Raw genomic sequence first — 72089 nt, forward strand, 5'->3', positions numbered from 1 at the left:
TATCAACAAAGCCCTTGTCCAATTGCATCCAACCGGGACATAATAAAGTATTGGGAAACCTCCCTTTAAAAAGTTCAAAGGGAGATCTCCCAGTGGTTGAATGGGGAGACACCCGGTAAGCCAAGATTCTGTCTTGAAGTGATTCCTTCCAATTCAAACCACTAGCTCTCGCTAGCTGAATACTTTCCTTAAGAATCTTGTTGACCCTTTCAATTGCCCCATTTGTTTCAGGATGGTAAATTGCACACTTTTTCTGATGTATACCACATTTGTCAAGAAAATTCTTAAACTCATTCGAGGTGTACTGTGGTCCATTGTCTGAAAGAATACTGTTAGGAAAACTCTCTCTCTTGAAGATGTCTTGTAAGAATCTAATAACACATACAGTGGACACATCTCTAATAGCACCTACTTCTATCCACCTGGAGTACAGATCCAAAACCACTATCAAATATGGAGTATCACATACACAATGTAACGGACCAACAATATCAATTGAAACCTCGTCCCAAGGACGATTAGGTAACTTCCTGCACACCATTGGGGTTTGTTTAGTCTTCAAAATCTTGTCACTAGCACAGCATTCAGGACACTCTCGAACTAACCTCTCTATCTCCATATCCATGCCAGGCCACCAAAACTGCAACCTCAACAGTTCCTTGGTCCTGACAATTCCAAGGTGACCAACATGGGCAAAATTGAGCAACCTCTTTCTTATACCCAACGGCGGAACCAACTTTGTGCCCCTAGTAAGCATGCCATCAACCACAGAAAGTTCATCAGAAACCAAGCTCCATGGTTTCTCCAAACGTTTACATTCTCCCAACATCTCAATTACTCTTGTAATTTCTTCATCCTTATTGATCTCCATATTCCAATCATCCAATCATCCTGAGTGACGGTACCATCCGTGATCTCACATACATTAACAACCTCACTATCAGACGCAACTTCATCCTCATTGCTCCCACTGAGATCAACCAACCTAGAAAGACAGTCTGCCGATCTATTGGCAACCCCTGGAATGTAATCAACTTCAAAATTAAATATCCTAGGTGAAATGGAGTCAAGACCTTTCTTAGAAAACACCTCCTTTAACGGCTTATGATCCGACAAAACATTGACCTTCATTCCCCACACCAAGTTCTTAAACTTCCTTAAAGCCCAAAATATGGCTAGAGACTCCTTCTCTATAACCGAGTAATTCCTTTCAGACCCTCTAAGGCACCTTGAGGCACAGGCAATCAAACAATCCACACCATTTTTCTTCTGAAGCAGCACAGCACCCAACCCTTTTTCACTAGCATCCGTCATGATAACAGTAGGATCACCAGGCACAAAAGCATGAAGAGCCGGCGCTTTACTTAGCTCCTCCATGATTGAGATGAACTCCTTCTCACACTCACCTGACCACAGAAACACCGCATTTTTTACAGTAAGCTTTCTCAAACTGTGAGTTTTACTAGCATAGTCTGGAATGAACTTACTGTAAAACTCTACCATGCCAAGAAAAGATAGACGTTCTTCTTTGTTAACCGGTACAGAAATGTTCATGATGGAATCCACCAATTCCTTCTTAGGGAAAACTCCATGCCCAGTTATGCAATGTCCTAGATAATCTACTTCTTGCAACCCAAATTTACATTTGTCTTTCCTAAGAGTAAGCCCCACCTCTCTTAGGCGTTGTAGTACAGCTAGAACACAAACATTATGCTCCTGAAAGGTGTTCCCAAAAATCAAAAGATCATCCTGATAACACTTTACCCCAATGAGACCTTTGAGAATATGCGACATTATGCGCTGAAACACCGAAGCCGCTGAAACAAGACCAAATGGCATTCTACAAAATTTAAAAGTACCCATGGGGGTTACAAAGGCAGTTAGGTCTTGAGAGGAGTCATCTAATACAACTTGGTGATAAGCTGAAGCCAAGTCAAGAGTAGAAAAGTACTTCGCACCACCCAATGTACTATCTCATCTATGTTTGGTAACGGAAACCTATCCACAATGACCTCTTTATTCAATGCCCGCAAGTCAATGCAAAGGCGAATTTCACCACTGGCCTTCTTAGCCACGACTATCGGAGCCAACCATTCCGTGGCTTCAACTGGTACAATTATACCTGCCTTTACCAATTTATCTATCTCTTTCTGTACCCCGGCCTGTTCATTCAACGGGATCCTTCTTACTTTAGCCACAACAGGTACCGCCCCTTCTCTTGTCTTGATGTGATGTTTATATCCCTTAAGACAACCCAAAGTGTCTTTAAATATGTCAGAAAACTGTTCTAAAAAAATGAGAGACGAGTCTTCAACCGTTTGTACCTGAACCTGTGGAGAGGCATTGGGGTTTAGACGCACCCCAAGTAAGCGTTGGTGAGGACAGCCCATAAGAGAATCACCCTGCTTAGCAACATAAACTTTCCCAGCAATCATTCTCCCACAGAGTTCAATGGTAGCCACAAAGTAACCAGACATTTTTATAGGCAACCCACCATAGCCCATGGGAGAGCGATCATTCTTAAAAAAATTAACTTTGTTGGCAAAGTGTTGCATGAAGACATCTTCCCCAATTATTGTCAAATGTGAACAGGAGTCAAACTTAAAATCCAGAGAAACCCCATCTATATCCACCATATGAGATGGATGATCACCCTTAATTGCATCAACCTGAAAAGTGACCACTTTTACCTCAGCCTGAAGTTTAGCGGACAGACTGTTATCCTTATTACCCTTACTTTTACAACATTTTGCAAAATGTCCTTTCCGACCACACATGTTGCAAGTGGCCCGCAGACCAGGACAATAAGGTGAATTTGCAAAATGCCCAAAACGACCACATCTAAAACAAACAGGTTTTCCCCCAGCAGGGGAGTTAGTTACATTGCTAGTCATAGGGATACATATATCTTTTCCCTTCACCTCTTTCTTTTGAACCTGGCACACCACCTCTTCTACCTTAGCTTCAGTCAAAGTACTTTTACTCTTTTTCCCATTCAATTCATCGACGCACTTCCTCATATGCTCAACTTGTTTAGCAATAGTTATAACTTCCTCTAACGGCGGTTCATCCTTCAACCAGAGTTCCTTCTTGATATCATCATGCGCACATTTCAAAACGAACTGATCTCTGATCCTCTCCTCCACAGCAGGACCAAATTTGCATGAAGATGCAAGTTTCCTCAGAGCTGAAACATATTCTTCTACAGACTCATCCTTTTTCTGTCCCCTCAAACCAAAATGATACCTTTCCATTATCGTGCTTAACCTCGGTAAATAATGTCGGTCTAATTGTTCGATACATATTTCATATTCATTCAGGTTCCTTTGTTCAGAAGCACTTAAATCAGGTAAATGTTCTAACACTTCTTGACCCTCACCCCCAAGGCAATGCAGCAATAATGAATGTTTGCGTTCAGCGCTCAGGTTTGTGCCACAAACCCTCGCATAATTCGTAAAAATCTTCTTCCATTTTTGCCACTTAACACTTGGTTCACCTGGACTTGTTAAAAAGAACGGAGGCTGCGTTACATTCTGCATATCGGAATAACCTGTTGAATAAAGAACTGTAAATACAAACTACCACCTATTCCAAACATAAAGGTAACCGACCTATTGAAGAAATAAAAATCACAAATTAGTTGTTGAATAGATTGAATGTAAACAGCTCTTTCAATTTCCACCCTTCACTCTAAAAAAATAAATAAAAACCAACAAAAAAAAAAATCAGTCTGTTATTCCGCCGGAATAGCAAAATAGCACTTTCACATCCCAATGGAATGAAGTCATATTGTACTTGTCACTTGCTGGTTCATAAACCCATGTACCTCGCAACTTCCTTTTTTTTTTTTATTGTATCTTCTCTATGAAGAATGGCACCTGTACACGTTCCACCAGACACCTCTCCAGAGATGCCAAAGAAAACTGCCTGAAATGCACACGTTAGTTTTTTCCCTTAGTTCTGCCCACCGTCATTTACAAACCACCGATGCTCAGACACGAACCGTTCCGTTCTCCACAACGCATTTTACCATTGTTGAGTGTGTATCTTCCCAACCACTCAAAATGGCCTCCAGTAATGACGTTACCGCTCCTCATTGGCTATATCCAAGCCTCGCTTTGAAATCTTCTTGCGCACGCTCAGAAGCCTCGCACTCTCCGTCTCGCGCAAGCAAGTCAGTTCTCGGAATCCTAGCGCGCACCAGATGTCTCGCGCTCACAATATTTCACCTTGATTATCCGAAAATCGCCAAACACCATCGAAATGTGCACAGCTTCACCCAGAGCGATTCGAGCCACGATGACGCCCAAAGCTGCCTCCGGCACTCCACACTGGATGAATCAACCGCTCCAGGACTGCCACAGAATTCCTCTGCAGGTCAGATCTCGATCGGTGTTGAGGTGCTCTTTCTCCCGATCGTCGCCAAATAAATGTAGTGTCCTTCAGTACTTGAACAAACAGGAACCAGACCGCATGTAGAAGCAAGTAGGTTTATTCGCACCTCATCCACCAACAGCTATATCCCAACTCCTTCTTTCAGAATCCCCACGTCAGCGCCCTTCTAATTCTTAGTTAGAACGAGCACATCATTCCGACCTCCTAGCATTGCAGGCCAGAATGATATACTGTATATTACCACACAATAATCGCTAATTACTCAGCTGCAGAGATACATGATCAGGCATACAGTATTGCAGGCATGAACTGGATTACCTCGTTCTTGAGAGTAGGGGATGACTAGTTGTAATGGACTCAAAGTCCACGCAGTTGTATTCCAGAGGGTATTAAACTCCTTTACAAATGTTTCATCAAAAAGAACTAAGGATAGTTTATCCTTGTGTCCCCTTCTAAAATACCTTCAATATAAAAGTACCGCAAGGGAAAAAGTCTGACACAGACAAAAAAACCATAAAAAACAAGATAACAAGAAAAAGGGAAAAGAGTCCGCATTCACAGTTAAAATCCACTTGTGAATGCACCCAAATGTCCCATAATAACCTCAATAGGCTACTAAACGACAGGAAGTGAAGGGATAGGAAATACGGGAAAGCAGCCGCGTAATCTCCCGCAATCCTTTTTTCGAGGCCAATAAGCATCTAAGATGTCTACCTGATAACAAATAGGGACAACGGGATACTTTCAACAAGAGTTCCGGTGCAGTAGAAATCCAGGGTCCAGAAGCGTGAATCCCACGAAGACGGACGAAGAACAGGACGACTCCACGAAGCTGGAAACCGCCAGACGAAGTCCTTCCCGATACCAGAACTGGAAGCGAAACCAAGCAAAGAGTTCATGCAGGCGGCGACTTAAATACTGCCTGCCTGCACACCAAATAACCCCCGCAAATATGCCCGAACATGAACGCAGCTTCGAAACAGGTAGGAAAAGAGAGAGAAAGGACTCATTGGATGCTAACATGGTGTAAATTTACTCATTTTTTGCTATTCACATACTACGAATGTAGTTTTCCGTTTAGTATTTTTAAGACAGCAGAAATCGTCCTATCCTTTAATGTGTAATCATGATTTTAAACAAAAAACACTTCTTTCAGAAGCATTACTTTATTAAAGTTCTGTGGACTTATGCAAGCACATACAGTTAACTGAAAAAAATGACTTAGTGGATGCAACAGATTGTCACTTGCAATACAAAATAAGCAATGCACTGTTAAAGTTCATATATACATTTAATAAATATAATCCAGACTGAGTACAACATTTGCCCTTCTGGAGAAAACAGCAAATAAAGAAAACACACTAAAAGCAAGGGCTACCCGCCTAATAAGATAATTTAGAGTGTTTAGGTAAAAGTAGCTGAGGCTGACAGTACTTTGTTCCTTACACGTCCCTGTATAAAGGTTATGACCACTTCTAATTTGAGGCAACATTTAAAAGAAAATTATACACAGGCTAACATTTTTTATTTGCTTTCATGTAACCTATTGCAATCCCAAGTCACAATTATTGCCTTCTTTGTAATGTTTTCAGACAGAAAAATTCTATACCATGTGTTAGACCTGTCAGCCCTTTGGGTGGTCCCTCCTCATCATTATTTATTTTGTCCCACTTTTGCCTCAAACCCTGTTAGTATTTTTTCCTTTTTGGGAACCACCAGACTTTTTAGTATTGATGCAGATTCAGGGAGCCATTTTATCTACCCCTGGAACTTCTGTCTGAGGGCCTGGAGCACAAAATGGTGGCCACCCATTGTCACCTGTGACATCACTGGAACCTACTAGAACCTTCTGCAACATTCTGGAACCCTGTGACAGTTGGAGGCGGTTTAGAATGTTGGGAAGCTAAGTCAGAGTTGACAGTTGGGGTTGGCAGTTGGCACCTGACTGGTGAAGAGAGAGGAGCAGAAACCTGAAGGAGGAAGCAGGGGTGGAAACTTGTGCCTGGAGTGGGGTCCATAAACCCACCCTTGATACTAGTCCCTACTGACTGAGCCCAGCCTGGAGCCCTGTGTGGGAGAAAGCAAGAGAAACCATCTAAGGACCTGGACAGCAGGAACAGGCCTTAAAAGTAAAGAACAGCAAGTTCCTGACCTGGTTACTGGTAACTTCTTGAAGTCCGACGTCGAGAAGCCTGGAGACCTGGAGCCCGAGGTGGAGAAGCGGCGCTGACTGGAAAGCAGACGTCGTACCCGGAGCCGCCAGAGGTCGAGAGAGGGCGCCGACGGAGGTCGTGGGGACACCAGAGGTCGAGGAGGAAGTCACCCGAGGTCGAGTGTGCGGCGTCGACGGGGGAGTGAAGTCCGCCCTCCGGAGTCGCCGGAGACCGAGGTGAAGCGTGCCGGAGGTCGGGAGTGGAGATTGCACTCCGGAGTCGCCGGAACCTGAAGAGAATCGTGCCGGAGGTCGGGCGGGAATGGAGGTCGCACTCCGGAGTCGCCGGAACCCGAGGAAAGGAGCACCGGAGGTCGGGAGTGGAGATCGCACTCCGGAGCCGTCGGAAGTCGACATTGAGCCAAGACTGCCCGACGTCATCGAACCGGAGGTCGACATCGAGCCGAGGCCGCCGACATCGAACCGGAGCCGCCCAAAGTTGACATCGAGCCAAGACTGCCCGACGTCATCGAACCGGAGCCGCCCGAAGTCGACATCGAGCCAAGACTGCCCGACGTCATCGAACCGAGGCCGCCGACATCGAACCGGAACCGCCTCCCGGCGTCGACAAGAACTGTCATTGAGCCGAGGCCGCCGACATCGAACCGGAACCGCCTCACGGCGTCGACACGACTCCAGCGGCGTCGGAACTTCATAAAAAGGGCAGTAAGTGGAATAGAGGGCGCCTAAGGCCCTGTGAAGCCCTAAGAGACCATCCTAGAGGCTAGAGAGGTGCTGGAACCAGCTTGATTGTGCCAGGGGTGAGCTGAGACTAATACAGAGGGGTTGTGTAGTGTGGGAGAGCCAGATCTCTAGATTCCCCCTTGATCTACCTCAGTTTAGGCCTCAGCCTTGTCCAAGCCAGGGAGTATACCCCTCAGGCCATCCAAATCTCTACAAGCTGGGATTGGGTCAAATCATCCCATAGTACCTCAGGAATGTGAACTGATTTTCAAGTGTCACTGTTGGCTTTTATTATTTATTGAGAGCACTGTATTTATTGTATTCATCCTATTTATTGCCTCACAGTATTTATTGCCTCACAGTATTTATTGTTTCACAGTATTTATTGTTGCACAGTATTTATTGCCTCGCAGTATTTATTGCCTCATAATATTTAATTGCCTGTTATGTAATGCACTTATATTTATGCCTTGATTATTTATGATCTGCCTTATTTATTGAATCGTTAAGATAGTATTTATTTGACGTACCCTTCAACAGGAAAAGCCTTGTGTACTGTGAGTGTATTATTATTTATTTAATCAGCAACTAAGAGAAAAGAAGATAAAGAGATATATTTTCAGTATAATTTTTAAGGTGTAGTGTCGTTTTTGGAACGGATGCACGCATGGTTATTGTGTGGGTATGACGTATGCTTAGCACGGTGCCTGATCCCTGACCACTCGAGCCAAGCTACCACAGTGTATGTCTGGGAGAGCACCACCACCCTTCCGGTGTGGGAGTGGTTTTCTAACATAATTGGTGTTCAGTGGTGGGATAGAGCTGTGCCTACGTATACTCGACAATAACTGTGGGTAGTCCATAGGCCTACACCGGGAGTTTTCTCCAAGCGGCCTTCCTAATTGTGAGTTTTTGTTTTTTCCAAATTTACTCTGGTGGTGGGAGGAGGTATTATAAAAGGTACCCCCCCTGCATAGCTTCTGCAAATAACTGTCCTCTGACCTGAGTGGGCAAGATGGAGTTTGTACTGGAGAATTTAGAAACGTACACTGTGGCCCAACTCAGGGAGTTTTGTCAGCGGGAGGGGGTGTATTGTCCCCCAGGAGCAAAGAAGGGTGCACTCCAAACCAGCTTAAGGGCTTGGGGGGAGGCACGACGAGAAAGCAAGGCTGAGGAGGAGGACAGGGATAGAGAGCCCGACAGTGAGGGAGCTGGTTTGTACCAACCTGAGGTGGGGAACCTGTTAGCGGGGCCCAGGACACTTTCTAGGAAGGGCAGCAGTGCCTCTAGCGGTGGCTTGTCTGAAGTGGAGTTAACAGACCGGAGGGAGAAAAGACAGCTCACATGGGACTTAGCAAGGCTGGAGAAAGAGAAGGAGGAACAGAGGATGGCTCATGAGCTGAGGTTAAGGGAGATAGATCTCCAGATCCCACGAGCCGGGGCACACCCTATTCCTAATGGTGGCAGCGAAGAAAGAGAGTTCACCAGGGAACCCAAACCCTATTTGCCGAAAGACATAGTGGCTAGCTATGGTGTGGGCGACGATATTGCCAAGTGGCTAGCGGCCTATGAGGTCTCATTAAGGGCCCATGGGGTTCCAGAGAAGTACTGGGGAGGGGGATTGTACAGGTACATGCCTCCAGCTGGTAGGGATGCATTATTGACCCTAGAGCAGGATGAGCAGACCCACTACCCCACCATGAAAGTGGGGCTCATACGAAAGTTTGGACTAACACCCGAGAAATACAGACAGAAGTTCCAGGGTAGCCACAAACTGGGCACACAGAATTGGGTGGACTTCCTGGATTATGCAAAGAAGGCATTAGAGGGTTGGATTCAGGGCAGTGAAGTAAGGAACTACGAGGGGTTGTTTGATTTAGTATTGAAGGAACACCTGCTCGAAAAATGTTTCCCTGAACTGCGTCAACACCTGGTGGATAGCAAGCTGACCAATCCCCGGAAGCTTGCTGAGGAGGCGGACATTTGGGCTAGTACCCGGGTGTCCACAAGGGGGACTGGAGGGGATACTCAAAAGGCCGGACAGGGCGCCCCCCAGAAGAAAGAGGGAGGGGAAAAGAAAAAGGAGTTCTCCAAAGGCCCCCAAAATAATTTCCAAGGTAAGGGAACAGGATTCACCCCTAGGGCTAACCCACCCAGAAACCCTAATCCTGGCCAGAGTCAGCAGCCAAGGGTTGTCCATTGCTTCGAGTGCGGTGGCGTTGGACACTATAAGGGAGATGCGAAGTGCCCAAAACGACCACCCCCTCCCATTGGAGGAAAGACCCCCGGAGTAGCTAGTGTAGTGCTCGGGGAGGAGATGCCTTTAATTAAGGGAAGGGAGTGGGGGGGTGTCACTTTAGTGTCCCTGGGAGAACGGGAGATGGTTCCTAAGATCCAGGTGCCCGCAAATACCGTAAAGTATGGGCAGTGGGTCACCATCAACGGCCAAAGGGGGGAGGCTCTGAGAGACACAGGAGCCAGTATGACTATGGTGCGTAGCCAACTGGTGTCTCCAGAGCAGGTAATTCCCGATGTACTCCACCCTGCCGCGATGGCTGACGGCAGAATGGGCCACTATCCGGTGGCCGAGGTTCCCTTTGAATGGGAAGGGGTTGCAGGTTCACTTCGAGTTGCCGTAAGCCCTGCCGTGCCAGTCGATTGTCTATTGGGGAATGACATGGAGCACAATGCTTGGAAAGAGGTGGAATACCGGACTCACACTGAGATGCTGGGTACACCTGACTGGGCCTGTGTGAGCACAAGGTCCGCGACTACCCGGAGAGGGAGTTCGTTTCGGCTGGAGCCTGGAACAAAGGCCCAGCCAGCTGCCAGTCAAGGGAAGAACCGAGGACAGGAGGAGCCTGCCTCGGCGTCCGCACCCCGTAGGACGGATAGGCCACCGGAGGTGGTGGACCAGGAGTCTGCGGTGGGGGATGTCACCGAACTGGAGGACCTACCCATCCCGGCCGAGTGGCACGTGGAGGGAGGCCCGTCCACGGAGGAATTCTGCCAGGGCCAGAAGGAGTGCCCTACCCTTGAGGGACTGAGGCGACAGGCTGAAGCCCAGGCAGCAGGGAACGTTGAAGGGAACTACAGTGTTTACTGGGAGGATGGCCTCCTCTACAGTGAACCCAAGGCACCCCTACATGGATCGTCACGAGCCTTGGTAGTCCCTCAACGTTATCGAGCCTTCCTTCTGGAGTTGGCTCACGAGATCCCATTGGCAGGACACCTGGGGCAAGACAAGACCTTCGCCCGTCTGGTCCCACACTTTTATTGGCCTCAAATGAAAGTGTCGTCCGATACCTACTGCCGGACATGTGTGTCTTGCCAAGCCAGTGGGAAAACAGGGGTGAAGCTGAAAGCTCCCCTGGAACCACTTCCTGTCGTTAGCACCCCCTTTGAAAGGGTGGACATCGACATTGTGGGTCCGTTAGATCCACCTACTACAGCTGGTCACAGGTTTATCCTGGTTCTGGTGGATCATGCCACACGGTACCCAGAGGCAATACCTCTGAGGACCATAACAGCACCTGTTGTGGCTAGGGCCCTGATGGGAATCTTTACCCGAGTGGGTTTTCCCAAGGAAGTTGTGTCCGACAGGGGGACCAACTTCATGTCAGCGTACATGCGGGCCATGTGGAAGGAGTGTGGAGTGACCTACCGGTTCACAACTCCTTACCACCCCCAGACCAATGGTCTGGTGGAGAGGTTTAACAAAACCTTGAAAGGCATGATCAGAAGTCTGCCTGAAAGCCTGCGGAGGAAATGGGACGTCCTCCTACCCTGTCTACTCTTTTCTTACAGGGAAGTGCCACAGAAGGGAGTGGGCTTCAGCCCCTTCAAGCTTTTGTATGGGCACCCTGTACGTGGACCTCTCAACCTGGTGAGGGACGGATGGGAAAGAACTCCCAGGAAGCTTCCCCAGGACGTGGTGAGCTACATGCTGGCCTTCCGGAGCCAAATGGCTAAGTTGTGGAAGCAAGCTTCTGACAACTTGGAAGCCAGCCAAGCAGTAATGAAGGCGTGGTATGACCACAACGCTCACCTGGTGGAGTTGGAGCCTGGCCAGAAGGTGTGGGTGATCGAACAGGGAGAGCTTAGCGCCCTCCAGGATCGTTGGTCAGGACCCTTTGAGGTGTTGGAGAAGAAGGGTAAGGCTACCTACTTGGTGGATCTTAAAACCCCTCGTCAGCCCCTACGGGTGCTGCACGCCAACCGCCTCAAACCCCACCACGAGAGGCCCGAAGTCATCTTGATGATGGTGACTGACGGAGGAGAGGACGTGGAAAGCGAGCCTCTCCCCGATTTATTTGCGTCTCAAGAGAAGCATGGGTCGGTGGAGGGAGTGATTCTCTCCCCCTCCCTAACTCCTGAACAGCAAGAGGACTGCCGCCAGGTCCTGGGACAGTACTCTTCGTTGTTCTCCCTTGTTCCGGGTAGGACTCACCTGTGCGTCCATGATGTGGACACAGGAGACAGCCCACCTGTGAAGTCCAAGATCTACCGGATGTCAGACAAGGTGAAGGCCAGCATTAACAGTGAAGTCACTAAGATGCTGGAGCTAGGAGTGATCGAACCTTCCAGCAGCCCCTGGTCCAGTCCGGTGGTGTTGGTACCAAAAGCCGCACCACCGGGTGCCCAACCGGAACTGAGGTTCTGTGTGGACTACCGGGGACTGAATTCAGTAACCAAAACTGATGCTCATCCGATCCCTAGGGCGGATGAATTGATTGACCGGCTGGGAGCTGCCCAATATCTAAGAACCTTTGACCTTACTTCTGGGTACTGGCAGATCTCTTTGACTGATGGAGCAAGGGAAAGGTCAGCCTTCTCCACGCCCAATGGCCCCTACCAGTTCTGTGTGATGCCCTTTGGGCTCAAGAACGCACCTGCCACGTTTCAGCGCCTGGTAAACCAGATCCTCACCGGAATGGAGAGTTTCTCTGCTGCTTATCTGGATGACATAGCCGTCTTCAGTAACAGCTGGGAGGATCACTTGCGTCACCTGCAAGCTGTTCTCCAGGCCCTGAGACAAGCAGGATTGACGATCAAGGCCAGCAAGTGCCAGATCGGGCAGGGGTCGGTAGTGTACCTTGGACACTTGGTGGGTAGGGGAGCGGTGCAACCCCTCCAGGCGAAGATCGAGGCCATCATGGCCTGGGAACCCCCCAAGACACAGACTGAGGTCCGAGCATTTTTGGGCCTCACCGGATACTACCGCCGCTTCGTGAAGGGGTACGGTACCATTGTGGCCCCCCTCACGGAGCTCACGTCCAAGAAACAACCTCGACGGGTAGTCTGGACGGAGGCTTGTCAGCAGGCCTTCGTCAAGCTGAAGAAAGCCATGTGCGAGGCCCCGGTCTTAAGGGCCCCCGACTTTTCCAAGAAGTTCATTGTCCAGACAGATGCATCAGAACATGGCATTGGGGCAGTGTTAGCGCAACTCAATGAAGAGGGTCTGGATCAACCCGTGGTCTTCCTATCCCGGAGACTACTTCCCAGGGAACAGAAGTGGAGTGCAATAGAGCGTGAAGCCTTTGCAGTGGTATGGGCTCTGAAGAAGCTGCGGCCATACCTGTTTGGCACGCACTTCCTAGTTCAGACCGACCACAGACCCCTTCGTTGGCTGATGCAGATGAAGGGGGAGAATCCCAAGTTGTTGAGGTGGTCTATCTCCCTACAGGGAATGGACTTTCAGGTGGAACATCGGCCTGGAGTGGACCACGCCAATGCAGACGGTCTCTCAAGGTATTTCCGCCTTAGTGATGAGAACTCCCAAGGGGTTGGGTAGCTCTCCCCACTTTCAGCTGGGGGGGACGCGTGTTAGACCTGTCAGCCCTTTGGGTGGTCCCTCCTCATCATTATTTATTTTGTCCCACTTTTGCCTCAAACCCTGTTAGTATTTTTTCCTTTTTGGGAACCACCAGACTTTTTAGTATTGATGCAGATTCAGGGAGCCATTTTATCTACCCCTGGAACTTCTGTCTGAGGGCCTGGAGCACAAAATGGTGGCCACCCATTGTCACCTGTGACATCACTGGAACCTACTAGAACCTTCTGCAACATTCTGGAACCCTGTGACAGTTGGAGGCGGTTTAGAATGTTGGGAAGCTAAGTCAGAGTTGACAGTTGGGGTTGGCAGTTGGCACCTGACTGGTGAAGAGAGAGGAGCAGAAACCTGAAGGAGGAAGGAGTGAGGCAGCAGGGGTGGAAACTTGTGCCTGGAGTGGGGTCCATAAACCCACCCTTGATACTAGTCCCTACTGACTGAGCCCAGCCTGGAGCCCTGTGTGGGAGAAAGCAAGAGAAACCATCTAAGGACCTGGACAGCAGGAACAGGCCTTAAAAGTAAAGAACAGCAAGTTCCTGACCTGGTTACTGGTAACTTCTTGAAGTCCGACGTCGAGAAGCCTGGAGACCTGGAGCCCGAGGTGGAGAAGCGGCGCTGACTGGAAAGCAGACGTCGTACCCGGAGCCGCCAGAGGTCGAGAGAGGGCGCCGACGGAGGTCGTGGGGACACCAGAGGTCGAGGAGGAAGTCACCCGAGGTCGAGTGTGCGGCGTCGACGGGGGAGTGAAGTCCGCCCTCCGGAGTCGCCGGAGACCGAGGTGAAGCGTGCCAGAGGTCGGGAGTGGAAATCGCACTCCGGAGTCGCCGGAACCTGAAGAGAATCGTGCCGGAGGTCGGGATTGGAGGTCGCACTCCGGAGTCGCCGGAACTCGAGGAAAGGAGCACCGGAGGTCGGGAGTGGAGATCTCACTCCGGAGCCGTCGGAAGTCGACATTGAGCCAAGACTGCCTGACGTCATCGAACCGGAGGTCGACATCGAGCCGAGGCCGCCGACATCGAACCGGAGCCGCCCGAAGTCGACATCGAGCCAAGACTGCCCGACGTCATCGAACCGGAGCCGCCCGAAGTCGACATCGAGCCAAGACTGCCCGACGTCATCGAACCGAGGCCGCCGACATCGAACCGGAACCACCTCCCGGCGTCGACAAGAACTGTCATTGAGCCGAGGCCGCCGACATCGAACCGGAACCGCCTCACGGCGTCGACACGACTCCAGCGGCGTCGGAACTTCATAAAAAGGGCAGTAAGTGGAATAGAGGGCGCCTAAGGCCCTGTGAAGCCCTAAGAGACCATCCTAGAGGCTAGAGAGGTGCTGGAACCAGCTTGCTTGTGCCAGGGGTGAGCTGAGACTAATACAGAGGGGTTGTGTAGTGTGGGAGAGCCAGATCTCTAGATTCCCCCTTGATCTACCTCAGTTTAGGCCTCAGCCTTGTCCAAGCCAGGGAGTATACCCCTCAGGCCATCCAAATCTCTACAAGCTGGGATTGGGTCAAATCATCCCATAGTACCTCAGGAATGTGAACTGATTTTCAAGTGTCACTGTTGGCTTTTATTATTTATTGAGAGCACTGTATTTATTGTATTCATCCTATTTATTGCCTCACAGTATTTATTGCCTCACAGTATTTATTGTTTCACAGTATTTATTGTTGCACAGTATTTATTGTCTCGCAGTATTTATTGCCTCATAATATTTAATTGCCTGTTATGTAATGCACTTATATTTATGCCTTGATTATTTATGATCTGCCTTATTTATTGAATCGTTAAGATAGTATTTATTTGACGTACCCTTCAACAGGAAAAGCCTTGTGTACTGTGATTGTATTATTATTTATTTAATCAGCAACTAAGAGAAAAGAAGATAAAGAGATATATTTTCAGTATAATTTTTAAGGTGTAGTGTCGTTTTTGGAACGGATGCACGCATGGTTATTGTGTGGGTATGACGTATGCTTAGCACGGTGCCTGATCCCTGACCACTCGAGCCAAGCTACCACAGTGTATGTCTGGGAGAGCACCACCACCCTTCCGGTGTGGGAGTGGTTTTCTAACACCATGCTACACCTTGATGCCTGTTCATTTGAATCATTAGTATAGAAGACAGACATGGTTCTGTAAAGTGATAAACTGGGGCTGAATTTGCATTAATTCTTTGTTATTCTTAAGAACACCCTTTCTTCAGTAACATTTCTGTGGGGCAGCATAAAGAGATGTTTGGCTACTTTTGAAAGAAGGAAGAACTTTCTCCTCTGAGTGCCAACAACAGTGAAGTCTGCCTCTAGGGAATGCCAAATTACATCCATCCTGTAAGACACATCCTTACCAGTATCACAGTTTATTTTGAAAGCAGGAGGTCCTTTTGTGTTTCTGGATATATCCTCGAAATCTGTGACTTGATATCGTGCAAATTCTTGTTACAAGCAAACTGGTTCATTGTCCATAAACTTGAGGTAGGTCGCAAACCATTCCACTAAGAACAGCACACTACCGAAAACATGTTTTTGCTTCTCAAAAGAGTTGAAGACTATCATATGCTTAATCACTTTGTCATGACCTGGAAAGAGTTTCAAAGCATGTTTTACTCCATTCTTGTGAAAGCTGCTCACTGCTTCGTAGAAAGCTTTCTGACTTCCTAGATCAATATCTTCCTTTACAAGCATGTTTCTCAACTTTCCACACACAATGATGCAAACATACACATATGAATCTGGGATCTGGCATTCTTCTGATGTAAGAGCAGGTAAAGTGGCATCTGGATTCCTCTTGAATGACTGTATGACATCGACGTGAAACACTCTACTGAAAAAGCACAAGAATAAGTTTAATCATGGCACCAAAGAGGAGGTGAATGACTGGGTCTTCCCTTTGCATCAAAGGCTAAAATTAACAAAAGCATGTAACACCACGTGAAAAAATAGACAGGATATCTCAGTCATAGGGTTCTCAAGGCCCTGAACTAGTCTCCTTAGTCTGGCCTTGCTACTTCTGTCATTTTCAGGTGTTGACAGGAAGTAGGCACGCTGAGCGTCAAACTCAAGAATCAGTCTATCCAAACATGTGGACATTCTTAGCCACCTCACAGAAATGAACTTCAGCATCCGGTGGTAATCAGAATCGACAAACTGACAGAAATTAGCATGCATGCTGTTACGTTTTAAAGAAAAGTCAAGCCAGAAGTAGACATCTAAAAGCAATGCTCTAATATCAAATTCTCTACAACTGGAGAGGAATGCAGAAGCAGCATAGGATGCTGCAATGTGTGCCATGTGGCACGGACAAGCCATGTAATAGACATTATGATTCACAGACAGTACTATTGTTTTGATGGAATTTTGCCTTCTAACATTCACTGAAGAACTATCTACATCAAAGCCAACACAATCTTCTCATGGATTGAAATGGAATGCTTTTCCATAACATTGGATACGGCAGTGAATATATCTTCAGTTGTACTTTCCTTGCTTAAACAAATGTCAAGAAATTTGCAGCATACCAAACCCTGCTTCAAATCAAAAATACATGCAGTTATGGGATGTATTTTTTCAGTGCCTTGATCATTGCTTCTATCAACACACAGACTAAAGGTTGAGACCGTCATATCAGTCACTAAGTCAGTCAACAACTCTGGTGCAACTGCTTCATTTCATGCACAGGTTGCTTTTGTTCTGGCACGATCATAATCCTGTGCAATTTTAGAGTCTGGGAAATGTCTGTATAAGGCTGCCCAAACGATTTGCAGCAGTAAAGGGCACATTGTGCTCAACTAAAAATCCTGTGAATTTTATTTTTGCATTTCTGACAAGAGACTCTTCACTGGAATATTTCTCTGTCGGTAGTCTGAGATGGACTTCATTTTAATCCACGTGCCCTGAAAAGCTGTAAGAACTTTACCAGTAATATGGCGTTTCTGATCGCAATCTCCTCGGTGTCCACAACTGACATTCTTCTCACAAATCAAGCAGCGGAAGGCATGTGGATCGGTCTTAGCATGAACAATGATCCCTAGAGTTAAAAAGAATTTCCCAAATAATGACTGTACTCTATGGATTTTAGGAAGATTGGTCATTCAAACACTAGTGCATACAGTATCTGCTGGCAAGAACCTGCTGAGCGCTCCTAATGGAGGCTGATTTAAACCAATGCATTTATTCTATGCTATGACATCTGTTGAGAACTGGACTAGACACTGCATTTATTAACAGACAGCATTGAATTGAGTATACTGGGGCCTGCATCCAACAGACTTAAAATAGATTCCAGTTTATTAAAGTATTTGGAAGCAGCACTCCCACATTTGGCTTAAAAGTAACCAAGAGCGGGTAACTCTGTTCCGCCAGCGGAGTTTACACAGTTTTACCTACTCCACGCTCCGTTGCGAATACGGAGCTTAGGCAAAACTCTGACTCCGTGGTGGAGCGGAGATAGCCGGCCCCTCCAACCTCCAAAATTAATTATTATTTTTTTAAAAAGGCACTTACGTGCTGTGGCTGCGCACACACAAGACGTACAACATAAGGGTTTCCAATAGACAAGGACGGCGAGGACGAGGAAGGAGAGCGGCCATGGCGAGGAGGGGGCAGCAAAGCAAGTAAGTGCCTGTTTTAAAAATTAGTAAGTGCCTTTTTTAAAACATTATCATTAAGTAGAGAGGGGGGAGGGAGCAGAGTTTCACTGAGTTTTTTTCCAACTCCGTGGAACTCCGCGTAGAGGCACTACGCCATTTCCGCCCGGGCTTAATTAAAAGTGAACTGCAAACAGGGAGAATCCAAAATGCCCACAAACACACAATATGGTCAGGGTTTGGGGTCCTTATTGAAATGATTGTCTCCTGAATCCCCAAAGTACATAGCAAAAACTATGCCACATCTCTGCTTATAAAGTGTGGGAAACAAACATCTATAAAAACTGTTTGCATTCTGAAATCATTTCTAAAACATAGCACTCAATTCAAAACTGATGGCATAAAATCTAGGTTATAAGTTTATACTATTGTCAACACACTTTAAAGCACATAACCTGATTGAACTACCTTTATATAGCTCTGCCTGAATCCACGACAGGCCGAATTTATTCAATAGTACTGAGCCCCCGGATTTCTTCTTGCTTGGGTTCCTTTGGCTAGGACCAGCCTTTCTCTTTTTGGAAATCATAGCTGAAGTACAGGGCTCAATGTCATTAGTATCAGACAATATTCTGCCAAAACAGGGAAGGTAAATAAACTAAAATATGCCAAATATTCTGCATGCATTTACAAAAGGGATAAAGCATGCTGAAGTCAATATACAATTCACCAGGTACTGCCTCATAACTGTTAGGGCCTAGTACTTATTCTTGTCAGTCTGTCTTAAGTGTGCCTAATGTCCCTATAATTTTTTTTTATTCAGAAAACAGTTTTTATTGCTTATTAAAAATAATCCTAATTTCTTTAAAGTCAGACTTATTTGCATTTTACACTACTGAACGGTTTTACCCTATCACAAATATAATTGTGCCCAGTTGCCAATATCAATCAATCTGTATCCGTGGTACACCACCATACCCCAAAATTAAAACGTTTAGGACTCACAGCGCATCTGGGAACTTGGTGAGTCTGCTCCGCTATGCAGTTTGCAATGACTGGCCCTGTTCCGTGTAGTCTTGAAATGCTTGAGTGGTCTACCTGCACTGCAAGGCGGAGGCTGATGATCCAAAAGAAACAAGAATTTGTAAAGCAATCGGTCTCGCCTGTGGGACCTTATATGTATTTAGCTATGCAGCACATTAGCCTGGGTGCTGTAACATCTACTGTTCTTTAACATGGAGGGAAATTAAGCACCAAACTGCGTGACACGCCAGGTATGGGAACACATGGAGAGAAATATTGCCTTTCAGCAGGGAAATGGTATAGTCCAAAGCTCTGTTTTTAACATAAAATCAGGGCCTTTGGTGGTCGTATCACTGAAAATAAAAGATTTGAAAAAAGTATTATTGTCTACGGGTGCTCGTGTAAGAGAATTTCTATGGACTGGACTCTAGAGAATGCTAAAGTGATTCTGCTATTTTACTGACCTCTGCTGGTAGTTTTCTATCAAGAAAGTTAAATAGAGGCAGTTGCCAGAAAAAAAAAAGAAATTCTCTCAGCAGAAAGCAATTCTGGTATTTTACTGACCTCTGCTGGTCATTTTCTATCAAAACAGTTAAATAGAGGCAGTTGAACAGAAAAAAAGTCCCTAAGCGGAAGCAGACAAGTCCTAGGGCTGATCTCCAGAGCCCACAAAGTACATACACATATAAGTATATAATGAGTATATACTAAAGTATATACAAGAGGTCTCGAATGTTCGACCTAACAAGCATTTACAATGCAATGGTCTCGGCATTGTTAAAGTTAGAGCTATTGGCATTGCTCATGACATTATTTTTGTTTATGTCTTTGTTTTTAAAAAAATTAAAGAAACGGCATTGTTATTTACAATGTCAATAGCTTAATCACTCTCAAATGCGAGACCTATTGCGTTTGCACCCACACACAGAGCCACACACACAAAGCCACCCACACACACAGAGTCACTCACACAGAGCCACTCACATAGAGCAACCCACACACAAATAGAGCCACCCACAGGGCCACCTACACACACACACACGCAGTAGCCCCACTGACCTATTTACATTATGTACACTTAATACAATACAATTAGTAGTTGATGTTAGGGCCGTTCCGGTGCGCAGTCACGGAGGTGAGAGAGAGGGAGTACAGCCACCGCTCTGTACCTTTGCAGACTCCTGTCTGCCGAGGATAAAAAAGTCTACTTATTCCCGGGGCCTCCTGAGCAAGTCACACCTGCCTGCAAGTGCCTACGGTCTTGGGAGGAATCTTACCCTGAATGCAAATATGTTATAATGCACACTTCGCCGAGGTATTTCACTGCGGGTGTTAAACAGAAGGGTAAACAAAACTCTCATGCGGGAGCGCAGAACGTCTTCACACAACTGCTGTGTCCTTCACATGTTACAGAACGGGCATGCGCTAAATGATTTAGAGCCCCTAAGCAAGTCAGCGTGATTGGTGCATTCTAGACTAATAACACCACTCGAAAACACGCCTAGAAGATAAGCTTCACGGCGCGATGTTAGTAAGTAGCTCCAGACACTGCACAATGGGAATCGTGGAAGTGCCCATCGGCGGTGAGTGCTCTGCAGTTCTCCAGCGGCGCTTTAAAACTTTGCTCACTCCACGCCTGTGTGACACAGTCATAACAGCGCGACCACCCTCTTACCTCCCACAACATTGGCATCTCACGCTTACCTCTTTACACGTGTCCGGACGGCGTCCACTTCCATTCCTTTAAACCCATACACATACGTCTGGAAATTGAAGTAAAATAAAAGCAGCGCGTGCCCCGTGCACTTCCGGCACTTCGTGCCCCCTCGGACTGGTTCAGCAGACCCCTAGGTGCAGCCGCGGCCTCCCTGCTCGGCCCTCCCCCTGCTGACACCAGCTGACATCACGGGCTGCACCCCTGCCCCTCCCCGCCCTCTTCAGGAGATAAGGCTCCTGGCACAGCAGGGCTCTTGCTCGGGATGTGTCACGAATTAAAGGGTGAGCTCGCGTGTGCTCCGAGCTCGCCTGAAGTGAAGCCACTTTCACGTCACTGAAGTGAGCTCTCGGCTGCTGGCAGCTCAGTCTCTGCTCCACCCTGCTAAGACATCTCAACAAATGAGGAGAAACCGGTTACACGGGAAGTGTAACCGTACACCGTTCGTGCCTCACCTTCAGCACACTGCACTGCGAGGGCGAGCAAGGCCTCTGTGCAGCGCCAATCCATAATTTACAAGTCACAGAGGAGTTAGCCTACAATGTTGGCATTGACACGTGCGCTGACAGGCAGTCTGTCACTTGACACGGTCACTTCAGAGATCCCCGTACTGGGGCAGGCAACGCCGGCAGTCAAGCGCGCCCACTAATAGGAGCTAGCATGGGGACACGTAAGGACGAAAATGCGTGCCGGGGTGCCGCGACACCTCAACAAGGGAAGCCCCACTTTACAGCCATAACAATTAGTATTTGACTTTGCACTGGTACATACATTACATATTTCAAGTCACTCAAAACGACTAGATACTACTCCGTTTACCAATATGGATAAACTACCCACTTTTGGATTCACAGACGAAGATTTTGCATCCCTAGTGGGGCAATCTACGTCTAATATGACCACTGCCACTACTTCATCTTGGCAAAGCAATACAGACACCCAAAAACTTTTAGCACTTATGAAAAAGACCAAAAGAATAGAACTCCATGGACGATTCATGTTGGAGTATTTGAAATCAGGGGTTATACCTCAAGGCCTTAGAGTGCGTAACATTCCAGGCCTGTTTGTACAGATACGCAAATTTCTTGAACGATGGTCTCTTATTTCTAACAGATGCTCACGCGACTATATGATCTTAATCATTGAAACAGCTAAGGAATTAGTTCAAACACTCCTTACAGAAATTGCTGAACTGGAATCTAAACTTAAAGATAGTTACGCAGTAGAAGAAGCTAAGATCAAACTAACTGAAGTGGAAAAGGAAATGAATTCATATAATGATTATTTGCTCAAAAGAAAGACAGATAAACTCAATAGAGATATCAAATTCTTTAGTCAAGAAAAAGTATACCCCTATTTAGCGGAGCATTATTATCAACCAGAACCAAGTGGGGAAGCCTTTGATTCACATACCACCAATTGGTCCCACAAGAAAGTTGTTACTTTCTCGGACACCACTGATTCAGATAATGAGGCACCCAATCAACATCAATCAACGGGCCCCAATAGAGCTCAAAACATCAGAGAAACATACACCCCGCCTTTTTTATCCAGGCGCAGGAATTCTCAACCACGTTGGAGAACGTGATACCAACCCAGGTACAGGGGGAATTTTCAACAACCACAGAACCAACAATATCCCCCGCCACCGAACCAACAATACCCCCCGCCCCAGAATTACCAACAAGCTCCCACTACTTATACCAACCAGAACCAATATTTGGTGACCAGAAATGCACAGTATTGGCGCGACTAAAAGAAATCCCTATTTTCAATCTAAGCAGTCATCCCTTAGATCATACAACGGAAACACTTCTTTCTAAAGGTCTTTCTTTTGTTCCACATCATAACATCAATCAATTCGAGCTATTCAAAGACATGATGGTCTTCTTTCGTAAAATAAGACTTCAGAATTTCTTTGAAAATAATCAAGAAGACCCTTCAGTAGTAAACAAATCAGGCTTCTTCCTTTCTCCCATCTCTAGAACAGGTGGCACCTGAAATTTCAGTATTTGAACATGTAGTGTTTAACAAACTTTCTGCGGTTACCAAATACATTCTACCTCCACAATATAACATCACTTATGAAGAACATCTAGCGTTGGAATCATTAAAACTCAATAAACACCTCATCATTAAGAGTTGTGATAAAGGCGGAGGGATAGTCATTCTAGATAAATCCCAATACATCCAGAAAATGGATGAAATGCTGAATGACCAACGTCATTATTCTACGATTACCAAAGACCCCACTAAAAGGGTACAAAACACCATACTCCAACTTACCACACAAGCTCTTGAACTAGAACAGATTTGTCAAAAAGAATGGGAATTTCTTAACATCATAGAACCCAAAATGGCGGCCATTTATGGCATCCCTAAAATACATAAGGATAGCACGAATCCACCGTACAGACCAATAGTAACCACCATAGGATCTGTTACAGAACCACTATCCAAATATGTAGATACTATTCTAAGACCATTTGTATCACAGATTCCATCCTATATACGGGATACCAGTGATATTATTACTAAAATTGAAAATCTACCATTCAATGAAAATACCCAACTCATGGTCACCATGGATATTACAGCTCTATACTCCAATATCCCACAATCTGGAGCTTTAGAAGCAGTAGCCTGGTTCATGGAGACGTTCAACATCGATTGCCCAAGACCATTCATCTTGGATTGCCTAAAGTTGATACTCACTGAGAATACCTTTGAATTCAATGGCTCCCTATATAAACAAACAAAGGGAGTCAGTATGGGAGCATCATGTGCTCCCACAGTGGCTAATATTTATATGGCCTTATATGAATCACGATTCATATATAATGAAATTGCTCCCTTCAGTGAATCAATAACATCCTGGTCCAGGTATATAGACGATGTCTTTTTCATCTGGACAGCAGACCCTGAGGACCTATCACAATTTGTTTCCTGGCTGAATTTGTGTGATGACAACATCTTCTTTACAGCTAATTTCAACAATGTCAAAGTGGAATTTCTAGACATACAAATCCAAAACAATAGAGACCATCTTGAGGTAGATCTATACGTGAAACCTACAGCACGTGACACACTTCTTCACTTTGACAGTTTCCACCCCCTCACACAAAAAACGAGCATACCTTTCAGTCAGTTCCTGCGCCTCCGCCGAAACTGTACGAATTTGCGAGATTTTGATTTGAGATTCGAGGTAATGAAGCAGAAATTTCTAACTAGAGGCTACCCCAAACGCCTCATACGAGATTCGTACAAGAGAGCAAGATTTTTTGACAGGCAACATCTGTTAACACCTCGTCAAAAAACCTCTAATTCTAGATTGGTCTTCATATCAAGACATTCGACTATGAATGCGAAAGTGCGCCATGTTATCAATTTAAATTGGCATATTCTTAATGCCACTAAACCCAAAAATCAAGCCTTACCAAAACCCCTATATGCATATAGGAAAAATAAAAATCTTAAAGATCTGGTAGTAAGATCGAGCTTACCAAATAAATCTGCAGCCATCCAAACCCAGTTATGTAGTACTGGGCTCACTAAATTGACAGGCAATTTTAAATGCATGTCTTGCACAGCATGTGACTTTGCGATAGAAACGAAACAATTCACCTTTAACAACAGAAACATACCACTCACGAGTTTCACTAATTGTAAGACCACCAACGTTGTGTACTTACTACTATGTCCTTGTAATCAAGGCTATGTTGGAGAGACAGCTCGTATGCTGTCTACCAGACTGACAGAACATAGGTCAGCAATACGCACTCAGAAGACTCAAGCCCCTTTAGTTCGCCACTACATGGAAGCGAACCATACGCCAGACCAAATACGTTGGCTCATTTTAGAGAAACTCAGAAACAATTCCACCACCATGGGCACCAGTATACGTAAAAAAAGAGAAGTATTTTGGATTTTCCATCTCAATACATACCTGAAAGGTATGAACAGTGAAATACCTTGGGAACAAGTGATTAAACATAATAGTAATTAAGCTGTAGATCATAATTTGTTTTTTTGTAACTTCAGTATACGCATTTCTTTTTACTCCAATTGCGTAACTTTTCCCCTAACCATGTAGGCTGTCTTTAATGCACAGTACTTTGCATTGTTATATATCACAATAAATATTAGTTTCATTTCCAAATTTCATTCATACATACTTCTTGGCAATATCTAATATGCCTCTTGTTATCGTTTATTCTTCCCTTCTAAGATGGCCACTACATTTACCATTACGTAATACCCGTGTGAGCGGTTGTCCTTTTTCCATTTCTGTAGCATAGCACAATTACCCAATCACAGGACACAAGTATTAAATACGGGTCCTTAGGCCTACTATCTCTACTTTTCCGACCGTACTATACATATCTTTCTTTTTTCCAGACATAATATAGTCATATACATCTAAGGGAACCTAGAATCGCTGTGAAGCACGTTTAAGGCACGCAAGCCCGCTTCCCTTACTTCACATATCATTTGTGAGTCTTCATTGCTTTCTTGCAAATTGACCCCGTTTTAGTCTATTGTCATATCTTTCATTTTCTCTTTCTTTTGACTGCTCCTTAGTCTTATCTTTATACATTATAATTAATTGGGGATTCGACCAATAGTCACATTTGGTGATGGTTTTATATAAGGTGTAAAGCATTTTTTAGCTCACATTAAAGAGATGTCCAATAATGTATAGTTGACTAGTGATTTTAAATGTTAATTCTTAGAAAATGCTACAAAAAGATGTGAACCGTTGACATTTGATAGCAATTTTTCGTCTGTTTGTTTTTAACTTTATTATTCAGCACACTCTTGACAGTTGTTTATATTTCACCTAGGCACTGGTGAACATATTGTATGGCCCCCTGATGAAGGCACATGCCGAAACGCGCATAGGATTGTGGATACATCCTAAGGCCATAGTAACACTGAATCTCTTGCTCAGCAGTCCACAAATATTGCTATGTTGAATGTGTAATTTGTATACTGATGTTTACATTGTGGAGACTTCCCATGTTATTTGTGTCTTATAATTTACACATATATAATCAATTAAACAATTGCGATCAATCCTTATATGGATAGTAAATCTAAATATGAATTCTATATATATATATTTTGTTATAAAATCATAAAAAAAAGTGTTTAATAAAAAGAATTCAGGTTCTAAATAATTCTGGGTTCAAGAGTCCTGCTGATTATGTCTTTGAATCTGTTTCCTAAATCTATGTTTTTTCGCATTCTGTTCTTCTTTACCCTGATTTAGGAAAAATAATTAGGGGTATCCCTCTGTTCTTTACATACAAGCCCCACTTTACAGCCATAACAATTAGTATTTGATGTTAGGGCCCTTCCAGTGCGCAGTCACGGAGGTGAGAGTGAGAGAGAGAGAGGTGAGAGAGAGGGAGTACAGCCACCGCTCTGTACCTTTGCAGACTCCTGTCTGCCGAGGATAAAAAAAAAGCTCCGTTCCCAGTCCCGCCGCGCATGAAATGGCCGAACCTTCTGATGTAAAAAAATAAAAAACAAACACGCCCACCACGTGTGAAAGGGGCAGGGAGTACAAAAAAAAGAAATAATTGAAAAAACACGCCCCCGAATCCAAAAAGGACGGGGCTTGTTTGGAGAGACAAACCTCTTCCCCAATGGCTGACCAGTATTTCAGAGGCCAGCCAATGGAGAAGAGGAGAGAAGAGAGGCGCGTTCTAGCCCCTCTTCTCCAAGTCATTAAATCTCGCGAGCGAGACTGCGCAAGCGCAGCCTTCGCTAGCCGAGACCTAAAAAGCACACATATGCACATTTGGGTTTACTTATACTGAAAGGATTACGGTTTTAAACCTAATTGTAGCATGTATGACTATGCTCAACTCAGCATAAGTAAGAATGCACTCCATCAATGCAAATTAACATTTTAATGTGATGTCAGCAATGGAATTCAAGCAGGAGATTATAGGAGACATGCAAGACATAAAAAAAGCACTGGGAATAGAAAAGATGAAATACTGAGTTATATTGATAATCCTGTGCATGGTCCTCAACCACGGTTTCTACACTTCTCAGCTCCCATTGTGCCATGGCTGGGCAGTATTACTCAAAGGCAAATAGAGAAAGAGATTAGTTCGTTTGCTACACTGAGGGAAAGAAATCAACGATATAGGAATTTAGCAAGCCAGTCTGCTCTTGACTTTTGCAGACAATATGCTTAAAAAGTCCCTGCAGGATTTTGTGTGTTATTAAATTACTGAGCATTGCAAAGGCAGGTTCATCATCATGTGTGATGCCTTCGTTTAGTACAGCTTCTGTTTAGCCAACAGTACATTGCATTCTGGGACTTGTAGTTTTCTATAACTTCTTCACCGCGGCGCAAATTACGCCACGGGAGTTCTGAAGTGTGGGCGGGGCTGCGTCAGCCAACGGACGTGCGCAGCACTACCGAGGTAGTGCTCACAATGGCCGGTGGCTGACGCGCGCAGCGAAGGGGTTAACATATACAAACAAGTAATATTAAACATTAAGGAAACGCAACTGAGGTCTGGGGTGGCCGGCAGTACTCAAGCTTTGGAAACACCTCTATTACCACACAGAGCATCATTGTTACTGATGCAGACACTATTGACTCACAAGTTAACATTTTTAGAAACATTCTAATGTAATTTTATCCATCAAACACATGCCTAAAATATTTATTGTTTTAGCTCAAAAACAGAGCCTGGAGATCCTTAACAAGGAGGATTTGTAGGTTGCAGTTCATCAGTAGCTTGCAATAGTAACCATAGCTTTAGGACACAGTCACTGGGCAACAATGGCGATTTAGTTTGACTTGCTTGCAAGTCAAATAACCTGTAGATAGAGACTGTACCAATGACAAATGTTGTAGATGACACCTCGTTGTGTCACTTGCTGTAGTACGTTAAACACAGCCTAGGCTAGAGTAGCAACAACATATGCACAGTGCTCATAATGTCACCTGATAAGACTGCAGCTCGTTACCACAAGTTGACCACAATATTGTCAACTGTGCACTGGCGTAACTTGAAGTTCATGTTATCAGATCAGCTGCCTGGAATAGGGAGCTAATACCATGGCTGGGTTGTGGAACACACCAAGGGGTTGGCTAATAGGATGTTCAAGAAGGTAGTAAAAATAATAAGAACGCCTGTAAAACTCACAATATCCCCTTTTAAATTTAAAACATAAACACAAGAAGTCACTTCAAAAGTAGTTTAGAGAACTCCAAACTATAAATAATTATTTTAAAAAAAGAATTATTCATATTTATTTAACATTTCACTCAAGGAAAAGCTCCTGCCCGTCTAGAATCTCAAAATATTAGCAAATGGCCAGCAGTGTGCTTGCTTGACAAATGTGCCATCCTAAATGTCGAAACTGTCTTTGATGGGGCCACTAGAACCTTCTTGGTTATGACACATATTTATTCCTTTTGGGTGCGTCACCAGCCGAGTTCTGGTGTGCCTCCTGTTAATGGACACATTAAAAAGGTTTGCAATAGTTACAGTCTGATTGTGTATTGCTACAAATATACATTTTGAAAGCACTTGTTTTAAAATAAACACAGTCTCTGATCATACTTTGCGTAATACATTTTTAAAATGATGAATTACATATTCACAGTGCCTTGCTTGCTGCTACCCTGTACCACTATGAATTAAAATACTTACGTCACTTTTCCCCTTGAGCTAACCAGCGTTCAGTTCTTTTTCAGTTCTTTTCAGAGTTCAGTTCTTCTTCTCTCTATTTACACACACACAGACATCTGCCGTGATTGGATTAAATAGTAAGATTGAAAGTAGTGCAGTGAGGAATCAATCCACTATCTTCTTCAGGAATTAGTAGGTGCTGACATCATCACAAGTCCTATTTTCTCTTTTTAAATAGTGTAGGACATTGGTTAAGGGGGGTGTAACCCTACTCAAGCAAAAACCACAATTCCTGTCAGTGGGAAGTCACAAGCAAACAAAAATTCACCTGTGCTTAACTCTCCTGTAGCTTGGCACAACACAGCCATCCTTAGCTTAGAGGCAAAGTGTCAAGTATATGTACAACACTTAAAACAGTAATAAAGTAAAAACACAACACAAGAAAAGTCCCACACCAATTTCTAAACAGAGAGCAAAATGTAGTAAATCATTTGTGACCAAAATGACAATAATCCAATCAGGAGAACCGAAGATATGGAATCTTACAGATTTAAGTAAAATAGTGCCTAAAAGCACAAAGCACCAACTGTGTTTATCAGGTTGAGCCAGATACAGACAAAGTCACATGTTTAGGCCGACCGTGATGGAGCATGGGCTGTATGCAGGGACCACATCATGCCCGCTGAACAAAGTGCCTTAAATCTGGGTTGTGGAGCATTGTGAGATCCCATGTAGAGGCTGCGTTGTGCAGCGTTGGTTCTGAGGAGATGTGGGGCTGTGATAGAGGGCCGGGAATTGGAATGCTGGGCACACAGCAGAAGTTCAGTGGAGCTGCGGGGCTGCGATGTGAGGTCTGGCGTTGGTGTGCGTCATGCAGCGGAAATTCCTGTGGGCTGCAATGTGACGTCCTGCATTGAGGTGCACTAAGATGTATTGCGCAGAGGCGGTTCTGATGGGCTGTGAGGCCATGCGTTGTATCGCGTTGGGTCTGCTAGTAGCACAGCTGGGCTGGCAACGCACTTTCAGGGCAACTTCCAAGGGTCCAGGACATGGGTGGCACCAATTGGGGGGCAAGACTCACAGCAGGCTGAGCCCAGGTGCTGGGTGCAAGTTGGTTGTACAAGGTAGACGAGCAATCGAGTAAGGCAGTTTTTAACTGTTTTTAAACCTTCCTCTCTGTTAATATAGCTGAACTGCGAACTTTGGTTCTCTGAACTAGTTTTAAATACTGCTCTTGCACTTGCACTTTGTTTTCCCTACCTGGCACTCCTCTCAACCGGCAGCAACATACCCCTCTGCTCCCTGGTCCACCACAGGTTGTCCTGATTGCATTGAGGGAGTAGGCGGCATCGAAACACCTCACTTCCAGGCAGGAGGCGGGGAGGGTCATACGGTCAATAGTCTAGGTGCTGGACCTATTTAAACATATGCCGTCCATGATGCGCAGCGGACGCGCCACTGGCGCGCCAAAGGCACACCAAAGACAAGAACATCTGAGGCCGTCCACGCCCGGCCGGGGCCATAACCCCTGTCCGGTCCCCATCAACTGTAAGCTTCGACTCCCCGAACTCCTCCATTGCCTAAGGGGAGTGGTAAATGGTAATTGTCTACACTCTATGCCTCCATCTAAGGACAATATCAGCTGCTTCCACTGTTATTTCAAATTCTGTCCATCTCTCAACGCCTAGACACCCGCTAAGAACCAAGCTCCTTTAAGGATGCTGCTTTTTAAATTGTAGATCTTTTCCCAAACATGCCACTGAAATCTCTATTTTATTATCGGAGGAATGCCCCGATGCTCTGTTTCTGACGAAAACCTGGCTCAACAAGGAGTCCGATCACAGCTGACCCTCTACCGGACTGCGAGAATCCTTCCTTTTCTATATACTTCTCGCCTACCCTCACGATCTAAGGCCTAATAATATATCGTCCACCCGGAGCCTATGGACAATTTCTCAAAGTTCTTCCCGAAACCATTGCTAACCTAGCAGGTTCCCCTTCCAACTTTACTATATTAGGTGATCTTAACCTACATTTAGACGAACCCATGGACTCTATTGCTTCTGAGTTAGTTAGGAATCTCTCAGTACTCCAGTTCAAACAAAGAGTCTCTGGAGCCACCCACGTCAAGGGCATCTACTGGATCCCATTCTCATGACTAGTAAGGAACTTTCAGTGGGGGTCCCCACCCATCGGCCATGGTCAGACCACTTTCTGATCCCTCTGTCATGGGACATCACAGGTCCATTCTCCTCATTTAGTTTAGTTGGCAGTCAGGAACGAGCCTGGTCTAAGCTTCCCCAAGAACAATGGGTCTCAGTTCTTGAAGCCACTAGGCCCCTTGGTGATCTGAACCTCATCTCGGCCAATGATAAATTTAACAATTGGATCGAGTCCTCTCTAGACTATGTTCTTCCCAAAAAATCTACATATAAAAAAGTCAGGCCCAAGATCTCTCCATGGTACTCCCCTAAGCTCAGTGAACTTAAACAAATCTGCAAAAGATTAGAGAGAAAATGGAGAAGGGACTATGTGGAATTTTAAAGGACGAGGCCCTCTAATGCCCCGCGGGTACTTATGGCCACCTGCTATGCCTTCCAAAATGAAGAGTCGATCAGACAGTAGAGAATGAAAACTCACGTTATTTATTATATGTTCTCTGCAGAGGAGCCCTGTCAGACCTTCCCCCTGAGATGGATGCTGAGGGACTGGCTCCCCAACATCCGCTTATAGATGATAAACCCTTCAGGAGACTTTGGCCACACCTTTAATGGAAAAGTACCGGCCTGAGCCGGACACGAACAAAGGAGGCACACAGGGATGGGATAACATCTGCCAGATGGGCACACTATCATCAGCCCAAAGCCACTGTGCAGAGTCTCATCGTCTCTTAACGTGGGAGCAGAGTTACATGTATACAATGGAATGCAGAGCAGAATAATTATACTGTTAGCAAGTCGAGTTGCAGCCTTGAACATGATCAGAAAATATAACGAAATGCAATGTTCTGCTGAGGCAAACGATTCTGAACTCTAAGGCCTAACATAAGCACAACACAGGCATTCTTATAAGAATGACAAAATACAAAATGGAGTCACACTGACTAATGAGGCCTGCATACTACAAGGGATACCTGACGGGCTACTGGATGCAAGCATCAATACACGTAATTTAGCCATACCCTGCTAATCTAAAACAGCACGGCAAAGGCATCATAGGAAAGGGAATTTTAAATCTAACAGACCCTCCTTTTAGCAGTGTTGGCTAAAACCTTTATTGCTAGCCGGCAGGGTCTTTACAATTCTAAGGGGAGGAGATGGGACATAATAAATGCATTTGAACATGGTAAAATAAAGCAAAAGTGAGCAGCTATCATAATGTCATTCAAAATCGAAGAGAGCATCATCAATAAGCATAATTGACTGAATTTCTTGCATCATCATTTTGGAGACTCATTTATCATGTCCTGGAAAACTTGGGGTAGGCCTAGACACACAATAAGAACATCATACTGGGAGACAATGGATGCAGAGGCAACAAGTAAAAATGATACCTGTAATACCCATCAGGACCAGGAGAATCTTCCAACCCCATGACGTTAGTAGACCCCAGAGCCACCCTGTGAGGGACCGAGAACCATTATCTACAAGAGATCTCTGAAGCGAGCTTTTGTAATTTCTGAATTGCTAAATTGACAGTCGGGGCAGTGTCTGGTATGTAAACGCAGCAGCTGCTCCCGATGACACGACATGCTCCACCCCTATCAGCTAAGATAACATCTAGAACCATCCTATTTTGAAGCGAGACAAGTCTCTTAGCCCGAAGCGCAACTGTGATATTCGTGAGTATATCTGCTGTGGTGTTAATGACCCCCCTCTACTACTCTTGCCAAATACCTAATATTACAGCTATTGAATATTGGACTATAGAACGGTGTCAGACCCTTCATTATATCAATGAACTGCTGCAGAGAGGTGTCTGTCTGATCGATATCATCTGGATCGACAACTCTCTTGACTCGGGAAATTGTGGCATGCCTGCGTTGTAGTCGGTGTGTCTTGTGATAATCGGAAGGGGCCATATATACTAGGGGAAGGAGGTAAGAGAGGTAGCATCACCCTGACCACCCCTCAGGCAACCACACATAACCACGGTCCCCACAAATGAAATAAATATTAGGGGGGTGGGATCAATGGCGGGCTCTTAGGCATCATCAGTATAGAGATCGTGTTGCAGGTACTGTTCCCTACTTCTACAGTCCCTATTCCTTGGATGCAGAAGGAAGACAGTACATTTACAACCGCCAAGGGCATGAGCTTATCATTAGAGACATTATGTGTTTGAAAAGATTGATAATATTCGGTCACATTGCACTGCGAGAATCTGTCCCCATCCTCTTCCGTTTTATTTATTTTTCTTCCCCTATTAACTGCTCTAAGGCAAGAAGTCAGGAATATCTGATAAAAACGCCCATCTCCAGAGGAAGTACCATATGGTAATCTATGTTGAGGGTACACTTTCATTGTCATTGATGAACGGGGTCTAGTGCCCTTGTGTTCCAAGGAGTCTGGTTGAGAGAACGGGCGGACCAAACTAAGTAGTGTAAACCAACCCTGTTGCTAGGTAGGTTGCCCCCCTAACCATCGCTCGGTCCTCCCCGTGATTGCTGCTGTACTGTGCTGATTTGCTGTTGGGCTCCGTGCTTCGCCCACCCAGCCCGTCCCTCATCCCCTTCTTGCCTTCTGTGCCCAGCGCTCGGCTCTCCCAGTCCGCATTTTGGCTGAACCTGTTACTGTATCTTGTATTTTTGTCACTGCATTCTTTGTACTTGTGCCTCTTCCTTCCGTGTATAATTCCTCCCTTGTATCTGCATTTTCTGCTTATTCTGTGCCTTCCGTAGTTATTTTCCCGCGCCCCCCTTTTGCCTTCTGTGCCCTCCCGCCTCGCCCTCCGCTTCCCGCCGCTGCTCCCTGCGGCCCCGCCCCCCCGCCACTCCCATTCGCCACCCCGCTCCCGCCTCCCAGCTGCCCCTCCCTCCCTCAGCCCCTCATAATGTAGGCCGCGCAGCGGCCGTGCGCAGCGGGCGCGCCGCTGGCGCGCCGAAGGCACGCCTAAGGCAAGTTCATCTGCGCCCGTCCGCACATGGACCGCGCCCAGCGCAAGGACCCCTGGCCCCCGACGATGCCAGCCCATACGACGGACATACGATGCCGCCACCCTCCACGCACTCAAACCTGGCCGGAACCCCGCCCGCTACCAAGCCACCCCGAAACGCACCCACGGACCCTTCACCTGCCAAGCCTGCAAGTTCACCTGCCTCCGGACCTGCGCCACACCTGAAAGGCCAGGCACCAGCAACAACCACCTCAAGTGCATCCTACTCAACACCCGCTCCGTCCACAGACACGCCGTCGAACTCTGGAACCTGCTCGACACAACATCTCCAGACGTCGCCTTCCTCACGGAAACCTGGAGGAACGCCTCCTCAGCCCCCGACATCGCCATAGCCATCTCGGACGGATACAAGATCACCCGGAGGGATCGCTTCAACCAGACTGGAGGAGGTATCGCCATCATCCACAGGAACACCATCCGCATCACGACCAACTCCGACGACACCCTCACCGCCGCCGAGCACCTTCACTTCCAGATACACACCGACCACCCTCAAAGGCACTCTCATCTACAGACCCCCGGGTCCATGCACACAATTCAGTGAAGCCATCGCAGACTTCATCAGCCCGCACGCCCTCACCTCCTCTGAATACATCCTCCTAGGGGACCTCAACTTCCACTTGGAGAACAACAATGACAGCAACACCGCCACCCTGCTGGACAATCTCGCCAACCTCGGACTCAAGCAACTGGTAAACACCCCCACCCACTACGCCGGCCACACGCTTGACCCCGTCTTCTCCTCCAGCAAGCACATCTCCTTCAGCCACTCCACCGGACTTCATTGGACTGATCACAGCTGCCTCCACTTCAACTTCAGGAGAACCACGACCCACCACCACCCGAAACAGGCTCCCCGCAGGAACTGGAACAAGATCACCGCCGACCAGCTCACCACCTCCCTCAGCCAGAACCCTCCCGCCAACGCAACGGACCCCAATGAAGCAGCCAGCAACTTCACACAGTGGCTCACCAACTGTGCCGACGACCTCGCACCTCTAAAGAACCCACCCAGCAGACCCGGCAGCAAGAAAGCCTCGTGGTTCACCAACGAACTCAAAACATCCAAGAAAAACTGCCGCACCCTCGAAAAAGCCTGGCGCCACGACCAGACCACAGAAAACATGACAGCCCTCAAGAATGCCACCCGCATACACCACCAGCTGATCCGCACCACCAAAAGAACAACATTCAAAGAACGACTGGACAACAACACCCACAACAGCAAGGAACTCTTCAGCATCATCAAAGAGCTCTCCAACCCAAGCGCCGGAAACAATGACATCACACCCTCGCATGACCTCTGCGACTCACTCGCCTCATTCTTCCACCGAAAGGTCGCTGTCATACACAGACCACGCACCCAACCACCGAACCAACGCCCCCCACCACCACCCTCTGCAATTAGACCCCGGTCAGCACCGAAGACACCACTCGCACGATGAACACCATCCACTCCGGATCCCCTACCGACCCCTGCCCCCACCACGTCTTCAACAAGGCCGACTCCATCATCGCACCCCAACTCCGGGACATCATCAACATCTCCTACACCACTGCCACCTTCCCGGAGAGCTGGAAGCATGCCGAGCTCAGCGCCCTCCTGAAGAAACCGACAGCGGACCCCACCGACCTCAAGAACTTTCACCCCATCTCGCTCCTCCCTTTTCCTGCCAAAGTCATCGAGAAGACCGTCAACAAACAGCTCGCCGCCTTCCTCGAGACGAACGAATCCCTTGACCCCTCACAGTCCAGTTTCCGAGCCAACCACAGCACCGAGACCACCCTCATCGTAGTCACCGACGACATCAGATCCCTGTTCGACAACGGGGAAACAGCTGCCCTCATCCTCCTGGACCTCTCTGCAGCATTCGACACAGTTTGCCACCGCACACACTAATACAGCGCCTCAGCAACACCGGAATCCAAGAGAAGGCACTGGAGTGGATCATCTCGCTCCTCGCGGAAGAACACAGAGAGTCCGCCTCCCCCCGTTCCGATCCGCAGCCACCGAAGTCATCTGCGGCATACTTCAAGGATCCGCGCTCAGCCCCACCCTCTTCAACATCTACATGAGCCCCCTCGCGGCCATCGCACGCCAACACAACCTTAACATCATTTCCTATGCCGACGACACCCAGCTGATCCTCTCCCTCACCAACGACCCCGCCACCGCCAGAGCCAGCCTACACGAAGGAATGAAAGACGTCGCAGAGTGGATGAAGAACAGCCGTCTGAAACTGAACTCAGACAAGACGGAAGTCCTCATCCTGGGATCATCCCCCTCCGCCTGGGACGACTCCTGGTGGCCCCCGGCCCTGGGCACCACCACCAAGACAACGGACCACGCACGTAACCTGGACTTCATCCTGGACTCCTCTCTCTCGATGACCAAACAAGTCAACGCCGTCTCGTCATCCTGTTTCAACACCCTGCGCATGCTCCGAAAGATCTTTCGATGGATCCCCACCGAAACCAGGAAGATGGTCACCCAGGCACTCGTCACCAGCCGTCTGGACTACGGGAACACCCTCTATGCGGGAACCACAGCCAAACTACAGAAAATACTCCAGCTCATACAGAACGCCTCCGCACGACTCGTCCTGGACATCCCCCACCACAACCACATATCCGCCCAACTGAGAGATCTGCACTGGCTCCCCGTCAGCAAGAGGATCACGTTCAGACTCCTCACCCACCCACACAAGGCACTCCACGACCTGGGCCCCAAGTACCTCAACAACCGCCTCACTTTCTACACGCCCACCCACCAGCTGCGTTCGACCAGCCTTGCCCTAGCCACCGTACCACGCATTCGCAGAGCCACCGCCGGAGGAAGATCCTTCTCCCACCTGGCGGCCAAGACATGGAACTCCCTCCCCATCCACCTACGGCTGACCCAGGACCTTCTCTCCTTCAGGAAGCAGCTCAAGACCTGGCTTATCGAGCAGTAACAGTCCCCTCCCCCCCAGCGCCTTGAGACCCTAGCGGGTGAGTAGCGCGCTATATAAATTGTTTGATTGATTGATTGACCTTCACAATTATTAACATAGGATAAAGGCATGAGCAGCAGTTTTTCACTCTTGTGTGTGGCTGAAGGCAGCAACCCACACACCCAACAGTTTGTCGTATTATAAACAGCATTTGTTTGATGCAGCGTCTGAATAAAAACATTATCCTTGTAAGTCTTACGGTGTTCTTCTTTGTGGGAGGCTAAAGTATCAACAATATGTTCAGGGGGTATGGGGGTAGTACTTATCCAAGCATTCCCAGGATATTTTTCTTCCAGGAAGAACAGTATTCCAAATACAAAGATCAGAGAAAGCAAAATTATCACCACAAATACAATTTTAGTCTTACGGAACAAGGTGGACCAAACAGGACCATGAGGATATGAGAGGGGAGCTGCAAAGGGCTGCTCCTCATCAGGGATGGAGCCACCAAAGGGATACATTGCTGAAAAGTACGTGGGGAATCAGAGCCACTGTACAATCAGCCAGAGGGGTATTCTTCTTCCCTGTGTCCGTCCAGAGCCTCACAGGCAGGCTCCTATCATTCATCAAACGTTGTTTTCCCACGGTGGAGCTGCACAATTGCAACCCAGCAAAACAGTTGCGGCCCTTGTTGAAAACAATCCTTCTTTCAGGATAGGGCAACCTCCATCCTGGGCAAATACCCTCAACTATCCTGTCTAATGTCTTAGGCAGTGCACCAAAATTCTTCACTCTAATCTGAACAGGCATCGGAAACACAGCGCCTGCACCCTAAGCTCAAGTCCTTCCCTAACTCCTGTATTGCCCTGTTGGTGCACTGTCCTTCCGTCGGGGCCGCAGATTGTACCTAGAGTGCCCAGGCACTTCTTCATCGCAAACAGAGGTGAGGACTTAGAATCAGTTGAGGATCGGACTCAGGACTTCGTGCTGTAGGAGCTGGAGTATCCGAGGCGGCGCTTATCTCAGGGGGAATTGCTTTGAACAAAACCTCATCACTCTCCTTCTTGGTCTGAGCCCCTCTCAGCCGGGCATCAGAAAAGGGAACAAAGCGCGCAACCAGCTCCCCGTCCTGGTCAGCAATCCCATTCTTCACCCAGGAATCATATGGGAGTGGGAGAGGCACCTTTTTTTATATGGGAGGCATGCACCCAGTGCTTCCGGCCGTCCACCTTCACAGCCGTCCGAGTGGCCAGCAGCACTTGGGTAGGGCCTCTCCACCGCGGCTCCAAACAGGACTTGTGTTGAAACTGGCGAACAAGGACGAAGACCCCAGGCTGGATCCAATGTCCGGGGCCCTCTGGCAATGGTTAATGGATGGCAGATATCTGTTGGTGGACAGAACGCAGATCTTTAGACAAGACATACAAATAATCAATCAAAAGAGGGTATTCTATCTCTGAAAAGTGTTCAGGTCTCGGGTCGGCCAAAACATTAGCAGGGCGCCCCTGAAAATCACCTTGTAAGGTTACAATCCTGTCCTAGAATGTGTCATCACCCTTGCTGACAGTAATGCTAGGGGCAATGCCTCTGACCATTTCAATCCTGTGCTCGCATGAATCTTGGCTAGATTCAATTTGAGGATGCCATTGTACTTCTCAACAAGGCCAACTGATTGAGGATGGTTGGCCGCATGGAATTTCTGTGTGATTTGTAGGTCCTTGCACACCAGCTCAATAACTCTAGCATTGAAGTTGCTCCCATTGTCACTCCAGATCACGCGTGGCAATCCGTAGCGTGGAAAGTACTTCTTTAGAAGTGCCTTTGCTGTCCTTATGGCCGTATTCTCCTTAGTTGGGTAGGCTTCCACCCACTTACTAAATGCACAAACTACCACTAGTACATACTTCATGTTGTTTATTTGCTCCATTTCGATGAAATCCATTTGGATGACTACGATAGGGAAGGAAGGTGGGGCAAAGATACCAGCAGGTGTAGGGGTGCCTTTTCCAGTATTGTGCTTCAAACAAATGATACAGTGTCTCACAAACTGCTTTGCAACCTTATGGATATTCTCATTCTGCCATACTGGATCTAGCAATTTGCAAATGCCTTTTGCACTAATGTGTGCTGGGCCATGGGCCATAGTGACTACAGGTAAGACATAAGCATTGGGCAGCAACCATCTCCGCTTGTCTGACAAATCAGTCCAACACCCGTCCCCATCTAAGTGTCCTGTTCTCTCCTCCCACATTGCCAATTTGTCTACAGTCGCTTCTTGTTGTATCTCTCTCACACTTTCCACAGTGTCCTCGAACATTGCATTGTCTGGAACCCATCTAGTATGTCCTGCTACAAACATCCCATAAATCTTTGTTCTGGCTATCTCCTTGGCTGTTTTGGTCTGCAAAGGCATTACCCCTCCCCACATCATCTACCACTGCTTTAAGGGCACTGCATTTGATTATGGCTAACTTGTCAGGAAGAGTCAGTGCTGATAATAATCTGAGTATCAATGGACCGTGCCCCACGAAAATCACCTGTGGAGTCCCACAAGGTTCATCCCTGACCCCACTCTCTTCAACATCTACATGGCCCCTCTCACAGCCATCGTCCGACAACACAGCCTCAACATCCTATCCTACGCTGACGACACCCAGCTCATCCTCTCGCTCACTGAAGACCCCACCACTGCCAAATTCAACTTCCAGAAAGGAATGAAAGACGTCGCAGTCTGGATGACCAACAGCTGCCTGAAGCTCATCCCCGAGAAGACAGAAGTCCTCGTCCTCGGTACCACTCCTTCTGCATGGGGCAGCACCTGGTGGCCGACCGCCCTCAGAAGCCCATCTACCCCCTCAGACCATGCCAAGAACCTCGGCATCGTACTCATCACTCACCATGAACCAACAGGTCAATGCCGTCACCTCTAGCTGCTTCAACACCCTCCGCAAGACCTTCAAGTGGATCTTCCCTGAGTCAAAGAAGAGTCACCCACGCACTCATCACCAGCAGACAGGACTATGGAAACGCACTCTAAGCTGGCATCAACAAGTCCCTTCTCCGCAAACTCCAGACAATACAGAACACCGCCGCCAGACTCGTCCTCGGCATCCCCCGACACGAACATATCAGCCAACACCTAGAAGTCTCCACTGGCTCCCCGTAAAGAAAAGAGTCACTTTCAAAATCCTCACCCACGCCTACAAATGCCTACACAACAACGGACCCAAATAACTCAACAACAGAATCAACTTCCACGTACCCAAAAGAAACCTCCGATCTTCCAACCTCACACTGGACGAAACCCTACGCATCTACAGAGCCAGAGCAGGCGGAAGATCCTTCTCTCACATTGCGACCAAGACCTGGAACGAGCTACCGGCAGACATCAGACGAGCCCCCTCCCTGAACACCATCAGGAAGACCCTCAAGACCTGGCTCTTTGGCTAAACAGATCTGCGGACCACCCCCTCAGCGCCTTGAGACCCTCACGGGTGAGTAGCGCTCTTACAATTACCCGATTGATTGATTGATTGACCGTGCTGTATCTTCTTACCATGCGACATCAGAAACCCTCTCTCCGCCCAGAGGCGCCCAAAATTATGTGCTACCCCAAAGGCATACTGACTGTCAGTGTAGACATTAACAGTCAGGCCTTCACTCAGTTTGCAAGCTCTTTGGAGGGCAACTAACTTGGCAGCTAGGGCAGACTGATATGGGATACGTGATGTCTCAACTACAGTATGTAATGTAGTTATTGCATAGGCTGCAGAAGTAGTGCCGTTCGGCAGTTTGAAACAAGAGCCATCGACATATAGTTCCCTTGGGGGTCAGATAAGGGAACATCTGTCAGGTCTACCCGTCCCTTCGTTTCCTCTTCCATACGAAACAAGCAATCATGGATATCGCTGTCCTTTTCTTCCAAAAGCGAGGGGTAGTAACGTGGCTGGATTGAGAGTAGTACATCGTTTAATGGTAATGTGCGGAGCAAATAGAGTCAGTTCATATCCAGTAAAACGTGCACTGGTGAGGTGCTGTGTCTTTGTCTTGTTCAAAAGTGCGTCCACAGCATGTGAGATCATAACTGTGAGGTCAGTGTTAAGGACGAGCCCTGCCAATTGTCTAATAGAAACTGCCATCACCCCTGCAGTTCTTAGACAGCTCTGAAGCGCTCTGGCGACAGTGTCAAGGATGGCAGAGAAGTAAGGGCAGGGTCTCTGCTTACCACCAAAACCTTGTGTCAAAACAGAAAGCGCACAACCTTCTGCCTCATGTACATAGAGCACAAAAGGTTTCTGGTAGTCAGGAGTGCCAAGCACAGGAGCAGAGCAAAGCGCAGTTTTTAATTGTTCAAAAGCTTGCTGACATGCAGGTGTCTAAGGCAGGGGCTCATGCACATCTTTGGTGGTCAAAGTGAAGAAGGGGCTTTGTTAGTAGAGAGATCCACTGGCGAAAGTTCGACGTTATACCCAGGAACGCGCGTACCTCACGTTGGGTCTTAGGAACAGGTATGTTAACTATAGCTGCTATGCGTTCGGGTGTTAGTCTGCGACCCTCCTTCGCCAGTAGGTGACCTAGGTAGGTGACCTCCTGTCGACAATATTAGAATTTTGATAAGGACTCTTTGTGTCCAAGACATGCCAGATGAAGCAGCAATTTAACTGTGGCCTCTTTACAGCCCTGTTCAGTACCTGAAGCTATCAGCAGGTCATCAACATACTACAGCAGCACATTACCAGTGGGAAGCTCCAGTGAATCCATTTGTGTCTTCAAAGCCTGGCTGTAAATACTAGGACTCTATGTATAGCCTTGTGGAGCCTGACAAAATCTAAAACTCGGGCCAGCAATTGTAAATCCAAAAATGTGACAGCTGTCAGGGTGTATTGGTATGCTAAAGAAAGCATTCTTTAAGTCAATCACTGAGAAGAACTGGGCTGTAGGGGGAATCATTGTCAGTATTGTTGTAATGTCAGGGACCACGGGGTATTGGGCAAATACAATTTTATTGACCTCTCTCAGGTCAATTACAAAGCGGTAAACATCAGGGTGGTGGTCAGGGCAATCCGAAAGTGCTTCCTTAGGGATAGGAAGAATAGGACTGTTACACACATTCGCTGCTGTCTCTTCAACTTCACCAGACTTAATCAAATCTTGTATTATTTGCAATAAGGCTTTTTCTCCTGCCTGGGATATCTTGTACTGTGGAACTCGAGGCAACCTGGCATTATTCTTTATCTGGATGGAGACAGGTGGGATCTGAAGCAGCCCTACATATGTGTCATCCGCCGCCCATAATGTATGCAGCACCTCATGAAACTCAGGAGGGAGAGGGTCATCTTTAGCGAAGCATTGTTTGGCATCGGCGACTCGTGGACCAATATAACAATATATTGCCGCATGTAATCTTTTCAGCAAATCCAGTCCCAGCAAATTTTCTCCACAATTTGACGTCAGCAAAAATGGGGAGCTGACTGTAAAGGGACCAATAGTCAAAGCAAGGGGTTTGGAAATGGGGCTAACAACCGGCTCGCCTGAGAAACCCACCGAAATACTATTTTGGCTAGACAGAGCTGCCCCCAGGATCAGTGAATGGGAAACAGAGCCTTTCATTGCCCCTGTATCAACTAGGAATGTTTCAGAGGAGCCTTGCAAATCCGCAGTGACATAGGGTCCGCACTGATCTACAGGCACCGGAACTGGTCCCTTGCCCTGCCCTCGGCTGTCCTAGCTGTGAGACAATCCCCTAACTTCGTCCATATCATAGTCGTCATGATAGTACTGCCTTCCTGAGGGTCGTCAAAATAGTTCCCGCTCTGTCTATTGTCTGCCGTGTTGTCTGACTGTGTCACCCCTCGGCCTCCTCCTCCACGTCCTCTAGCTCCAAAAACGCTGCCTCTTGGAGACCCACCTCTCTGCAACAATTCCGGACACTCGTTCCACAAATGTCCCTCCTTGTTACAATACACACATTGGTTAGGTTCCACGGGCGCACCCAAAGCACCACCCCTATTCGATCTGGGGACCCACGGACCCGAACCCGAACCACGTCCTCTACCCCCTCCTTTAGCAACCTGCTGCATCAACACCCTCGTCTTCAAATCCTTCGACTTCTTCTCCACCCTTTCTTTGTCTTTATTCTCCCTATGCTCGTAATACTGAGCCATGCTCAATATAACTTATGGTTAAGACGTTGTCCAAGTACTCTCCGAGGCCTGCAATCGAGCATCAATCTCAGGGAGCATATTAGTAACAAACCTATTCACAAATAATCGAACACCGCCCTCCTGTGACAAATCCTGGCCATTGAAATCTAAGAACACCCCTTCAAATCTGGTAAAGAAGTCAGACACAGTCTCATCTTTCTTCTGGCGACACGCAGTCAACTTATCCCAGTCCACTCTCTTCAGTGGTATAGGGGAGTGCATGTAGGTGATGACGCACCCTAGCAAAGCTAACAACACTGCTTTCGGCTTCTCACCGGGCTTGCACTCCTTATCCCATGCTCTAATCTCCTCCCATGTGCCACCCAATTTCGTTGCATGGTCTTGTGTATGGACTTGGCTCCACACATCCAACGGTACTAACAAACCAAAGAATAACTCTATGTCAGCCAGCCTCATAACTGTGGAGGAGGCCGCTTCTGTCAATTCTTTATAATATGCAGTGGTTTTCTTTCTTGGGACCGGTAACTGACTCTTTAGGGAAAGGACCTCACTCCTTTCCCAAGGGGTATAGATCCATTGTTCCTGAAACCGAGCATCGAGTCGCTGTCTGATTGTAGTATCTGTAGAGTCGCACAATTCTGGTATTTCAGGTTGGTAAATGGGATGAACCTCCCTCATGGGGCGCTATGTCCCTAATAGTGGAACCTTCTGGAGTAATCGGCCACGGTACCCCACCATTGTAGTCACATTACTAAAAACTTAATTTGGGGCCATGTCTGTAATATATACTCTGTCTCGTAAGTCATAAATAATCTGCGGCGCGGTGCCCTGAAAGCACTGCTCCCACAACTGTATCAGAGTAGCCGATGTGTTTAAGGGCATGCTGTAGTATGAAGAGCTCATAGTCTTTCAACACACTCCAGATATCCTCCACACTATAGGTCAGGTGTTGAACCCACTGGGCTGCCTTATTCGCTACCATCTGTTTCTCCTCAAGTCCCACAGCTGAGCGCACTAACACTTTCTTCATGCGATCCTGTGCTGCGGCCCAATTGGTGTCAGGGAGTCCACGTGTAGGTGTCTCAGTGTGCAACAGTGTTTGAAGTGTGGCACCCATGGAAGAAAGAGCAGAGGCAGAACCAGGCACCATCATATAAAGGGTCGGTGTTGGGGGTATAAGGGAAAGTGTAGCGACTGAGGTGGAACCCAAAGATGGGTAGGAGAAGGAAGGGACAGTGCGAGGGAAGGGACGGCGTCTGTACTTGCCTCCGGCGGGAGAATAAGTGAAGCAAGTGGGGCTGGGGCTGATGCAACAGTGCCGGGAGTACCAGAGTGGGCAGTCCCAGAAGTCGGGGCTGAGGAAGTAGGGAACGTAGGGTATATCCGCTGTGTGGGGACAGGGCAGCGGGGGGCAACAATCCAGAAGCTCCTCAACTAGCTTGTCTCCTTTCTCCCTAACCACATAACTTTTATCAGCCTGTAGCCGGAACCTTCTGTCTTTGCACTCTATGCCTTTCTCTTTCTTATCCCTATTGCAGGCTACTGTCTTCTGTGTAATCATTTGTGTCTCTTTCCTTCTAGCCACCTTCTCCTCCCTCATGCGCCGTTGCTTCGCTTCCTTCTGCCACACCCTCAAAGAATCAAACATGGACTGTCTATTCCGTTTAGCAAACAATATATCCTGCAAGAAATTGATTTTCTGTTCATCAAAAGAACCAGTAAGTGGCCATTGCAGCTCAGTATTGTCCTTCGTATAGTTATTCCACAATGTGCTAAACATAATAGGGCCAATACCGTGTTTTGACATACATGTCAAAGTTTGGGGTACCCTCCAGAGGGGTGGACTGGCTCTCTTCCAACTGCGCACTCTTAGAACAGCATCGGCATCTGAAACATCCAAACTTACTGAAGCAAGGCATCTTAACATAAGACACACACCCTGTCCCTAACGGACAAACAACACCCACAAATGTAATACAAATGAACAAAGGAACAAAATTCATTCGTGAACCAGGACCACTGTCTGGAAAGCACACTATTCACTCAAACAAGCATTTCACCAGCACCAATGCCGACGTCGGTCCACACACCTCATAGCACCCAAACTCCACAATCAAACCACAAGTCAACCTAGAGCAACACAGTCCAAAAACTGCACCAAAACAAATTGACAGCCCAAGGGCTGTACTGAGTTCAAGAAGACTGGCTCTAGCCCCAGACCTTTTCAAGCATAGACCAAATTACCAATCTGCAAACATCCCCTGACGTGTCTTTTCCAAGGGTCTGCAAACCCACCAAATTCAAGACCAAAACAGTCCAGAGACTGAACCAAGACACAGCCCGTCAGCTAATGCTGTTCAAGCAAGGCAGTTTAAAAACTGCAAACAAGACATGCAGGAGCCTGCATCAGGACACAGGTCAAAAGCTCGTGCCCTCCAAGTAATGGCGCCATTTTCCAAGAATCACCAATAATCAGATTACTCACCTGGTGCCTACAGGTCAAGCAATTTATTCTCCACTGCTGAGTCTTCGGACCAAATGGTCAGCTCCAAGGTTTCGCTTTGTCAGGACCCCCAGCCAAGGGCCACTGGCCGGGGATCCATCTGATCGGGAGGGTGGGGCAGCTGCAAGAATCAAGCTCGGTCTTGTTCGTACCGGGCCCCTATCCGCCCGACCGGCTAGACACCACCCCGGCCCCTACAAACCCATTTACGGGTGAGGGGGCCCTTTCATGGGGTCCCTGTTTGGGTGCCAACTGATGGACGAGGCTCTCTAGGGCCACGTGGGTGCTTACAAACACCTGCAGTGCCTTCCCAAAATGAAGAGTCGATCAGACAGTAGAGAATGAAAACTCACGTTATTATTATATGTTCTCTGCAGAGGAGCCCTGTCAGACCTTCACCCTGAGATGGATGCCTAGGCACTGGCTCCCCCAACATTCGCTAATAGATGATAAACCCTTCAGGAGACTTCAGCCACACCTCTAATGGAAAAGTACCGGCCGGAGCAAAGAAGGCACAGAGGGATGGGATAACACCTGCCAGATGGGCAGACTATCAGAAGCCCAAGGCCTCTGTACCGAGTCTCATCGTCTCTTAACGTGGGAGCAGAGTTACATGTATACAATGGAATGCAGAGCAAAATAATTATACTGTTAGCAAGTCGAGTTGCAGCCTTGAACATCATGAACAGAAAATATAATAAAATGCAATCTTCTGCTGAGGCAAGCGATTCTGAACTCTAAGGCCTAACATGAGCACGACACAGACATTCTTATAAGAATTACGAAATACAAAATTGAGTCACGCTGGCTAATGAGGCCTGCATACTACAAGGGATACCTGACGGGCTACTGGATGCAAGCATCAGTACACGTAATTTAGCTATACACTGCTAATCTAAAAGAGCACGGCAAAGACATCATAGGAAAGGGAATTTTAAATCTAAATGAATCTAGCAAACTAAAGTATGGGGAGGCTATTAAAATCTATCAAGCTGGAATCAAATCCTCACAAGCTGCTTACTTTGAGGAAAAAAATCAGCCTTGCATTGAATTCCCCGTGGGAAATCTTTAGCATCGCCAAAACTCTCCTTAAAATGCCCCCTCCAAAAGCCATCACTGATGGCGCCCTTGCCCGTTGCAATGATTTGGCAGAGTTTTTTCATGAGAAAATCCAAAACATATATATAACCTTCCCCCTCACAGACGGCCATAAAGACCTGGTTCCCATTGATTGTCTCACCTCATTGTACCCAAGCGCTGTTGGAACAAATCATTCTGTTCGACCTTAAAACGTTAGAATCCATCTTGGCTCTTGTTAAATCAGGTTCTCCTAGGGATCTCGCCCTTCTGCATGCTTTGACCTCAGTCACTGGAACAATTCTGGCAGTGATTCTTGAATTGATCGATTCCTCCATCTCCTCTAGAGTGGTACCCCGCCATGGAAAAGTGCAATGGTGAAAGCTCTACTTAAAAAACCCAATCTCGACCACGATCATTTAGGGAACTATCGTCCTATTTCCCTCCTCCCGGTGCTCAGTAAAATCCTTGAGAGGCACCTTAATTCCGTCCTATCCAGGTTTTTAGAATCCAACAATCTCCTTCACCCCTTCCATCCCATGTTGGGGTTCCGACCCCAACATGGGTAGGAAACAGCTCTTTTAGCAGTGGTACGACGGCTATTATCCTCCTGGACCTTAGCGCTGCATTCGACACCGTCAACTATAACATCTTAAATCTTAGACTGAGGAGTCTTGGAGTGACAAGGGGGTCATCACCTGGTTGCATTCCTTCTTAGAAGACAGGTCCTTTCAGGTCTTCGAATGAGATATAATTTCTAAGCGCATGTCTCTTAGCTGCGGTGTGCCTCAGGGATCCTCTCGGAGTCCTAGACTGTTTACTGTCTACATGAGTCCACTGGCATAGATAGTCCATCCTTTTGGCATAAACCTATTTACCTATGCAGATGAAACACAGCTCGTGGTGGCCTTAAACCACCTGGAAAAGTAATCCGGCGGCCTAGGCCGCTGCCTGGAGAAGGTAGTCAAATGGATGGAGCTCTTGTGCCTGAAAATAAATGGAGATAAGACGGAGCTTATGCTCCTGAGCAACCTTCCAATCTTTAATTCAGGGCTACTATGACCTAACTGTCTTAGCCCCACTCCGGAACCAAAGAACCGAGATCAAAAGCTTGGGAATGTGGCTGCATCGCTCCTTGAATTTTGAAAACCAGGCGGCAAAACTATTGTCCACGTGCTATGGCATTCTGAGAATGCTTCGTAAAATACTTCCTCTCCTCCTGTTCCAGGCTAGAAGGATAATGGTCCATGCTCTTATTCTACCATGCCTGGACCTTGGGAATGCCCTTTACTTAGGCGCCACCCCAAGCTACATCCTCCAAGCTACAGATCGTTCAAAAATGCGCAGCTCGTATGCTCCTCCAGATCCCCTACCGGCAATTGGCCAAGCTGTCACTGATGACTCTTCATTGGCTGCCTATAATGGAGTGAATTAAATTCAAGGCTTTATGTATCACACATAAGTCCTTCTGGGTGAATGAACCGACAATCAGTCGATCTATGATCACCCCCCACTGCCCTAACAGAAGCCTCCAATCGGCTAACCTCTTACTCGTCGTACTTCCAAAAATAAAAATAGCTCTTACTATGCTGCTAAGCTATGGAACGCTCTCCCTCCCCACATACGTCGGGAGCCCAACCTGATGCCCTCCGGAAACTCCTCAAAACTTGGCTTTTCCAAAATTCCACCTAACAAGCTGTCCTCTCTGTCCACGTCCGCTGATAGTGCTGGGATACCTTAGGGTAGCTACGCGCTTTATAATTATTTTTTTCATTCATTTCATTTAATTTAGTTGTGTTAGGGGTATGGATGCAGCCTGCCTGGTATGTCGCCTGTCAGGCAGTCAGTTATGAGCCATGTATTCCCCGTATTACTCTCCAGCCATCATAGGGATCCGCTGATACCCGCTTTTGTGTTCATGCCCATAGAGTAGTCCCTCTCTTATGGTATTCAGGCCTCACATATTATCAGGTGTTGTTTATAACAGTATATCTTTGTAAGCACTACAGCTGTTTATAGCCTTAATATTTTGGTAGCACTATTTTATGACTTGTGTTGTGGTGTTATTGTTTTCAAACATGTGCTATCCCACGTGCACCACTTCGTACACATGCTATCCCATGTGTTAACCACACCAGAAGTAGCCGCGTGAGGATGAAAAGCCTAACGGAGCACAAGTGAGTATAAAACAATGCCCATACTACCACCTGTTGCTTGACTTCGTTCCCTGTGAATTCTGGAACTGTTTCTCCCCAGAGCTTTCAGCCTCTTTGAGCAGTCATCTTGAATCCTGCCTTATTGTCACCGGAGTTGTGTCGGCTGAGTTGCTCTTTGAATTCCGCTTGGCCGACGCCAACCAGGTTTCTGGTTTCCTATAAGGGTCACAGATAAGTAACACTGCACGGCTGTGCACCGCTTCTAGGCATAACTTGAAAAGCACGTACTATGGCGATTGCACAGATGTGCACCACAATACTCACCATACTCACCTAAAAAATACTAACATAGCATTCTTCCCTTTGCATGGTAGCGCACTACTTCTTAACTAAGTACCCATCCATTTTTGGACACCTGCTTGGACTCCTGTACTGTTGTCACAAAAGGCTAGTATCAGACCCTTTGTGAGTGTGCTGAGGTAGAGGTTTTGCGATGTGCAAGTGTGGTAAGGAGCAGCTTTGTCCCCTTATGAACTCAGAGATGGCCCATTCTGCCAACACCTATTACTGCTTTGTCTAACTGTCTGGGAGCAATACACAAGGACCAACTGACAGCTACACCTAGTCATGTTACCCAGAATATAGCCCACATGCACTAAGTGGGATTTTCAGAATTGTGACTTGAAATCAAACTTTACCATTAAAGGGGGTTTTAAGTTACAATTCGTTAGACACCAGACTCAATATTTCTACTTGCTCCCAATTGAATGGTAGCTATTATTAAATGTAATAAGGTAGCCCAATGTTATCCTATGGAAGAGGTAATCTTTGATGTGGTAAAAATAGGTTTAAAAGTTGTTCACTACCAGGACATGCACATGTCTATCATTTTTAATATACCACACCCTGCACTCTAGGCTGCTTCGGGCCTACCCTGGGGTAACATATATGTATTAAAAAGGAAGGTTTAGGCCTGGGAAGCGGTTTAGTTTGCCAGGTCAAAATGGCAGTTTAAAACTGCCCACACAGGCTGCAATGGCAAGCCTGAGACACGTTTTAAAATGCTACTTATATAAGAGGCAGAATAAGGGCTCCACTAGCAGTATTGAATCTACAGGCCCTAGGTACACGTAGTACCACTTTACGGGGGACTTACAAGTAAATTAAATGTGCCAATTGGGTGTAAGTCAATGTTACCATGTTTAAAGGAGAGAGAATGAGCACTTTAGCACTGGTTAGCAGTGGTAAAATGCGCAGAGTACTATGGTCAGCAAAAAGAAAGTCAGCAAAAACAGAAGGGTTAAAGGCAAAAAGTTGGGGACATTCAAACCAAGGATGTGAGATCCAGCAATTAGGTACAATTTGCATGCTGATATTTGTATGCCCATACCCTGAGATAAAAAGAGAAAAACACTAGTCCCAGCATGCTAAGTGTTTAGATCAGGAGACTTGGGTGTTACAAACCACATAAAGTGCAGACCAGGCAGCAGCTGGCTATGGCCCACATCACATTCTTTGGTGCCATCTGTGACACTAAGAGCCTCAACACCCTCTGGTCTGCCAAAAAAAGTTCAACTCATCAGTAACTTAAGGCCTTCTTCCCACTACAATGATAACAAGGTCCAGGGCGGCTGGACTGCAACACTACATTGAATGGGCTAGCCTAAATTGCTGCTCTGCATAATAACTGATCCTTCCCACCACACTTTTAATAGATATACCATGCCTGGACTGGCCAGCAACTGGACTACCACTAGCCAAATACTGTAGCGGTGTTGCTCAGTCTGTACATGTCAGACTTGTCACTCTGGCCCCCACAATATTCCAGTTACAAAAATCTCAGTGACAACAGGGTTAGGCTGGCCACTCTTGGATAATTATAGCCACTCACACATCCTGGACTGGTCATTGGCCACTTGCCACTGCTCTGCTCAGCCACTGCCAGGTCTGCCAGATTTACCCTTGCTACTGGTGTTGCACTGCTGGAAGTAGGCAAGCCCATGCATATTCTCTCTGAGGGTCTTACGCCTGCTGCACAGAGTAAGTGATCAGGGATCCGATTGGTGTCCTGGCGGGGACTGCTGGCATAACTCCCTTTTGCCCTTTCTGCCTTGCCTGGCACTCTAAAATTGTGGCCTGATGCTGGTGCTGTGGTGTGCTGGTGGCTTTGGTCGCTGACTATGATGGCTGACAGTCAGAGTCTCTCTCTAAGGCTCAATGCTGCTCCGTGCTGCAATGCTGTGACTTGGAGCCTGTTGCAATGTCTTGCCCCAGATTATGTGCCTAGTTTGAGAAGTGCCCATCTACTGGTCAGCACAGCTTTCTTTTTAAATACAGAGTGGCCGCTGGATGGGACACAACAAAGTGTGCATGATGACTCCCTGGCTGCAGCACACACACATGGAGGCCAGAGAGGTCAGGGTCAAAGTTGTTTCCTCTGGCCATGGGGTGGTTCCGTTAAGGCATTGGGTTTCACAGCCACACAGGTCAGGACACTTAAAACCTCCTGATTTGCAGTGAATGCAAACTGCTCCATGTCACACAGAAAGACTGGACCTAACATTAAAGGTGCCATCCATGATCAGTCTCACTGCAGGGGGGTGTTGGCGGGCCTGCACGCGTCAGTGAAGCAAAGCTGCCATCCCTGATCGCACTGTGAGTCAGCCCTAAAGCCAATCTCCACTTGCATTCACAGACTGGGGACAGATGTCTAGAGCTGCCGGGAAATAACAAAGGTATGAGGCAGCTCCATAGAGCCACATGGAAACATACTACCGGCTGACAGCGGTGGCAGCTGCATTGCAGGAAAATACACAGGCAAGGCGGCTGACCCTGGATACACAAGGATACTCACTGCCAGGGCATTGTTGTTTATGCGAAACAGACACACAGATCCAATTGGTAGCAGAGCCCAGCTGGTCACTGGCTGAGCTCAGGTCTTTGATTCATTCATGATTGTGCCGGCCGTGATAATAAATTGAAAAAATATACATACCTTCCTGGTTGGATAAAAAGCGAACACAGCTGGAAGTTCAGAAATAGGGGGTTGGAGGCTGTGGACAAAGCAAGGTTTAGTTTTTATTTTGCTGTGAAGCTGAGCAGAACAAACCTTCCCCTGAACATGCAGTTCCTCTCAGACGAGTCATTTACAGCAACAGATACCCCTCACTGACCCAGAATATGCAGTACTGCACACTAGGCAGCGGTTAAATACACTGCAAATGAACACGCATGGAGAGGGGCGGATGATCATAAATGTCAGCGATCACTTGCAACCTACCTGAGTTTTGGGGCATGAACCCTGTGGCCCTGACGCATGCTATCACTAGTGGCATGCCAGAACAGTGCTATGTGTCCTCCAAAGAAGCACGGGAAAGTGCAGCTATTGTGCTTTAAGATGCATGATATTCATTTTAATGAGGTGATGCGTACATTAGTCTGATGCATGGTACTTGGCAGAGCTGCTTTATAATGCATGCCAGGCACGCAACGCCCATAGGGCTCAAAGGGCTTCAGCCCCTTCCTCTGTCGTGTGTGTCAGCCTGGGCTGAGGCAGCTTCCCTGGCACACACACAGACAGTTTTTGAGCTGCCGTAGGATGGCTGGTCTGGCGTACGTCTTATTGCAGCTGCACCGAGTACTTCACAGGTCTTTTAAATACCATTTACATGTTAACGAGTCTTTGTTGTTTTGTTTTTCCAACACTTCTTAGAGCCCCTGCATCTCCACTATTGCTGGAAGAATTATTCCCCCCCCCCGAAATGTTTATTAGCCCCCCCCCTGAAATTTGGTTCTAGTCGCGCCTCTGATGCATGCTCACCGCTAAGGGGCACTCCACCAGACCACTATACTTCTCTTCAGACACACAGTAACTGATTTGCAACCTCAAATGGCCTGCCTGCAAATAGCGACTACTCACTTTTTCCTTAACATCTCACTTTTTATACCTCTTCTATTTTTATATTTTTAGTGCACCTTATAGTCTGTTCTAATAACCACATACATGTACACGTTTGAGACATACAATGTTTCCATTTTCTAACTTTACATTTTGTTATATTTTGTTCTTCTCTCTGTTGATTATCATGCAATTCTTTTTCTATTTGAAACTGAAGTCCTCTTTTTATTGCTATAGCTAATAAGTGTGGCCCATGCATAAAGACATTTATAACAAGATGGTGCCCAAAAGCCTATGTAGCAAGCATTTACAGAGTGGGCTGCCATGCAAGGTGAGTCTTCCCTAACTCAATATCTTCTATCTTTTATTTACTCTTCAACTTTTCCTTCATGTCGCATGTTATACTCAGATCAACCTTCATATATTTTTCCTCCCCCTCTGTTGATACTCGGGTATAATCATACCATCATCAACTTTAAATACAACCATTTCTAAAATAGTCTCCCCCTACCGCACTGTAGGATCACCTGTTACCCCCCCACGACACACTGCCTCCATCTGGTAGGCTTGTCTAAAGTTCTCTCATACAGAAATACTATGTCTCCCCTTCCTCTAAAATCACAGATTGTAGCACACTAGCTCTCCTCTCCTTTAGTCAGATGCAGCGGTTTTATTTTCAACTTACTACATAGGTGGATACTCCTTCATTTGCTATTGATCACCAATTGCAACTTTCAAATACAGGATCACTTCATCAATTATGGATGTTATGTTGTATAGTGTTAATTTGTATAGCACAGTAATCACCTGAGAGGGTATCTAGGTGCTGGGGCAAGGTTGTAGGCGTGCTTATATGAAGAGCCAGGTCTTCTGCTCCTTGCAGAACTCAAGAAGTAAGGAGGATGCTCTGATGTGTCGAGGGAGGTTGTTCCAAGTCTTGGGTACAATGTAGGAGAATGAGTGACCTTCAGAATTGCTTTTGTGGATGCAGGGATTGTCTGTGAGTGAGGCGGAGCTTTGGAGTTTGGTGGGTTGGTTAAAATGTATGCAGCTGTTTAGATGTTCCGGTCCTGAGTTGTATGGGGCTTTATATGTGTGTGTGAGAAGTTTGAATTGGCTGCACTTGTGAATGGTGAGGCAGTGAAGCTTCCTGAGGTGTGGTGTGATGGGGATGTGTTGTGGAAGGTCGAGTATGAGTCTTTTAGTTGTGTTCTGGATGGACTGGAGTCTGTGTAAGAGTTCTGGCATAGAGAGCATTGCCGTAGTCCAGCCTGCTAGTGATGAGTACTTTTGTGACAGTCCGTCTCGTGTTCTGAGGAAACCATCTGAAGATATTTTACAGCCAGCATAGGCTGCGGAAGCAGGAGTTGCACACTGAGTTGGCTAGAGCAGTCATGTTGCGCTTGTCATCTAGGATGATCCCTGGATTTTTTGCATGGTCTGTGGGTCTGGGTGTTTTTCCTAGCTCCGACAGCTACCCGGTAGAATCCCATGGGGAGGTCTTGTTGCCGAAGACCAATACTTCCATCCTGCCGGAGTTGAGCTTCAGGCAGTTGATTCGCATCCAGTCTGCTACCAAGGTCATGCAGTTGGTGAAGTTGGTTCTGATGGTGTTTGTCCTGTCCATCAGGGAGAGGATGAGTTGGGTGTCATTGGCATAGGAGATGACAGCGATGTCTTGTGATCAGATGATGTTGGCAGGCTGTGTCATGTATATGTTGAAAACAATATGCCTCTTTTTTCCCCAGCCCATCACCCTGCATGTTGTTACAATGCGGTCGTTACCACAACAGCGTTGTAACAACGCATACCATTACCCCGCAAGTCGTAACAATGACTTGCGGAGGGGGTCACTGAATGTTGGAATAGTATAATTTTCTATTCCAACTTCAGTCTGTGTGGACGGTAGGGAAGGTGTTGGATTTTGAATCCAACACCTTCTTCCCCCTCCGCAAGTTGTTGTTACGACTTGCGGGGTAATGGTATGCGTTGTTACAAGGAGGTCGTTGTAACGACCGCGTTGTAACAACATGTGGGGTGATAGTTTTGTGGTCAGGGTAGTTTACCTGTTGAAAAGAGTGGGGCTGGGGGACGATCCCAGTGGGACACTGCAGATCAGTTTCTTGGTCTCTGATGTGAATGGTGGCAGTCTGACCCTTTGGGTTCTTCCAGTGAGTAAGAAGCAGATCCATTTGACAGCAGATTCTCGAATACCAATCTCGTGGAGTCTTCTGATGAGGGTGCTATGGGAGACAAAGTTGAAGGCAGCGGAGAGGTCGAACAAGATGAGGGTAACTGTTTCTCCTCAGTCCAGGAAGTTTCAAATGTTGTTGTTGGCTGCAATGAGTGTTGTTTCGGTGCTGTGGATTTCAGAATCCTGATTGTGTGCAGTCTAGAAGATGATGAAGTTCTAATCTAAAGATCTAAGTTCTGTGATACTGACACATACAAAGATCTCTACTAGTTGTGCTTTATGCGAAGACTTCATGTATTTTCCCAACAGCATTACCTGTATGACTGGATTACATCCCTACACACTATTTTTTTAAATGTTCTCTTCAATTCCTACCCCAACTACACTACCAATTGCTAGGTTTAATTTCTTAAGTTCACTTTCTATGCAGTGATTTCTATTTTCCCATCAGCCCGCTGAATTGCAACTCAGTGGTTCTTTGCTCTTTGTATCAGTATTGGATTAATATGCATTGAGTGATTATTATTTTCATGCCCACTTGGTGTAAATGGTAAGGGTTTTTATAGAGATGTAATGAATGTAATGAATGTGGACTGTATTGCTAATTTTTTTAATTATTTTTGTAGTTTTGATTAAGTCAAATGTGGCCAAACACACATTGGCAGCTCTATGATTAATTGGCCTCCAGAATTACTCTTTATAGGATAAGGATTAACATATTGTTAGTATACTTATATTCAAATCCAAGAAGTTTAATTTTTCATTTTGCTTCTTTTTTGCATATTTTTTTATAGTTATGCCATGCGATGCCTTCTGTTCATCTATTAAAAGATCCAAGTCCTTAGGTACACACCTCTTCTGGTGAATGTCCTGCTCTAATGGCTGCTGATATGTTGGGAAGTTCTTTCACTTCCTGGAATCACCTTGGTAAGGGGATTTCATTTCTCACCTCAGAATCAAGCATAAAGTGAGGATTTAGAGCTGGTCCCTACATCACACATATGGTGTTTTGCTTGGAGTCTCTACTTATTACAATGAGAAATGTTAATAGGAGTATATGGCCACTACCACCAAAGCGCCTCTTCTGGGAAGTGTGTGAAGTAGCATAATTGTTCCATCCTTTCTGGGTTCAATAGGCCACATATATATGTATGTACCATTGACCTTATATACTTGTGTGATATAATAGCATGATACCTACGTGTGTGTGTATATTAGTTTTTTCATTTTAGGGACAACTAGATTGCTGAAAATACTCTCCTATAGGTTTAGATTGTAATGTGTTGCACTAAAATTCATTTTAATGGAATGCATTCACCAGGGACTAGAAAACAATGAACCAATGTGTGTTAGTATTGGGCTTAAAGAATGATCAGTAGTCGTTTCAGCTTAATAAAGTGCATTCAAAGATACAAGTATAGTATAAAATGAATAACTCTCTTTATTATTGATTTATTTACAGGATTAAATGTGTGTTGCAGAATTAAAAATGCCTTTAGGGTAAATTGCTAAATTAGAGTGACTCTGGGCCTTAAGCTTACAGTTAAGACATTTAATACTGAATGTGGAAGTCGTTTTTGAGATGTTTTTCTTCTTTGCAGGTGTAGATCAAATCATCCTTAGCTAGCGAAAGGCAGAATGCATTTTTGAGATAGTGAGGTGAGGAAGATCGGCCAAGGTCAATTAAATTTAATTAAGAACAAAGGGACTACAACCAGTTTGCGATTTCTGTCGAAGGGAGGAATCCAAGGATGCTTTATAAGCGGAGACTGGAAGATGAGAGTACCATACCAGGTGCTGAGACACTTGATGGAAAATTGGAATAACAAGTTGAATGATGTGAGATCATGCTTCTCAAATTTTTTGTGTATTATTTATTAGTGGACTCACCTCAAGGTAAGCTAGATGCTCCTTAGACTTGGATGGGTACAGATCTATCTAGATGCTTCTGATTGTGTGGCTTCATGCAAGACATGTCATGCATACCATTACCCCGCAAGTCGTAACAATGACTTGCGGAGGGGGTCACTGAATGTTGGAATAGTATAATTTTCTATTCCAACTTCAGTCTGTGTGGACGGTAGGGAAGGTGTTGGATTTTGAATCCAACACCTTCTTCCCCCTCCGCAAGTTGTTGTTACGACTTGCGGGGTAATGGTATGCGTTGTTACAAGGAGGTCGTTGTAACGACCGCGTTGTAACAACATGTGGGGTGATAGTTTTGTGGTCAGGGTAGTTTACCTGTTGAAAAGAGTGGGGCTGGGGGACGATCCCAGTGGGACACTGCAGATCAGTTTCTTGGTCTCTGATGTGAATGGTGGCAGTCTGACCCTTTGGGTTCTTCCAGTGAGTAAGAAGCAGATCCATTTGACAGCAGATTCTCGAATACCAATCTCGTGGAGTCTTCTGATGAGGGTGCTATGGGAGACAAAGTTGAAGGCAGCGGAGAGGTCGAACAAGATGAGGGTAACTGTTTCTCCTCAGTCCAGGAAGTTTCAAATGTTGTTGTTGGCTGCAATGAGTGTTGTTTCGGTGCTGTGGATTTCAGAATCCTGATTGTGTGCAGTCTAGAAGATGATGAAGTTCTAATCTAAAGATCTAAGTTCTGTGATACTGACACATACAAAGATCTCTACTAGTTGTGCTTTATGCGAAGACTTCATGTATTTTCCCAACAGCATTACCTGTATGACTGGATTACATCCCTACACACTATTTTTTTAAATGTTCTCTTCAATTCCTACCCCAACTACACTACCAATTGCTAGGTTTAATTTCTTAAGTTCACTTTCTATGCAGTGATTTCTATTTTCCCATCAGCCCGCTGAATTGCAACTCAGTGGTTCTTTGCTCTTTGTATCAGTATTGGATTAATATGCATTGAGTGATTATTATTTTCATGCCCACTTGGTGTAAATGGTAAGGGTTTTTATAGAGATGTAATGAATGTAATGAATGTGGACTGTATTGCTAATTTTTTTAATTATTTTTGTAGTTTTGATTAAGTCAAATGTGGCCAAACACACATTGGCAGCTCTATGATTAATTGGCCTCCAGAATTACTCTTTATAGGATAAGGATTAACATATTGTTAGTATACTTATATTCAAATCCAAGAAGTTTAATTTTTCATTTTGCTTCTTTTTTGCATATTTTTTTATAGTTATGCCATGCGATGCCTTCTGTTCATCTATTAAAAGATCCAAGTCCTTAGGTACACACCTCTTCTGGTGAATGTCCTGCTCTAATGGCTGCTGATATGTTGGGAAGTTCTTTCACTTCCTGGAATCACCTTGGTAAGGGGATTTCATTTCTCACCTCAGAATCAAGCATAAAGTGAGGATTTAGAGCTGGTCCCTACATCACACATATGGTGTTTTGCTTGGAGTCTCTACTTATTACAATGAGAAATGTTAATAGGAGTATATGGCCACTACCACCAAAGCGCCTCTTCTGGGAAGTGTGTGAAGTAGCATAATTGTTCCATCCTTTCTGGGTTCAATAGGCCACATATATATGTATGTACCATTGACCTTATATACTTGTGTGATATAATAGCATGATACCTACGTGTGTGTGTATATTAGTTTTTTCATTTTAGGGACAACTAGATTGCTGAAAATACTCTCCTATAGGTTTAGATTGTAATGTGTTGCACTAAAATTCATTTTAATGGAATGCATTCACCAGGGACTAGAAAACAATGAACCAATGTGTGTTAGTATTGTGCTTAAAGAATGATCAGTAGTCGTTTCAGCTTAATAAAGTGCATTCAAAGATACAAGTATAGTATAAAATGAATAACTCTCTTTATTATTGATTTATTTACAGGATTAAATGTGTGTTGCAGAATTAAAAATGCCTTTAGGGTAAATTGCTAAATTAGAGTGACTCTGGGCCTTAAGCTTACAGTTAAGACATTTAATACTGAATGTGGAAGTCGTTTTTGAGATGTTTTTCTTCTTTGCAGGTGTAGATCAAATCATCCTTAGCTAGCGAAAGGCAGAATGCATTTTTGAGATAGTGAGGTGAGGAAGATCGGCCAAGGTCAATTAAATTTAATTAAGAACAAAGGGACTACAACCAGTTTGCGATTTCTGTCGAAGGGAGGAATCCAAGGATGCTTTATAAGCGGAGACTGGAAGATGAGAGTACCATACCAGGTGCTGAGACACTTGATGGAAAATTGGAATAACAAGTTGAATGATGTGAGATCATGCTTCTCAAATTTTTTGTGTATTATTTATTAGTGGACTCACCTCAAGGTAAGCTAGATGCTCCTTAGACTTGGATAGGTACAGATCTATCTAGATGCTTCTGATTGTGTGGCTTCATGCAAGACATAATCTTTGCCTATGGAACTTCTACAGAGGTTCTGATGCTGACACCTTTCTTGTCTCTCTGATTTAATAGGGGTTTCCCTATTCTTAGATTAGTATAGGGTTTTGTGGATTTTGTGAATCTCGTCCATGTATGGGGAGAAGGATTGAGACTATTCATCCACTCATCAAATGTTATTTCTAATTTTCTGTATCACGGCTACAGAAATCCTTGCATGTTCTTTGTTATTGAGGACCAATATTGTACGATGGTTTGGTCTTCCTAAGATAATACTATTTGTTTATAGTATGTTTTTGCAATTGATTTGCATTAGCTTGGCCTTGACTTTGTAATACGTTTTTTTCAAATTCAAGATACAGGTTCTGACTATTAATATGTGGTCCAATCGATCACACATGTCTAAGAGATTTAAGAGTTGACATTACCCTCTTTCCTCTCATGCTACAAAAAAGGTCTATTGATCTGAGTAAATAGGAAGGATTGGCCCAGAACATTCTCAGATGGTAGCAGACCGTGGATGGTTTGTACCTGAAGTAGAGGGGTTAGAATAGTGTTACTTTAGAATAGTTTAGACTTATTCTTAGTCCCAGATGGCCATGTTTCGATTCGAAGAATCAGGGATGTTCCAGTGGTTCGAGAACGAGTTATAATTGTGGAATAGTGAGTATCAATATGGCTGTGTGTAAACGCTTTATGTTAAGCTTGTGGTGTTTGTGGGAATTATGTCGTATTTGGCGGAGATCGCGTGTAATGTTTGGTTGATAGAGTGAATGTAGTGTTTATTGTGGAAAGGTTGTTATGGGGTCCAATGTGGCTAAACATCCCGGGATGATATGAAAGTGTTGAGGACACTGTATTGTATTTGTCTGCTAAGGTGTTGTGGCGTTTGTTGTGAGATGTCGTCGACCAGCCAAATTGAGATAGGGATGTTTCTTGGTGTAAATGTGAAGTTCAGTTGGTGTGGCAGACCTTTGCAAAGACGAACGCTGCACTAATCAGGGTGATACCTGGTAGGTCCAGGTTTAATTAGTATGTGTGTTGGTACAGACTGGGAAGTGTTGTTCCAGTCCCTCTTGTGTGATAGTATTCTGCTAATTTTTTTAGTGGAGCGGACAATTGTGATTTGTTGATGAAAAAGCATGTTTGTGAAATTGTAAAGGAGGGGGAACTGCTTCAAGGAGCAAAAACTAATTTCATAGTGTTCCGCGCTGCGATAGGTCAGTTGGTGTATTATTGGCTGTTTACATCACAGGGTGCCACGCTGTTATTGATTGATGATTTTCAGTGAGATCCTTGATTGAAACACTGATTGTGGGTTGTAACAAGCATATGTACTATAAATGAAAACTGAAATTTTTAAACTGGTACAAGATGCTTTTTACAGGAGAAGTTAAGATATTTCTCGGGGGGAGAGGCCTCACCTGAGGCTAATGCATGCCATTATATGGCGATGAATGTGGGGCAGCACATATGTATTTGGCTTGAACAATGGCACAAGATCACTGATAAAGAAGTGCACTGGCATTTCTGAGTTATGGTGCATTTAATCTGAGAATTATTGAAAATGTGAGGAGAGTAGTATATGAAATGAAACCACAGCCTAGACCCAGACAGTTTGAGGTGCTTAACGCTTGGGAGCGTGCAGCTAATGCAAGGGAAAAGGAAAGATATCAGGGTCGGGTGAGAAAGGTATGGCACACTTATGAGGATGTTAGGTGGGAAGTAGAGCAGAAACGGTGGAGAACAGACATGATAGAGGGGGCGAATTTGTATCCATAATTTGAAAATAGAGAAGGGACCAAAGGGGAGAAAAATGACAAATCAAAGTAAATTGTAGAAAGAACTGAGGATGGTGATAGTGATACTAGTGATAGTGTTTTAGATGCATTGATTTCAGAGAAACTACCTCCGTACAATGAGATTCGAACAAAAGCAGGTGGAAACGATGTTGTCAGAGAAAATACTAAATTGTCTACTGTACCAGGAAGTACGAGTCCAGAAATTATAGGGGTTTCTCCTGTGCTGAAGGATCAGAGTGTGCAGAGAACTATTATAGTAAATCAAACAATGATGGGAGGACACTCAGGGACGTGTGTTCTGGGAACCTCTCCTACTTGTACAATCCCAGATTCGCCTACGGTACCTGTTACCATTGGGCCAGTGGTTTCTATATATATAAACCTGGTTTAGGGGCGAGATTCAGTTATTTCTGCTCAACAGCAAGTATCAGAGGTTGCGCCCATGAGTCAGAGAGTTGGGGACTTTGTTCCTTTAAGCCCAATCGATGCAAGCTCTCCTTGTGCAGCTAGTGAAGATCCATCTGTGCTTTGAAGTAATTCCCAGAGTTACCGGACTTGAGTTTACTTACTTGGGAACCGCCTGAGAAAAAAACCTGTGGAGTGGTACTAGCATGTTGAGCGATTTCTGAAGATATTGAAAGTTTTGCGGACTGATCTGAATACTTTGTTTGATATTGTGGTACCAAGTGATTTGTGTACAGCATGAAAATAGCCATTGAGGGCCTGTGAAAGAGCCAACAAGAGATCCTGTGATTAATGGTCTATCAGTTATAGTGGTGAGAGAATATGATCAGGTAACAACATGGTTGAAGTCCAAAATGCCACCTCAAGATATTGATTGGGTCAAGATTGATCGAACGACCCAGGAACCAAAAGAGGCGATTCATGCATGTTATGAAAGATTGTTACAGGCTTTTAAGCAGTATAGTGGAATGGAAACATTGGAGCCTAAACATATAGGATATTTTTTGTCCAGGCTTGTGACAGGATTGAGGCCTGAGATTAGCATGGTGATTCAACAACATTTGATTTGTTGGCAAATAACTCAGTGGATGAAATTTTATGACATGCTAAATAGTGCAATGATGAGACTAAGATGAGGCAGAAAAAGTTAAAGGAGAAGCTGATGGTGGCACAAATGAAGGCTGCACAGAGTGGAATCCAAACCGTAATGTTTACAGGAAATTTCCCTCCAATTAAGGGAGTGTACCAGCAGGGAGCACCAGTAATGCAGGGTGGAGGTGGATTTCAGCCACAAGGTAGAGGCCGAGGAGTTCCGATAGACCTGAGTACTGGAATAGATGTAGCTACATTGAAGAACTTTAATCCCTGTCATTATTGTAATAGAGTGGGGCATTGGAAGTGAGAATGTCTCCTTAATCCTGGAAGTCCTTCAGATCAGGATCAGAATATATTATTTGGCTCACCTCAGAATACTAGTCCCATGCCACAATAAAATGTGCGGAAACCACGGTCTCAGAACTTTAATGGGCCACAACCCCCAGTGATGCAGGTTGCACAACCCCCAATGCCACAGCAAGCTGCTAGTGGTCCTAGATTTTCTGCAAACCAGTTCCCGAATTTGAATCAGAGTATGTTACCGAATACTTATTCGTACCAACAGCATCCTTAGTTTGAGATGGATGAAACTGGAAGCATCGATCAGTCCTTCTGATGGTGTCTGAGGGGCGAGGAAGAGTCTGCACTTGGCGCAGTCTTGTAGGTAAACTAAAGTAGCCCGTATGTAGATGCTGAGGTGAATGGATATGATGTCATGTTTTTAGTTGACACTGGTGCTACCTGATCCACTGTAAGAACAGTAGAAGTTCCAAACCTACCCATCTCTGGAAGAACTATCCAAGTTGTAGGTGTTGCTAATCAACAGTTGTAAAACCCAATTACTGAAGATGTCCCTGTAAAGATTGGGAGCTTTGAGGATAATCATCAGTTTGGAGTCTGTGACTTGGGTCCTGTGAGTTTGTTAGGACATGATTTGTTGTGCAAATTGAATTGCACCATTTATTGTTTACTGAAAGGGATAGAGTTACAAACTTTTCCAAGAGAACAGTGCTTTCAAGTTGGAAACCCAGGGTCTATCTCTTGGAATATATCCAATGATAACCACAGAAGATCTACCTTTGGGTCTCAGAGATCCCGTGAAAACCGAAGTTTGGGAATTTACTGGAAAGGACATTGGACTTAATAAAGGGGTTAAGCCTGTTCGGATTCAAATAAAACAGAATGCAGAATACCTAAGAACTCCACAATATAATCTGACTCCTGAAATGATTGTTGGAATCACCCCAGTAATTGAGACAATAATCCAGCAGGGTACATAGAAAGAAATAATGGGAAGTCAGTGTAACTCATCAATTATGGGCCTGCGGAAGCCTAGCGATAAATACTGCATAGTGCAAAGGATTTGAAATATCAATATTGTTGTGATTCCGTGTTGTCCCGTGGCACCAAATCCTGCTGTAATATTATTTGAGATTCTATGTGAGGCAGGGTGGTTTTGTGTCATTGATTTATGTCAGGCGTTCTTCTCCATACAACTGTATGGAGCCAGTCAGTTCCTTTTTGAGTTCTGGTTTGGCAGCCATGTTTTGTGCTGAGTCCCACAAGAATATATATGGAGAGTCTGTCTATCTTCAAACATATCCTTCAAAAGAATCTGGAATCTTTGCTCATGCCCCAAAATTCAGTGTTGATGCAATATATTGATGAATTGTTGATTGCATCAGATACTCAGGAAGCCTGAAAGGTTGACACTATTGCCCTTTTAAAACACTTGGCTGAGAATAGACATAAAATGTCCCCAAATAAGTTACAGTACTGTCTTGAAGAGTTTGTGTATCTTGTCATCAAATTGAGGAAAGGTGCAAGAAGGGTGTAACAATAGCGAATTTTGGGGATCATGAATCCATCCACAATGCAGAAAGAGGTCAGGATGTTTCTGAGAATAATGGGCTACTGTCATCAGTGTATACCTAACTTTTCCCTAGTGTCCAAACCTTTACAGAGGCTGACACACAAAGATTTGCTGGATCCGGTGAACTGGGACAGTGAATGCTTGGTTGCATTCCTAGAATTGAGGGAACGCCTCTGTAATGTCCTGCGGTTAGGAATGCCTGATTACAATAAAGAGTTTTCACTGTTCTGAAGTGAACAAGAAGGTTGTGCTCTTTCAGTGTTAACACAGCATCATGGAGGTGCTCGAAGACTAGTAGCTTACTTTTGGGCCATGTTAGATACAGTGGCCACAGAGCTGATTAGTTGCCTTAAAATGGTGGCAGAAACAGGTGTCAGCATCGAACGATGTGAAAGTATAGTGATAGGTCAATCCTTAACTGTATATGTCACACATTCTATTGAACTTTTCTTAACCAGAACGAGGACACAGCACCTCACAAATAGCCATCTGACCGACCTGGTATAAGCAGATTATATTGGTGGCAGATAATGTAACTCTGAAAAGGTGTTCTATGTTAAATTCTGCCACTTTGTTGCCTCTTCCTGACAATGACAGTGATGATGGTGAAGTGGAGCATGACTGTTTTGATGCCACTGAACTATGCACCAAGCTGAGACTAGACATACAGTGTGAGCCACTACCTGAATCCAATTACATAATTTTTTCACAATGGGTTGAATTATATTCTACACAAAGGTGTGATAGTCTTACAGTAGCTAAATTGTTGCTGAGGGTGTTAAAACCTTGGTTCGGCTTCCCAAATTCTTTGGAATCTAACTGGGTTGCACACTTCAATAACAAAGTGCTGAAGATGCTTTATGCTGGTCTGCAATTTGAACTGAGATTGCATTTTAGTTACTGACCTGAGGCTTCAGGTTTGGTGGAACAAGTGAATGGAACGTTGAAATCAAGACTTGCCAAAGTGTGGGCTTCTACGTCATTGAAATGGCCAGATGCTTTGCAGCTTGTGTTGATGAGTATGTGTAGCACACCTGATCATAGAACAGAATTGTCTCCTCATGAAATCATTATGGGAAGGGCAATTAGATTGCCAACTGTACCTGCAAACGCACACGTCAATATTACAGATGATGTGATACTGGACTCGCTGACGTGATGCGTTCTTTGTCTCACCAGGTTGAAGCTGCTTCAGCCTCGTCACTTAAGGAGCAGTGCCATGACCTTAGTCCTGGAGACTGGGTCTTGGTGAAGAAGCACATACAGAAGTCGTGCTTGGAGGCTCTGTGGCATGGACCTTATCAGGTAATGCTTGTGACTAAATCTGCTGTGAAGTGCGGAGTTCTCCCTAGTTGGATTCATGCTGCCCACACTCGGAGGGTTCCATGTCCTGGTTATATAACAGCACCTCTCCCAGAATAGCAGTGGTGGTCATGAGGCCATCGGAGCAGGTTATACAAGCTGTAGGGGAATGGTTAGAGACCGAAGTAGCACTTATTCAGCCTGAGGAGGGTCTTAGAGAGCTGGATGGAGACACTGGTAAAAGAGAAATAAATCTGATAGTTGTCACTGACGCAGATTCACACCCTGATGAAGGGCCAAGTGTTAAGGAACACCGAGGGGCAGTAGAAGAACCTTGCCCGTGAAGGGGAGAGGATGTGGCCTAATGGCTAGAGCAGTCGACCGCAGCACTGGGGAACCAGGTTTGAGTCTCGACAGGAACGCGCAACATCCTGTGATTCTGGGCAAATCACTTAATCTCCCCATGCCTAACAAAAAACTGAATGTGTCTTTCTGTAACACAACTGGTGCACATGTAAAGCTCTCTGATGTCTTGGGGTCTAGTTCACACTAAATAAAACTCCCCCAAAAAAGGCAGGAAAGAGGTAGACTGGTTCTGCAACGAGAAAGGGATTTTCCAGGTATCCCAGAAGAAACAGATCTGAGGGCAGGATGAGAAGAATTAGCACTCAGAAGGTCTAAGAGAGGAAAAGAACCTAGTCAAATATATGCATCTCCTTAATGGACATATTTCCTTGCAAATGACCCAAGGGTCATACGTACTGGCTGTGTCACGCCCAGTGGTCCAAGCGAATAACACATCTCAATTCTTTCAGATACTACCAGTGTTAAGAAACCTATCGCACTAAGAAAACTCTTTTAGACTAAAACATTAAGATTGAGATGCTGGCTCTATATAACACCTAGAGGCTATGTGTACTGTTTGTGTCACGCACAGTGGTCCAAGTAGTGAGGCCCAACCCCTGTATCACACCCAGCGATAAGCATTCCCTCTCTGTCATGCCCAGCTCTCCAAGAGACTAAACACCCACACCTTTCCTTGCATGCTGACTATCAAAGAAAGGTCACCTCCGCGAGATCGCCTCCGAGGCCACCTTGCAACTACTCAACTTGGACACATAAAATAGGCAATATGTCAGATTAATGCTAGTGGCAGGGCGCTCAGGCTAGATTTTTACACTTCTTCCTAGTTTGCCATATGCCAAATATTGAGACTCAGGATCAGATGCAGTCTCTTACCCTCTGACAGCTGCTTCAGGTTGGACCGCCACCTGTGGATTCAGCAGAACTCCCAATTAATTGCAGCATCTGCTCACCATTTTTGCTGCGCTGTTGTGAATCCGTATGGGTGGAGTCCTGAGTTCTGTTCCTTCAGTTGCAGTTGGACTCGAAGAACCAATCTCTCCTATCTGGCTCACCAAGTTGTTGCTCGAATGTGAATTTACTTTAAAAAAATAAAAGACAAGAGGCATTTGGCAAAACAGGAACAGTTGGTTTAATTAAATGCAGCAGCCGGGAGAACAGGCATCTAAAGACTGTCTCAAAGTACATTGCTTTTGCCCGTCATATTATACATTTCACAAACTGTCATATAGCAATTTGAACATTCTTTTAGAATACGAATCTGGTCCTAGTTACAGGACCATAAATCTGGTCATTTGATAAGAAGGGCAGGTGGGTCTCCACCTTGCGTGGACACACTGTGGGGACAGTGGGAATGTCTTGAGAGGTCCGAGATGGGGAGTGTGTGATCACTGTGTGTATTGTGTATATGAGGTTCCGATTGGCTAAGTGCTGCGAAGTTACTGTGGAATCTGACATTATGGATTTTCAGGAGCTTGCACCCCTCCAGCCAAACATGTTTTATTGCGGACAATCTCCTAAAACCATTGTGGTGTCGCTGCTTATCGATTTGGGTTTTTCTGTATGCCTGTTTGTCTAAGAGTTTTCCTGTATACATGTTTGTCTACATTTCACCCCACCTGTGATCTGTCATCAGTTGCGTCAGGCCAGGGTCACAGAGACTGCCTGACCACACATTTTTTATGCTGGGTTGATGGGGAGGTCATTTCGGGTGGATTCAACAACAGCAATGCAAGTTCATTGTTATACGTCTATATATCATGGCGTACATCAACATCACATTTTCAATATTAACAGAGGATTGGACCCATTGCAAAGACCCGCATCTCCGCCGCAGCCCGCAACGCCTTCAGAACCACAACTGCACAATGCGTCCTTGGTGCAGGCCCTTGCATCTCTTGTTAACAGCAGCTTCGATGATGACACCAGACTCTGCATTACAGCTTTCATCTCTTCGGAACCGATGCATCGCCCCGCTGTGCGTTGCATCCTTGGTGGCGGGATACTCGTTGACGATGCAGGTTCTCGCACCGCAGTCTCGCCTCATCTCAGAACTGACATATTTCTTTGGCTGTGTGATGCATCTGTGACACCGATGAATGAAATGTTCCACATGCCAGGATTCAAGGTGCTTTTGTCCATCTGGTCTAATTGGGTCCCTGTAGCCAGCCTACACTTCGCCAGGCCCTTTGGATCCAGCGGAACCGACACATCTCCCCAAGCAGAACCAGCGCATCTCCCCTGCTGTGAGGATTGGACCCGTCACAGAGGCCCGAATCACTGCTGCAGCCTGCAATTCCTTTAGAACCACCTGTGCACGATGGATCCTCAGGGCAGGCTCCTGCATCATTCATCAACATGAGCCTCAATGATGGACTACACTTTGAAGCCTTGCAGCTCTTCAGAACCAATGGAATGCCCACACTACCTGCCACATTCTGAATGCCGGACTTCGCATCACAAACCCCATCAACAGGATCTTCGAAGACTACACAGGCTCTCATACCGCAGCCTCACCACATCTAAGAACAAATTCATCATTTCAGCTCAACAATGCATATTTGACAAGGAACCTGCAAGGCTCCACAAACCAGGAGTCAAGGTACTGTGTCCAGCTAGCCAACCTGGTCTCTATAGCCAGCTTGTGCTCCATCACAGTCAGTCAGAACTTGTGACTCGGTCCCGGTCTGGCACGAGCAGATATCCAGCTTTGTGCTTCTTGGTGGTATTTTTACTAAAATTTTTAAATGTATACCTCAGGTTCTACTATTTGTTTTGTTGTTGTTTTGGTCTTATAGTTATTAAAATAAGTTCTACTTTACTACCTTGGTTTGGAATCCTTTTTGTGTGGTGTTTTAGCTTTATTTCTGTTTGAAGTGTTGCACAAATACTTTACACATTGCCTTTATTCACACATTGCCTTTAATTTAAGCCTGACTGCTCTGTGCCAAGCTACCAGAGGATTGAGCATAGGTTAATTTAGGGTTTGCTGACAAGGATTGTGGTTACTGCTTGACCAGGGCTCACTCCCAAGTCAACCAACAACCCATTTCTTACAATAGGCAGCAGCAATAGTGCTATGAAGTATTACCATTACAGTGAGCATTACTTAGGTAAACACTGGCAAGCATCTCACAACAAAAGGCAATAGGCTCCATTCTGGCATGCTCAGAAATATAACTAATAGAGTAGAGATTGCATTATGGATAGCCTTGAGAGTTGATGAGCTGACCGATGTGATGGAAAAGATTATAAGGTCTGTGATTGATGTCAGGGTGTGGTTGTAGTGAAAAGATTAAGTTTGATTAGCGAGTAGTAACCTTGTCTTTAAAAAAAAATAGTAGTGAAAGTCTGGATGGTCTGTTTATAATCCTCAAGTTTATCTAGGGCACTACAATGTTTCCATTTATGGAGGAGTGAGCCCATATGGAATTTCAGGAAGAGGATGCAAAGTGATATCCTAGGCTGAATGAGATGTGTCACAGGGTGGAATGATTTGAGTGGGAATTACTCATGAAGGGCTGACTGCAGTGAGCTATTATCATCAAAGGAGTTATTCACAGGCGGGTTGGATAGGTTGTTGAGAGCTATGTAAAGCAGGCTACGAAAATATCAAGGTGTATTTTGTAACGTGGATAGATGGAAATGTGCTAGAAAGATGAGGTGGGTGAGATCATATAGGGCAGAGCATGACAGGAAGGGATAGAAGGAGGGTAGGTTTGGAGTGACTGATGCAGTCGAATGCCAAACTGATGTAACTGATGTGTGAGTGTTAGTGAGTACGTGACCAGAATGAAACTGGGAGCACAACGTATGATTGTTTAAATTAAAGTTCAAGTCTTTGAGAATATTGAGTGGAGCAGCTTTTTCTAGTTGACTTTAACAGCAGAATGGTGTAAAGGCCACCAAAGAAATATTCAGTGAGTCCAGAAGTGTGGTAAATAACAAGATAACAATGATAGGTGCATAGAACAGGGCAATAACTTTGCTAATAAAGTGCTCCAGAGATGGTGAGACAGTGTCACGACCTTTGGTGATGCTGTATTCTCTTGATTGAGGCGCCCCCCCCCCCCATCCCCCTTCAGGAATGAGTGTTGTCAGTGTGAAGGACAGAAGACATGTCGGAGTCTTTAGAGCCAACACACTGTTATCTGCGATAATTTTAAAATGGAGTGTGAAAGCCAAAGTAGTCCGGGTTAAGGATGTTTTGTTGCCCAGGCAGTCAAAGGGGATTAGAAACGCGCGGACATAGCGGGAGTGCCATGAAGGGAGCATTTGACAAATGCCAATAATAAATACAGACGAGCTGCACTAGAAGAAATAGGCATTTTCATTTTAGTTTTAAACACTCCTTTTCATTTCGGAAAATGGAAACACGCATCTCCACTAAGCACGTGAAGAGCAGGCAAGGGACAGCATTTCAAGAACTAAAGTAAAGAACACAACTCATAATGATTTTGAGATGGTAACCGAAAAGAGCGCTAATAAAAAATCAAAGCCTCAAGCCCTTTCTTTGCCTAACAGAGAAAATGAGTCATTTGCACCAAGTGATGTTGGCCAAGATGTTAGAACCGCCTTTGTATATTTTAGGATTGAAAAGATGACATGAACCGCACAGCACTCCCTTTCACCCGCCCTGCTTGTAAAAATATACAGTGAGGCACTTCAACCAGATCTTTTTTTCTCTTTTATCCTGGATTAAGTTGTTTTCCCTTTGCTGAACTTTTGTTCAAAGGAAACCATGTTTAATTTAAATAGGAATTATTGCTGTTTTTAAATAGCAAAACCCAATTATTTAAGATATGATGTGGCTTTGGTAGTTGTGCAGCCTGTCAATGGTCTGAAATCATTTAAACATTATAGTGACAACGCTAATGATTTGTGTGCTGGAAAAGCTTAACTCCGAAGTTGAATGTGTCTTTTAACGCATTTTACACTTCGTTTGACTTTAAACATTGTAGTTTATATCTGAGAACATGGTTCAGCTTTTCTTTTAATTTGTCTCATTTTGGTGATAATGAAGTGTGTGCTGATAGACTTTACTAGATATCAGCCAGGTATTTAATCATGTTGCGCCTCTAAAGTGCTGCAATCAATAACCTCTAGGCGAACAGAACACCATGTGAAATATTCAGCAGAAGGACGTTATGCACAGAAAGGTCCATGTATATAGAATTTACGTTGAATTTCTAGCAATGCTAAATGAAGCAAAGTAAAAACTGAACCCGCAGTGGCAGAAAACATTTATTCACTGGGGCTGGTTGAACCATTGATGTAAACTGCAAACTGTCACCCAGTTACACTAACACTTCCATTCATTATGAGACCCGAAGTAATTGCGCTGCGGTAAGAAAGCACCTGGTATTACAAAACTAAGGGCCATATTCACAAGGATCTATCGCCGAGTCAAAGGCACTTTATCGCAGCCAAAGTTGCGATAAACTTATCGGCCCAATCACAAGCTGGTGTCAACAGCCCACAGCACCAGTTTACCCGTGATAGCAGCCGCAAAAAACATTGCCGTGGATAACCCCCGCAACTATCGCTAATGAGATGCAGAGTAGGCGTTCCAGTGCCAAAAGCCGTGACAACACCACTCCACAACATTCACAACGAAGAGCCAGAACTGCGATAAGAACACAAAACAGGCGATAAGGCGCGTTACCACCAGGAAAATAACACCTGCTCCGACCTGGTGTTAAGTCGGATCACAGCCTGGACCACAAAAGGGAGACCAGCCCAGAGCCACACCTGAAGAACAACAGATGAGCCCGGGCAACTGAACATGCAGCCCGGAGGGCTGAAAGGGAAACAACACCCGCCACTACCACCCCCAGGACCCTCCCTCCTCAACACCACCCCCGACCAAAGACATGCCACATCAGCTACACCCAATCACATACAAAATTATCCGCATGATGTCGTAGAATCATAACTGGTGACATGCATGTGTCATCACAAAAATGAGCATCACACTACATTTCCGAAGCAACAAATCAAACTTTATTAAAATGAACACTGAAATGAAATGAAGACACATTGTGGCTCCCCTCGGGCCAATCCGTAGGTCACAGCCTGCAAGACAAAAATCATGATGAGAAGGTGTGTCCTGCGCACATCAAAGGACAGAGAGAGAGCGAAGAGGAGAGAGAGGAAGAGAGGAAGAGAGAGAGAGAAGAAGAGAGGGGGAGAGAGAGAGAAGAAGAGAAGGGGAGAGAGACAGAGAGAAGAAGAGAGGGGGAGAGAGAGAGAGAGAGCGCCGACCCTGTGCACCCAGGTCACACTGCTCACCTGCTGCCACCAGTGTGTCTTCAACCACTTGCCGGCATGTAGTGCAGTTCATTAGGTCACACATCTGAGACGGACCCATCACCTGAAACAAAGTCCAGATACATGATTGGCACAGTACACACAATTGTATAAGACAACATCACCTGCCCGCCCATGCACACCCAGGCCGCACTGCTAACCTTCCGCCACCGGCGTGCAGACAGGAGGTCCCACCACGTGCCGCTGCGAGCCACAAGCCCGGGCCCGTGGACATGGCAAAATCCACACCATGCCGTCCCGCTCCGCAGGCCACCAGGTTCCACGTTTGGTGCTGGGTCTTGATTACTCCATGGCAAAGGACATACCAGTGCACCCAGCCTCATAGCAGGCTGCACACCCGCTCAGCCCAATAGGTGCCACCAACTCTGTGATCCCAGAAGCGACGCCACGTGGCAGTAGGCCCGCGCTGCCCGCTGGCTCTGGCCTACACTGCGGTCAAGCAGGGCACACAAAACCTGAGCTGTCCGGACCGTCGTGACGGTGCATCATCGCAGGCTGCACACCCGCTCAGCAGCTCAAGGTGCCCCTAACTCAGTGCACCCAAAGTCACCATCCCGTGGCGGGGTGCCTGTGCTGGCCGCAATGCTCCAGGTGCCACTAACCCTGTGCAACCCCAGTCAGCACCACATGGTGGTAGGCCCATGATGGCCACAAGGCCTTGGGTGCCACTATCCCTGTGCAACCCCAGTCAGCGCCACATGGTGGCAGGCCCGTGACGGCCACAAGGCCTCAGGTGCCACTCACCCTGTGCGCAACAATTCTTGGGCCCTCCATCATCCAGTCACCACCGGCAGAGGGGAATGTGACGTCGTC

General features: G+C 45.9%; 1 pseudogene; it reads right to left on the reverse strand.

The window, feature by feature from the left end:
- Positions 1-15291: 15291 nt before the first annotated feature.
- On the reverse strand, positions 15292-42381 carry LOC146866476 (uncharacterized; annotated as a pseudogene).
- Positions 42382-72089: the final 29708 nt, after the last annotated feature.

This window comes from Triturus cristatus, chromosome 2_1, assembly GCF_964204655.1.
Source record: "Triturus cristatus chromosome 2_1, aTriCri1.1, whole genome shotgun sequence".
Lineage (NCBI taxonomy): Eukaryota > Metazoa > Chordata > Amphibia > Caudata > Salamandridae > Triturus > Triturus cristatus.